The sequence below is a fragment of the Dermacentor silvarum genome, chromosome 5, assembly GCF_013339745.2.
Source record: "Dermacentor silvarum isolate Dsil-2018 chromosome 5, BIME_Dsil_1.4, whole genome shotgun sequence".
NCBI classification, from domain to species: domain Eukaryota; kingdom Metazoa; phylum Arthropoda; class Arachnida; order Ixodida; family Ixodidae; genus Dermacentor; species Dermacentor silvarum.
In genome coordinates, this window is record NC_051158.1 from 143,014,379 (window position 1) to 143,086,467 (window position 72,089).

The 72,089-nt window shown below is 46.0% G+C and overlaps 1 long non-coding RNA gene across 1 annotated transcript; it reads left to right on the forward strand.

Annotated features, from left to right (window-relative positions):
• Nucleotides 1-25,165: 25,165 nt before the first annotated feature.
• On the forward strand, nucleotides 25,166-35,148 carry LOC119453790 (uncharacterized). The gene is made up of 4 exons (XR_005192435.2): nucleotides 25,166-25,411; nucleotides 27,848-28,030; nucleotides 29,509-29,672; nucleotides 34,125-35,148. It is a non-coding gene; the product is annotated as an uncharacterized LOC119453790 (long non-coding RNA).
• Nucleotides 35,149-72,089: the final 36,941 nt, after the last annotated feature.

Below are 72,089 nucleotides of genomic sequence, written 5' to 3' on the forward strand. Positions count from 1 at the left end.
AGGTAGTATATGAAGGACAGATGACCAAGAGTGTATGGGAACAATGGCGTGACGACCACAGTATGGCAATGACTGTATGACGATGATTGCGTGACGATGACAATTTGACGAGAATTGAACAAATAATCTGGTGTGAAAAATGGAATGACCACGAGGCACCATGATGGTGGTATGACAATGACGGCACAACATTAAGTATGACGACGACGCAATCACAACGATAGTAGTTGTATGACAACGTCGGCATAATCCCGATGGAATGGTGACAGCATGATTAGGATGAAATGAAAAAAAAAAAAGATGTCGCACTTTGGCCCGAAAACAAAGCATCAATTCCGATAGCAAAATTGTAGAGAGCTATACGGAGTAAGAGTGGTAGTTTTATCAGCTGTATAAACTTGGGCACATTCGCTTACTAACTAAATTAACAAGCATGGTTTCAGCCCGCACAAGAAAACACGAATAGATTACACTCGATGACCGCAGACAACCACTGTCAAAACACTGGCCTGAGCAAGCGCGGCGGCAGCAGCAAGCGAAGGTTTGTGTGGTCTATCGCTTCAACGGGAACTGAGCGGCGAAAGCACAGCGCATACTAATGTAGGAGCCCTGTGCAGATAGCATTCTAGATACGGTGTGCGCGACCGCGCGCAACCGCGCAATGTACAAGTGCGCAGTTGCTGGCAGAGTAGAAGCCGCACCACCTTCTGCGCCTACTGCCTTCCCGCTTTCCTCTTTTCGTGTGCGAGATTGAGTCGCCAGTTCCCCTTGCTTCTGGTCGCAAGACAAGCAGTTGGTGCCGCAGCACAACGTCGCCTCCTCTTCCTTCCCTCCCATTCCCCCACGGCATTTCGCGCGACGAGAGACATCGCGTTTGCTCTTAGCTGTGTGTACGCTCTCCGTGATAGCGCGCCTTACTCACACATACAGCATACGACGCATACAGCATCGCCCTTGGACTTTATAGGGAACCTCAGGGCGACGCCGATCACGAGGCCGATGGCAGAAATCCGCTTGGAGCGTCTATAAAATTGCTATTGCAATAAAAGAAGGAAGGACATCGATGGAATGGCGAAGACGGTACGAAGACGACATGACAAAAATGATATGACGCCCAGTACATGACGATGATGGCCTGACGATGCCTATTTGGCGACGACTGTATAATGACGTCTGTATTACGACGATGGCGTGAAGAAGACTGATTGACGACGACTGTAGGGAGAGAATCAGATGACAACGAAAGTATGAGATGGCGTAACGACGATGACACACATTAGCATGACGACATACCCAGCACTACCTACCGAACAGCACATACCCATGGACACTGTTGAAGCCACACACTCCGGGATCGGCCCACCACTGCAAACTGAGCAGCGATTTCGGAAAAGCAACGCTTCCTAAACTGAACGTCATTTCATTTTCCTGTATTGCTTTGAAGTCCATTTTTGGACATTGTTTTTCCACGACAGATGATATGTATAAATACGTATAAACGGGATCCTCAGAAGGGTTTGGGTGCGAGCCCAGTTGGTACGGCTCATTCATTTTAAAACTGCGCCAAAAAACTCGGACAAGGGAGAACACGGGACGAGCGCTTGTCCCGTGTTCTCCCGTGTCCGGGTTGTTGGCGCTGTCTTAAAATAAATGGAAGTGGTATATGTATAAATAGAAGGCGTTGCGCGTAAAGTGACAATAGGAACAGGCGACTGGCCAAGAGCCACTCATATGCTATCTCAGGGCATCAAGTCTGACAAATTCGAGGTGTTCGCTATTAAATTCGCAGTAAGAAGTTAATCGAAAGGGCTTGATCACTTTCTATGCCCAACAACCTAATAACATGTAAAATGAGCCACAGAAAGCAGTCTTAATTTATTATGTCTATTTGAAGTAGAGGCCGCCTGAGTGCTTGGAATTTCCTAGTTTTGATGACATGTGGTAGGATACGGGGTTTTATTATTTAAATGCCTGCCGCTAAGCTCACATGTCACGTGACACCTACTGCTCAAATCATTTTGAAGATTTGCTGCCACGCCTGTGAACGGTGATTGCTAGTCAGGGCTAACCATGGGGATGTTCTAGAATGCCGAAGAAATTCGCTGGTGGTAGGCGCTACGGAATCTTACTCGGTAAGGCACCGTAGAAGTCATGCAGCAGATGTGGGTTTGGCTTCCACCTGGTGGCGAGATATATTTTCGTCCTGTTTCATTTACCTTTACCTTATAATTTCTACATTTGAAATGTACATAAATATTTTCCCGTGCCCTTTCTTTGGCTTCATTGTCTGCATTTCCTTATGATTGTAACTATCAAAATATTGAGACAATCCGATATCTTTCTTCCTATTGCTCATTTTAACCTGTACTTGCCGAATGGCTCGGGCACAAGTGCTGCTCCAAACAACAGAGTTTTCTTAATTGACGTTTAGGTCCAGTGGATGTTTTTCACAGAGCTCACTGTCACAGCGTGTACGTTTTACGTAGACATAATACTATTCCACAAGTACATTTTGTAAACTGGTACAGTTAAACCAGCAAACTAAAAGAAATGAAAAATTACCTTGATGTTTCCTTGGTCACTAGGACTGAACTTCAGTGAATGACGACGGTCAGTCACCACATGTGTCACGTCACAGGTTTTAATGTGCTTTTGAACCTCTCCTTGGGCGGGAAAAGGAAACGAATGAATGTTTTTTCCACATTCGCAAAATGAGGTTTCGAATCAAAGTGGTGTTTCACCAATGTCTCTCAAATATATTTAAATAGCGTAGTTCTAAGGCCGATGTCTCTCACGGCTTCGGCACATCACAATTATGGTTCCCAAAAGGAACTTTCTGCATCTGAGTCTTTTGAAGTGAGATTTTTAAGCGCATGTTGATACGCAAGTCATTCTAAATTGTGGTAATCTGTGATATATGTGAAAATGTACACAGATGTGCACATTTTACATATTTATTACCTACTATAGAAGCAATATGCTCATCTATTGGAGAAAACATCGTTACCTTACAAAAAATTGGGAAGTTCATTGTTCAGAATGAAGAAGTTTTCTTAGAAGCTTGCACATTTTCATTTAGTCCATTTCAAACTTTGCACATTTACGATGCTCCTACTCCTAAGCGTATCCACAAAATTTTACGGCGTGCTTTCAGGCGTAAATTTAATAAATCGACCCTGGAGAAAGCTTGCCTGAATAACGCGGTTAATTGACTCAATAGCTTCGTTGAGGGCATAGGTCTACATAAGGCCAATGTACGCTTTGAACTGCGACACCTTCTGAGAGCTTTGGGGGAAATAATCGAAACATTATGTGCGTCAAAGGCGCTTTTTTTCTTCTTTAAACGACTGCTCGGGCGTTGCTATCTAAAGGAATGGGGACGAAGAAATCCTTTTTTCTCGGAAAACACTGCACCGAAGTTGAGTAGGTTTATTACATTCAAAAGGAGAAGTTAAAATCAAATGACTGCAGCATGCTTCTGCTTTAATTAGGCCGGCAATGTGTTTCATTCGCGACTCTGTGAACTGCATGTGATTGTACATATAAAGCTGAAAAACTGATGTACTATGCACCGGTGTCAAATGCACTACTTATGGTATATGAGTGCGACTTCTGCAAATCCCTTGAAAACATTGCCGCTAATTCAGTTAAGGTATAAATTACTATATCATAATTTTTCGCTTGAGATGCTCTGACGGAAGCAGTTGAAATACACTAGGATATGTGTTATTTCTGCCTTGTTACTGATTTGTAAATGTCGTGCTTGTGTTTTCATGAAAAATTTGAGCAATTTTTTTAAAGAATACAGGATCTACGTCAATATTGTGCTGTCAGCAATCAGTAGAATTAAACTTTTTTCTCCAGTGCAACAAATGTCATTCAAATAACTTCATTAGTTGTCTTGTAATGCAAAAAGATTTTTGCATTTTACATGTATTTGAATAGGTGGCATCGTAGTTGGCCCCGAGCTAAAGCGTCATCCTAATGTGACCGAGCTTGACGAAATACTGTAGGGCTTGCTCACTCCTGGCGTCCCTTTTCTTAGATTGTGTTTGTATATACCCTTGTTTTTCATCTTGCTTTATGAATTATACATTTTTCCCACTACGTTCTTCAAAATTCCGCTGTTAATTTATAATGTTTATTTTATTTTCCACTTTAATCATCTGGCGCAGCATGCAGGTATTTTTATAAGGTCATGATTCTAATGATCGGCTTTTCTGTCTCCCCTTAGCTATATATACGATACCAGTAAAGTAGCCTAAACGCGCACAGACACATCGATCGTTGAAGCTTAAAAAATTTGCATTAATAATTTGCCAGAAATATTGCGCACTGCACAGGAAATTAAACTATATAAATTCAGTGGTTATCATTTAGGTCAGAGCGCTTGGTTCTCCTTGACATTTATGGATGAACTATCAATGAGGTGTACTCGTCTTATTCGGCGTAGCATCCTCGCACATGCGTGGTTCCAACGCACAATGGAATTTCCCATTTCCAATTTTATTGCGATACGAATTGTATGGACTGCCCAGGGGCGCTATAACGTAAAATGATTCCAAACTGTTTTGATTCCAATTTCTGCAATCAGCCTCCAAAATTGGTCAAAACATTTTCGGGCCACTCCCAACTTCGCCTGTCTGTCACGCGACGTCACGAAAACCGCGATAGCTCCCCATCTGATATAACGTGTACACACTGATTATGCATGATTAAACCGCACAAAAGAAAAATAATCATTCCTGATTCGGGGCCTTTTCACCATTAGCCCTCTGCCATTGCTTCAATGTTTTCTGGCTGCGCCCACTTCGCCTGTTTGTCATGCGACCTCACAAAACCGCGAAAACTCACCACGTCAAAGTGACGTGTACGCGAAAAAAATGCATTAATATGCCGAACAAAACTGAAAAGTTTTCTGAATAGCCGCAGACTGCCCCGTTCCGAAAGGAATAGAAGATGTCTGTCCGCCAATCGCTCAGGCCCTCGCTACTCGCACATGCCGGTGAGCATGTATTTATTTGCGCATGATAAAGCTTTTTCCGTGGCAGTAAAACGTTATCGAGCCCTTTCGGCAAGCATACGACATAGCTCTGCCAACTCTTCCTTGCTGAGGATCCGTTTTAGCGGCATTCTTATCCTTCCGTTGAACGTCGCCGCGATTTTCGACCAGCCACCGCAAGCTAAGTAAGGCGAAGCGGACCAATCGGAGAAGTCGGCACTACCCTCTTCATGCGGTTATCTATTTTCAATGTGCTAGCTCAGCCCCATGGAAGCTCTCTCCACGAGAGCGTGCTCCTCGCCTCTTGTCAGCCCATTAGATAAGAAAAACCGTTTAGTGTAGACAACGTTATTGGTTCTGAAAGCGAACAAAGGTGACCTCCTCTAAAGGAGGAGAGTGTTTGATTGGGTTGTTTAGACAACGCTGCGGGTCACCACCCGATGCTAACGTTGGTGGTTACGTAAATTTGACATCAGGAGTTTTGAATCAAAACAGTTTGGAATCATTTTACGTTAAATGCGCCCCAGGTGAATTTCCGCCGTCGTCATGGCCGTCATATTCTGCATAAAGTCCAAGGGTGATAACATCGTGGGCGCGCGTCGTATGCTTCGGTGCGAGCGAAAAATTGCGAGGGGAAGCCGAGAAAGATGGTGGCTTCATGCGAAAGTATCTTCTCAAGCTGGAAAAGGAGGAAGGCGGGGCAGGTGTCTACCGTATTCTTGGTGCCAGCGAAAAATTGCGAGGGGATACGAGAATGATGGTGGGTTCATGCAGCGGTAGTTTCTCGCGCTTGTAACGGAGGAAGCAGAGCAGGTGTGCGCTGTCTTCTCACCGGCGCAAGACGGGGAGCGGGCAGATGTGCGCGCGATAGGAAAGAGGGGGGGGGGGGGGTGAAGAGAGTATGTTCGTGCGCATCTCCTCTTCTACTCCCGCTGCGGCGGCCGCGCGTCCTATTTTGCAGACAAACTGCGTTGGTTTGGAAGGCTAGCCGGCCGGATATAGCTTATGGCTTCATGTGCGCTGTGTTTTCGCCTGCCTAGTTCGCGTTATAACAAGACGCAGCACCAAGATGAATTCACTTGCCCCTGCTGGCACTCTTTCCTCATCGCGCCAGCGTTCTGGCGGCGAGTGCCCGCGGTCATAGAGTGAGATGTGTTCGTCTGTGTGTGTGCGTGCGTTTCAACGTGCTTGTTAATTTAGTTAGTAAGCGAATGTTTACAGATGTTTATGCTGCTGATAAAACTAATTACCTTACATGGCACTCTCTAATACTTTGCTATCGCAATAAGCGCTTCGCAGGTCGGGCGAAAGTGAGTTTTTTGTGAATAGGCAACTCCGAAGATTGCAACTGGTACGGTTAACACTTACATCTAGACACTTTTATTGTTTCTTTTTATAGGAGTAAATGCTTCTGTAGACATGTGGTTTTTTTGTACTTTTGCTGATCATACATTACCTTCTTTGTATTCTGGGTCACTCAGGACAACGGTAGCCCCGGCAATGACGATGCTGTAGAGCGCCACAAAAGCTTCGATGCTGTTTCCGAAATGACAATACACTTTGTCACCAGGGCCAACGTTGTGAGCTTGAAACATGGCAGCGCAGCAGCGAAATTTCTTCAGAAGTTCTTTATAGGTAACGCTCCTCTCTGAATCGGTCTAAGGTAGAGATACATGACACAATCAGATGAATGCTGGAAATTTTATAATAGTGAACGCTGTGATGAACTGCAACAAAATAATGTCAAAGTTCAGACATTGGTGCATCTGCAGTTGTCCAAAGCACTGGTCATGCCATAGCTGATACTCCAATAAAATTACATGGTCACGTGGGGGCTGTAGCAGGGAATAGTCTGAAAACAGGTTGAAAATGTCGGTTTCCAGAGCATTTTGGACAAAAAAGCAGCCAAATATGATTTAAACCTCTGTGTATGGTGCCCAGATGTTGGTCAGTAGTCAATGCGGTAAGTAGTCAATGCAAATAAGCAAAATATTGAACAATGTGAGTTGAGCTCTATAGAGAAGGCGCTAGAGAGGGCTGATAATTGTCGATATTTGTTGGGATCATTAATTCAATGAATAAACATGTAAACTGAATTTAGTTACGGTTACTGCTACCTAACATTCTGAAAACTAAACGTATATGAACTCTAAGTACGGCAGTGTACACTCCAAGACACTCAACACATTAAAAAGGATGTGTAATAAAATCCGCCCGCCACAGTTCCTTGCGAGTACTGTATTGTGCTGCAGCGCAGGAGATTGCAAGTTCGGTGACCGGCTACGGCAGCTGTACACCGATGGAAGCGAAATGCGAAAGAGCTTGTACACTGATATTTGGGTGCACGTTTAAAGAACGCAGGTTATCACAGTGGTTTCAACTGCTCCTAACAATGTCTGCTATGCCCGTTTCGTCTTTTCAAATAGCTTCGGCAACAGCACGGCGAATGCTTGTTGCAGGTATATCTTGTACACCAAAAGGTACACCTTTACCAGCCAAGGCAATGTTCGTGTCGTTGGCGTAAGCAAAAAAAAAACGCCAGGATAAAAATTGAATACAAACAGCATATGGTCTTTGCAATCAGGCATACAACATACAGCTCAGCACTCGTTTTCAAAAGGAAAACCACAAAACAAGCATCAAAACCACACGATGGATGATAAGGCGCGTGTGAACAATGGGAACACCCTCCGACGTGCCCTCCGACGCGGTAAAGATTAGGTTTGCAGCTGCTTCGAAAGGGGTTGACGTCATTCAAAACCCTTGTGTGAAGTGCAAACCGTATAATGTATGCTAATGACGTCTACCAATAACACGAAGCACGTTCCGTATCCAGCACGTGTTTCCCGGTAAAGATTACGGTTGCGTAAGCTACTCCGAGTGTAAAGGACCCAACAGCATAGAAATCACGTAGTGACGTCACCATGCTCTAGCAACTCATTCAGTTCATTCCAGGCTACCATGGGTAGACCAGGGAAAGTAAAGACGCCAGAAGAGCAGCGTGAATACAAAGTCGTTGGGAAGTAATTAATGCTGTAGTTAAACATATTTCCCTTTTCTCTAGTTTCAAACTTTGTAGCGCCACGTGTGTGCATTCAAGTGACGTCATAATGGGTAATCTCTGTGGGTGTCGTTTGCAGCTTCGCTGTCCAACCACATTCACAGCGTTGATTGGAGCAATAGTTTTTTTTGTGTGTCGCAGATCGCCGCTTTCCTGAATGCTTCGCCCATGTGCATTTCGTACTCTGATTTTGTGTGGGCTTTGTGTGCTACACTAGGAGTGCACGCCAGCTTTACTTCAAGTCCCTGGTTGAAAAGCACAATTAGCCGGAAGGTAAACTAGTCCTGAACGTCATCAGTCAGCCATAGTCTGCAGTCTTGCGTCCTCGTCCCTGACACGCTGGCATTTGTGCGCATGTTTAGGTTCTACCGAAATATCGATAATGTTGCCACCGCTTAATAGACTATGGAAAAAGACCCTGCTCTTCAGTTGGTTCGGCAGTGGCTCGGCGGATGATTGCTACAGTTACGTCTTTATATTTTTGCTGGTAGGAAATGTTTAGGTATAAATATGCTTCAGGATCGCTGATCAATTCATGCTGTACCGACCCATGTATGTTTTCTCTCTTTCTCATTCTGCCTGCTGCACTCCCCAAGGAAACAATTGCTTATTTCGACCCAAACCACTGCCCCGAGAACCAAAAAGTGTTCGTGCAATGGCAGGTTGGTCATTCTCGAACTTGTCAAGGTATATCGGCCCCAAAATTTAACTCATCATGCTTACATGATTCCTTAATTAAACTGGAGTGTCTCGCTTCAAGAAATAGCGACGCCATCCTGCACCTGAATGAACTTGAACAAACCGTATTGAAACTTAAAAGTGGCATATTAAACCTCGAGCAATAAATATGCATTGAAAACTCGTCAACAAAAAACAACCTGGCAATCCACACCTTGATCCAATCCAAACCCCTGAAAAGGTTGCGGCCTCTGCCACCGACCTTATTTCCACCAGTGCATGTGACCATTGCGAAGGTATAAAGCGCTCTCATTGACTCCGTGCTCCAAGGCAGCGCAAAAGGTCCTACTTGCGCTGTTTTATTACAGAACTCAAGCTTGAATACTGAAATCTCAAAGAATTTAAGAATAATATTCTATTTAGTAATGAGGATATATCGGCCTGCCTACGCCAGGTGCGCTGAGCTGCGATGCAGACTTGGTCTCGAAGTAAGTTTAGCTGAGTTTCAATGCCATTACAATTGAGAACGTCCGCTATAAACGCGATGATGCCAGTGATCTCGTCATCAAAGCACCCACCTCTCGAATTTTGCCTGCCTCCTGACAGGCAGCTAACAGTTCTTTAACGTAACTACGCGAATCTTGGTCAACAGTGGCGTAGATTTCAACTGTCTCCTCGAATTCTTAATCAGACAATAATATGTTTAATGAGGGCGAGTCTCCGGAATGAAAAACAGGACAGCGAACGTATTGTATTTTAGATTGTTAGTCCAGGGGGTGGCATAGCGATTTTTATTAACAATGTCATCAAATTCTTACTCCTGTCTTATCATTCTGGTACTGAGTAACTATGATGTAAGGTAACGAAAGGCACGCTTGTTGTGGCATTTTGTGTGATGTGAGTATCGTCCTACTGGCGCCGGGGTTATATTTGGCTGTTGACAAGTACATTACACAGCATAGGTTACACAGCTGCATATTTGTACTTGCAGACGATTTCAGTCTTCCGCATATCGACAGGCTGCCGTTTAAGTCAATTGTGGCCATAAACAGCTTCTTAATTTGATGTTCGCTATGTCCTTGTCCTTTCATTTGTCTTAAACAGTAATGTGCCCCACCTGCGAAAACTCTATTATGGACCTTCTCATTGTTAGCTACGTACACGTGTAGAGTGAACTTCAGTGTTACACGCTTGAAGCCTTGTCGAATCACAACGTGGTCATTGTTAGTCTAAATGTCAGCTTCAGCAAAATACATCACGTGCAAATATGCGCTAAATGTGAACAGACCAAGAGATGAGTCTATTCTGAACACGCTGTAGTTAACGCTAGATATTTCTTACGTTTTAGAGCTCAGAGTGATGTTTTTTTTTTTCAGCGATCGTGTTCCACAGAACTTTACGAAGTGCTGTCGGACTAAGTAAACGGCTGTTCAGTTGAACGGAAGCTTCAGTATCAACTGTTGTTTAATTCAGCGGCAGTTGGAAGTGCCTTTGTAACAGGGGGATTAGACACTCTGCAATGATATCTAAAAGCTGCGGAGCTTGCGAGTGGAATCTTTTCTCGAGTCGTTTGTATGCACCTATAAATACTACATACCTACTAATATATCGCCAGTTGGAAGCCCCGTACTTCATCCCCGTACTTCCGTCTCGCGCTGTGCACGATTATAGTGGATTACCCACTAGCCCAGTAAGCCGCCTTGCTAAGTCACTCAGATGTACTGGCTCTGGGCTATGGGCGAAAAATAATTTCAAAAAGTGAATTGGGCTTTTATGTTTTCTTGTTGTATTCAACCCACTACAGCAAAGTAAACAAAATAGAGTTCTCAAAGAACAATTTATCAGTAATAACTGAGAAAGTGTTTATCGTCAGTTTTCCTTGAAAGAATACCCGCGCTTTTCAATGCACTTTCCATGTGATACCTCTGATTTTGTACTGTAACACAGCCTTACACACCGACAGCCTCGTTTTCGGTAAAAATTGAAGGACCTGTGTTTTAGAAATGTGGAACGCCTTACCAGTGCAATTCTGTTTCCGTGTGGTCGAAGGTTTTCAGTGAGGAATTCAACAAATGACGACCGCACTGTCTTGGACTGCTTGTACGGAGAGTGCACAATGCCCTCTTGTACTGGTGCTTGCATTGTAGCCTTAAAAAGAAGGAGTGAGCCCATATGCATTTTATGAGCCGCGAAATTCTCAAAATACATACTCGAACATTTCCATCATTGTTTTATTGGGAGTACGTGTTTTTATCCGAATATCATGTATATGCCTCGCGCTATTTTTTAATCTAAGAAAAACCTAATTTTCGAGTACGGAGATAGAGCGTTGAAGCAGGCTAACTGGGTACATATCGCAGTCAAAACAGCGCTAAAGGATGGGACAAGCAACAACACAAACGATGTGGCGCTAACCCAGGTAATGTTTACTGCATGCTGCATGAAATACCGGTCGCTGCATTAAGGACCACCTGCGGGAGCACTTGAATTCTAAAACAGAAAAAAAAAAGAAACTAGAACAGAGAGATGGCGTGCACTGATAAGAATAAAGATGCTCTCCAGAATAAATCATAAAACCATTCTAAGCAAGTAGTAAAACCAGAGAAGACGCGATGTCTATGCGGAATACGATATATCAAAAACAAACAAAGCAAAAAAAGTGGTAGAAACTCAGCCTGCATCACCATGCCTACAATAAGGATTTTTGATATAGAGCTATAATGTTTAGATGGGTGGCCGCAGTCGCAGCTGGGCTGGGACACTTGAGATGAGATCACAATCGATGACGTTGTCGAGAATAATTCCCTTCTCTTGTGTTCTCTCCTTCACGTGTATTTATATTCCATGCACATTACGTAAGTAAACTTACTTGAAGGTTAGCGCTTTGTCGCGTGTGTTCTTGCTTGACCCGCCCTTTAGCGCTGTTTAGACTCCGAGAGTCGAGAATTGCAGCTGCTGGCGGGGCAGGCCTAACTCTGGGCAGTGTTACGGCCACTCAGCTTGATATTTCTATGAGCTAATCGATAAAAAGTGAATTGAGAGTGGTAGAGACGGTGCTCTATAGGTGATGTTGATGTTTTGCTGCTAAAGGGGTGCTGTCGTTGTGGCCGCCAGTTTATGTCGACCGGCGATGCAGTCACTCTGAACTGCTCCGCAAGAGTCTGGCAACATAGTGCAGCGGACACCCCAGATGAACTCAGAGAGGGACAGAACGGCACTTCCGGATCAAGACGTCGGCCCCACGCAGCCGAAAGCAAGAACAATGCTAAGCTCACTTCACGTTGCTAAAGAAATGAAAAATGCAGTCGCCAGACCAACCGAACGCGCATGCGTGAATGGACAGGGGGGCTGTGGCCACCCTGATTGAACTAGCACTCGTTATGTCCGGTTTCTGTGAGCGCCCGTGGTGATTTATTTTACTTTTTGTTCAAAAGGGCATTCGGCTGTCTAGCATAATTATACTTCTGATCTTTCCGACATGGTCATTGAGCTTGGCTGGAATCGGCGCATCGAACAATTATTGAGAATGTCATCATAATCATCATCAGCCTATATTTATGTCGGCTGCAAGACGAAGGCCTCTCCCTGTGATTTCCAATTATCCCTGTCTTGCGCTTGCGGATTCCAAGTTGCGCCTGCAAATTTCCTAACTTCGTCACTCCACCTAGTTTTCTGCCGTCCTCGACTGCGCTTCCCTTGTCTTGGTACTCTTGTTATCCATTCTGAAACTCTATTGGTCCACCGGTAATCCATACTACGCATTGCATGGACGGCCCAGCTTTACTTTTTCTGCTTGGTGTCAACTAGACTGTCGGTTATCCCCGTTTGCTCTGGGATCCACACCGCTTTCGTTCTGTCTGTTAACGTTACGACTAACATTTTTCGTTCCTTCACTCTTTGTGCGGTCCTTAACTTGTTCTCTAGCTTCTTCGTTAACCTCCAACCGGGCTACCCCAATGTGTTATGGGGCAGAAACTCAGAATGTAAGTTCCCTTTACCAATTCGCATTCATGTCGGCAACCGGGAAAGTGTAATGCGATACTTCTGTGGATCTGGTTCGGCATTTGTAGGCAGGCGCAAATATATTATTACGATATCATCGATAGATTCTCAAAAAACGAGCCGCCGAGAAAAAGATGATGAATTGTGTCTGGGGTCTTGGAGCGAGCAAGTATCGGCCTGGCAGTCAGGTACCAGTGTAAATATAGTGTAAATAGCCTCTTTCGTGTCTGTCTGTCCACACGTAACGTTCTGGTGGAGGATTGCGATCTCCGTCCTCGATACGGAACTCCGAAGTGGTTGGTACATCGAGCTTGTCACAATGCCTCCCGGTGACGAGACCGCCTCAGCAACGGCTTCGGCTCGTCCGCCTGCTCCAATCGTCACGGTTGCCCAACATCGTGACCCTGGCCTGGAGGGACAGGACGTTGACGAATGGCTCAAGCTCTATGAACGTGCCAGGGCTAATAACAGGTGGGACCCAACGATTATGCTCGCCAATGTCATCTTTTATCTCGGCGGCACCCCACTCGTGTGGCTCCAACCGCATGACGGCGAGATAACCAGCTGGGACAGTTTCAAAGAATAGCTACGGGAACTGTTCGGGGACCCTTCGGGCGCAAGGTTGCCGCGAGAAAGGCTCGTGCATCTCGGGTTCAGACATCTACATAGCCGTACGTTTCATACATTCTAGACGTCTTGGCTCTTTGCCGCAAAGTTGACGACACTATGTCTGAAGCAGATATAGTGGCACATGTGCGAAAGGTCATCGCCGACGACGCTTTCAATTTGCTTGTTTTCGGCAACGGCTCGACTGTCGACGACATCATAAAGGAATGCCGTCACCTTGAACAAGCTAAGAGCCGCCGTTTCACACACCACATCACGCGGCTGCTCAACACTGCTGCTACGTCAACACGTGAGGGTCGACCGCGTCAGACCTCCACCTGTGACGACTTAACTCGTATTGTTCGCCACGAGCTCGAGGCCGCCTGTTCGCCAGCCTTCTCCGCGACGCCTCCCGATCCGCCTGGAACCACTATTGCAATGATTCAGACCGTCGTCAGACTGGAATTTGAGAACATGGGTCTGCACTCCGTGTGTTCAGCGCCTCATCCAAGCGTTCCCCAGTTCTCTAGCGGCCATCCTCGTCCCCGGCAGTGCTTTTCTGCTACTTACTGCAACCCGTTCGAATAGCATGACCCTGATGACAAGCCGATCTGCTTCCACTGTTATCGCATCGGCCACGTCGCTCGTCACTGCCGCAACCGATGGCCACCACCTGCTCGGATGTACGCCGACGTTTATTCCCGCACCTGTCCGCCTACAGTTCCCTATGTCACCCGCCACGAACCCGCTGCCGCTGGTGCCCCAGCTCCGAACCTTCGCTACAGCCGCTCACCATTAGTCTCGTTCGCCCCAACCCCGTCGCTTCTCTTCGCCACCTATCGCCTCCCGGATCCCGCCGGAAAACTATAGGCATTGCAGCTTCTCGAGGTGGAGCTAGGTTTTCTACCCTGCCCTCAAATTCGCTGCTCACGTTGCGTATACGAAACAAAACCCTCTTGACGTTAACGGCTATCCTGTCACTGCACTGATCAATACATGAGCCCATATTTCTATTATGAGTACTGCATTCCGACGACGACTCAGAAAGCTCCTCACCCCAGCGTCGGCACGCGTCGTCCGGGTTGCGGATGGCGGTACTGTACCTATCGTCGGCATGTGTACGGCACGTGTCAGCATCGCCGGCCGCCACACTCCTGTCCTCTTCACCGTGCTTGCTCATTGCCCCCACGACCTGATTCTTTCTCTCTCTGGGCATTCTGCTCTTATTGACTGCTCTGCCAGTACCCTTCGCCTTGAGCTGCCGATTCTCGCAGAACCTCCTGACGCACTCTTGCGCCGCTTACGCCCCACCGGCTGTATTCGCCTGCCACCAAAGTCAATAGCCTATATTGTTGTCTTCCCCACCTATTCCTGATGGCGAGTACATATTCACTGCTCTGCCCGACATTCCACTACAGTATGACGTCACCGTGCCTACAGTATTCTTACTATTACTGATAACTGCACTAGCATGCCTATCTTTATCCTTGGATTGGCAAAGAAAATTCTCCCGCAAGGTATTTGCCTTGCCAGCGTTGATTGTCTCGGCGACCATTAAGTGGCAGCTTTATCAACCGTTGGTTCTTTCGAGCTTAGCGAGGCCCTCACGCCAGCCTCGGGCATCCATCCCATCATAAAGAAAACGGTTGCGGCGGACCTGTCCTCTCCACAGGCTTAACATCTTTGCCTAGTATTATCGTCGTATCGTGATATTTTAGATTTCGACGATCGCCTTTGAGGCCAGATGCTCGCCGTCAAACATCGAATTCCTATTGGCGATGGATTCCTGTTCACCGACGACCATAACGAGTTTCTGAGTCGGTACGCCGAATAATTCAACGTGAAGTAAACAAAATGGGGGCTAGCTAGATAAAAACATCATTGAGCCTTCTTCGAGTCCCTGGGCGTCATCTGCTATGTTATGTTAAGAAGGAGGGCACGTGGCGCTTTTGAGTAGACTACCGTCATTTGAACAAAATTACTAAGGACGTCTACCCCATCCCACGTATCGACGACGCCCTTGACTGCCTCCGCAGTTCCAGCTACATCTGTTCTATTGATCTTTGCTCTGGTTACTGGCAGATTGCTGTTGACCATATGGTCAGAGAAAAACCGCGTTGATAACACCTGATGGCCTGTACCAATTTAAAGTAATGCCGTTTGGATTGTGCAATGCCCCTGCCAAATTTTTAATGTATGATGGACTCCTTGCTCCAATGTTTCAAATGGTCCACATATCTCTAGTACTCGACGACGTCATCGTCTTCTCGCCGACGTTCGACACTCACCTTGAGTGTCTAACAACTATACTTGATGTATTTCGAAAGGCGAAGCTGCAACTCAACTCGTGAAAATGTCGTTTTGGCCGCCGCCAAATTACGGTTCTGGGCCATCTCGTCGACGCTTCCGGAGTGCAGCCTGATCCCGACAAAACTCGCTTTGTCCGAGACTTTCCGCTTCCGAAGACAGCCGCAGACGTCCGCAGTTTTGTTGGGCTATGCTCGTACTGTCGTCGTTTTGTTCAAGCTTTTGCGGCGATAGCTAGACCCCTCACTAATGTTTTGAAGAAAGGCGTACAATTTTCGCGGGGTACTTCAGAAGCCGCCGCCTTCTCTCATATCGTCACTCTTCTAACCTCACCACCCATTCTTGCCCACTTCAACCCGGATGCCCCTACAAAATTGCGTACAGATGCCAGCGGTCATGGCGTAGATGCCGTCTTAGCCCAGCGTCAGCGTGACCTGGATCACGTTATTGCTTATGCAAGGCGCCTCCTATGACCTTCAGAGCACAATTATTCCATTACGGAAAGGGAATGCCTTGCTGTTGTCTGGGCAGTTGCGAAGTTCCGTCCTTACTTCTACGGCCGTCCTTTCTCCGTAGTCACTGACCATCATGCCCTATGCTGGCTTTTATCGCTAAAAGATCCTACAGGCCGACTTGGTCGATAGGCTTTGATGCTACAAGAATTTTCATATTCCGTGATGTACAAGTCTGGCCACCTGCTGCAAGATGCTGAAAGCTTGTCGCTTTACCCTGTGGACGACTCTGACCCCTCCAATATTGACAGTGCTGCTTGCGTTTTCTCGGTATCACAGCTCCTTCATTTCGCCGACAAGCAACGTCGTGATGCCTACATCAGAGCACTCATCGACCATTTTGAACACCCTCCGGCCGATGCTACTCTACACCTCTTCGTCCTCCGCGACGGTACTCTGTACCGTTGTAACCTTCATCTTGAAGGCTCTGAGTTCCTACTTGTAGCACCTAAACACCTCCGCCCAACCGTTCTAGGGGAGGTTCACGACGCACCAACGGCAGGACACCTCGGCGTATCTCGAACCTATGATCGAGTACGTCGCCGTTTTTTGGCCGGGCATTGCCCGTTCCGTACGGCGTTACGTCACCACTTGTGAACTTTGCCAACGACGCAAGAAGCCTTCCCAGCTCCCCGCTAGTTACCTGCAGCCGCTCGACATCCCTGCCGAGCCCTTCCATCGTGCCAGCTTAGACTTTCTCGGCCCATTTCCGGAATCTACATCAGGAAACAAGTGGATTGCCATCACTGCGGACTACGCGGCCCGCTACGCCGTAACACGTGCTCTTCCAACCAGTTGCCCTACTGATGTTGCGTACTTCCTCCCACACTATATAATATTGATGCATCGTGCTCCGCGTCAAATGCTCACAGACCGTGTCCGTACGTTTCTGTCCAAAGTCATTGACGACATCATGCGTGCCTGCTCAATACAGCATAAAATACCACCTCCTACCACACACAAACAAACGGTCTCAATAAGAGTTTGAACCGCACCCTTAGAGACACGCTAGCGAAATACGTTTCAGCCGACCACCGTGACTAGGACCTGTCTCTACCTTACATTACTTTTGCGTACAAATCTTCTCGTCTTGAAACGGCTAGCTTTTCCCCGTTTTACTTCTTGTATGGCCGAGAACCGACGCTACGACTAGACACTGTGCTTCAGTCCACCGCCGCTTCAACTAGCGATTATGCTCGTGATGGAATCGCCCGTGTTGACCATACTCGTCAACTTGCGCGTGCTCGCCTGCAAGTGTATCAAGACAAACAGAAGCAACGCTACGACCTCCGTCACCGTGATGTCCGTTTTGTGCCCGGCACTCTCGTGTTGCTTTGGTCACCATCGCGTAAAGTTGGACTTTGTGAAAAACTGCTCTCCTGTTACATAGGCCCATATCTCGTGCTCCAGCAAGTGACCGATGTGACCTATGAAATTGTTATAGCCACGCCCACTACGTCCTCCGCTGTGACAACCAGTGATACTGTCTACGTAACCCGACTCAAGCCCTAGAACTCTCCGCGCGCCTTAGATATTTAACAGCATTGCGTCGGCGCTTTTGCAACCGTCGGGAGGGTGGTAGTATTACAATATCATCGAGAGATGCTCAAGAGACGAGCCACCGCGAGAAAGACGATGAAGTGTGTGTTTGGGCTCTTGGCGCGAGCAAGTGTCGGCCTGGCTGGCAGGTTCCAGTGTAAATATAGTGTAAATAGCCTCTTTCCTGTGTGTCTTTCCCCGGGTAACAATATGTCCTGTTATTTTATGACTAAGAAGAGTCTTGAAAAGAAGCGTACACATGTGTGAGTGCGCGACAATCTCCACCTTATGAAATTTCTCATAAAAAACTAATAAAGACCAGGAAAGGCCGCTGGCAACGTATCTTTACAATATGCAGTTTCTAATATAGTTCCTGGTGCATGGTTGCAGCGAGGCCAATAAAATATCTGTTATTTAAATAGACGTCGAACATATTGCATAGCCATTGCAATACATATGTTTGATGGGCCGGTGTCAAAAAAGCCGCAGTTTCGCCCGAAAGGCGAAGCATCAATTGCGATAGCAAATTAGTAGAGAGCTATACGGAGTGAGGATAGTAGGTTTATTGACTCTATAAACTTGGACACATTCGCGTACTAACAGAATGAACACGCATGGTGTGAGCGCGCAAAAGCAAACATGAATAGATCCTACTCGATGACCACAGACAAGCGCTGTCTAAACGCAAGCGTGAGCAAGCGCAGCGGCAGTAGCGAGCGGTCTATCGCTTCAACGGAAACTGAGCGGCGAACACACAGCGCATAAAAAGCTACGAGCCGTCTGCCGATCGCTTTCAAGATACGGTGCGCGCGACCGCCTGCAGCCGGTCAAAATACAAGTTTGCAGTTGCGGGCATAGTAGAACCCCCTCCCCCTCCCTCTCGCGCAGCCTTCCCTCTTTCCTCCTTTCGCGCGCGAGACTGAGTCGCCAGTTCGCCTTGCGCAGTTGGTGCCGCAGCACAACGACGCCCTCCGCTCCCTCCGTCCCATTCCCCCACGACCTTTCGCGCAATGGTCACGTTTGCTCTGCGCCGTGCGTTCGCTTTCCGTGAAAGCGCGCGTCCCTACCGCGCTTTCCCTCGCACATACAGCATACCGCGCGCGGCGGCGATTTTATCGCCGTCGGGCTTTATACGGAACCTCAAGGTGACGACGACAGTGATGGCAACGGCAGAAACCCGCTTGAAGTGTTCATATAATTGATATCGCAATAATAAGTAATTAAATTTATATTCTATAATTGCTTATAATTTCTCCCGCATATGACTGAATCCCTGTTGTGACTGATCGTGGAGAGCAGGTGAAACCTAAAATCAGCGTGCGGTGTGGCGGGGGATGGGCAAGGTAGTTTGACACGGTACACTGATTACCGTTAGACACACATTAATACTTCGCAGGCAGAATATTGGGTCAGTTGGCGCAAGACAGGGGTTTTTGAGGATAACTGGGAGAGGCGTTCATCCTTCAGTGAACATAAATAGGCCGTTGATGATGATGAAGACGTCAACATTTGAACATAAGATAGAAAACATTCTCGAAAATATTCATTACATTGTTGTACATGTCGACGCAAGAGCGGGTATCTTTATTAAGTCCCGTTCTGGCCCGTTATTGCCATAGGAGGTGCATATAATACTTATTTGGACTGTATTCATTCTGAACCTAGTGGATTTGGACCACAATCAAGGTCACAGGAGAGCCAGAATTTTCAGACTTCGCTGAAATCATCCTAATCTTCAGTTGCTTGTGCATTTGAATTACGGCTAGGGAAGCCCGCCGGCAAGTGGTGTTCGCGCTCGCCTACCGTCTGACTTTCGTAGAAGACTTCGGCTCCGCTGTTGCACGTCCATTCCTCGCTGTTTCTTGGACACTTTTCTGGATGAAGCTCCAGCATTTGTAGGTGCGATCGAATGAGATTCTCCATTGGTCAAGCGATTGACGAAAGTAAAGTGGCCAATACCCTATGCACAACTCTAAAAAAGAGTGACAAAACAAACAAGGCAAATGTCTTTTTTCTTATTGACCAGCAAAACCATTACGTTTTAAGTAAGTTTTGGATAAATAATTGTCTGGTTGCTGCCAACTTAGAAATATTCAATGTTTCATGTTGTACGAAGGTTGCCGGTAATACTGGTATCACTTGGCAGTGTTCAAAATAATATTAAATTATTATTGGTATCACTTCACAGTGTTTACACTATTAATGTGCAATCATATGCCAGCAAATTTTCTTCTTTTAAAGGACATAGTCTTTCTTGGGCTACCTAAACGCGAGGAACTTTGTCTGTCTGTCACTCGATTCAACCGCCCAGCCAAAACCAATTCAGCCGCCCGGCCAAAACCAACCAAGCTACTAGCACTGGTGGCACGGGGTCATACACGCCAACATTATAGAGCGCAAAGGAAGCCTAAGGCCTATTTGAGGCAAATTATATGTACATAACTGTGATCCGCAGCATTCATTTAATTAAGCATACACATTGGGCTGCTTTTTACGTTAATAAATGAAAAATCAACGTGTTAGAAATGGTGCCGAATAGACGCGACGCGTTAAAAACAAGCCGACTGAAGGCGCAGCTCTGTAGCCGGCTTTAAGCCACCAATAATAAAAGCTCTCAACAGATAGCGCGTGAGCAGGGCCAACGCGTAATACCCGTATTGCATCCATCATGGGAGGAGTGAGAGGTAAGGGGCAGAGCGTATGGGGTGGGCCGGGGGAGAAGAGAGGGTGTTACGTATCAGGGGCGGCAGAAGACTATCGTCTTTCGACGTCATTTACAGCGAAGCTAGCAGATATGCGGCCTTCTTTTTCTAGAATCAATTCCGAGAATGCACGGTTGTGTAGCACGAACAGTGAGCCTTTGTTATTGTTTGAGGTGATGTGTTTCGTTTGCACGTTTCATAGCATAGCATTTCCATGTTTCATCGCCCTCCTGGTAGTGTTACACTCATCTCTGCTCAGCCAGGTCATGCCGCCGCAGCCATTGAGGCGCGTGCAACACCTGCTATTCTATAAATAATCGATTCCGTGCTGTCCTCTTTATTAACGGTTCGGTTGCCCAAGCATCTGTGCATGCGCTCCACTTTCACATAAAAACTAACCTGCCGTAGGGCGTCGTGACGTAGGCGTCACGTATTACAACGTGACGCCTTTTTGCTTTTTTGGCTCATGACGAGATTACGAATTATAATGCGAATGAATTAAAATGCGACACTCTTTTGCAGAGCCGGTATTGCGTGTCATAATCGTAAAGAAAAAAATATAAAGTAAAGAGAACAAGAATATACGAAAATCCAGCTTATATTTAAAAACTGTCCGCTACCGTACACAAAAATGTAGAACAAAAAGAATTACGTTGAATTTCTTGATGAAAAACTGTTAGTATGAAAATTACATCATCTTTCTTTGTTTATTGTAGCAACCTTTCATTACACTGCATGAGTGCTCGCCGGTCCTTAATTTTGCCAACGCTTCCATAGAAGTGGCGATAGAACATCTGAACGAATGCAGAAAAGGGTGCAGCACCATCTGCCTTTTAGCTTGAAAGAAACGCATCCAACAAACACTTCTGTGCAATCAGTCGCAAAGTAATATTGACGACAAAAATCCGATGAGTTGCTGCGCCATGAACGTCAACAGCTAGGAGAAAAGACAGGGCAGAGAAACAGGCAGGTCCAGGACTATAGGGTTAACTAAAAGATCACTACTATACCTAACCACTTTTCAGACTTGAAGTTGTTCCTACCGTTGTTCCTTAATATGGCAGTCAGAATTTGCTAAATCCACAGAAGCTCGGAGAAGGCATCTATATTATCATATGTAGCTTGCCAGCGACGTTGGTTGTTCCGGGCGTTTAAAATATAGCTTGGATATTTTTGTACTCCTTAATTAAAAAAATCCTACCACATGCACTCTAATTGCACCGATACAGAAAAATTATCTGGCGAGGCAGACATCAATTGCAAGAAAACCCAAGCAATTTTTCAGTAGGAAAATAAATACAATAATTAACTTCTCTGGTACCAATTTGAAGCACCCGTTTACACTGGAAAGTGGTTGGAAATCTTCATAACGTCTTCTTATTGTTCCTACATTTCAAAATGCTCAGGTAGAAACAAACAACAGGCGAAATTATTCGTTCGATTTACCTGATACTGCACTCGGCCCCGAAAAGCGCTGTTCTCCGTCCGATTCCCCTGTGACAAAAAAAAATGGTGAAGTAAAATGAAGCTGCTGTACTACTTGCATCTTCCAACAAGATGATACCAATCGCCGCTTACTGCAACTCTCCATTGGCTGCAATGTCAGTTCAGCAGTAGGGGCAACACGGACTGGTCTGTCGCATGGCATGGTAAACCTTCGTTTTACCACGTCCCATTACGTCACAGAGGAGCTGCACCGCGAGCCGCGCTTAAGTTTGCGTGTGTAACGAGGCCCACTTCAAAATGACTTGAATGTAATTATTTTGATTTACAAGCCAATAATACTTTCGCATTCCCACACATAAGTAGTCCTAAGCGCCTATGCCGAATGTTTTATTGTTCGCATTTCGCCTGTTTGTGAATAGCTTACGTGGTCGCGTCTTTTCCAGTCGCATATTTGCAAACGAACAGCCAGACGCGATAATATCGCCTCTCCCGGGGCGAAGCGGGCTATACACACTAAACAATTTCTCACCCTTAAGGGTGTAAAATAGGGTGCTCCCTAAATTTACACCCCACTGCACACCCTTCGAGCACCCTATTTGGGCCGGAGCACCCTACGAGCAAGACGCAAAGGGTGCATTTACCGGAAGGGTGTAAACGCGGGTGCAAGAAGGGTGCTATAACAAATGGGTGCTTAAGTGTTCATAAGGGTGTACAGTATGGGACAAAATTTTGTGGACCACGTGATCAGAAAACGAAGCGGATAGCTTTTAGCGGTCGCCTGGCTAGCCACCGCGGCCTCACTAGGAGCCTTGCTAAAGTAGTGATCGGCTGAGCACCGGCAGCATCCCGCCGAGGGGAAGGTCCAGTTTTTTCCTGGCGCTCGTGCAGCCTCAACCTCTGCGGCTTGCGACCGGCGCTGACCAAGCATGACGCGCAAGCTCATTACCGTCGGCTGTGTACGGCACTTGGGGAGCTGAAATAACAGCATTTTGACTTTCACCGCAAGTGCGGCCTCCAGCCAGCGGTTAATAAATCTATCGGCTTCGTTTGCAGAACACGTGGCCTACAAACTTTTGTCTACGACTGTACATGTAGTGTAGTATATTTGTACACAGGTTACAAAGAAAGATTAAACCAACAGGACAACGGGAACACAATATGGCTTTTGTGCAGGATAAATATTTATTTCTCTTGCAAAATACGAGCTTGTTATGTCATCCTTCGAAAATGCATTGTAATTCCATATGCATATTGCTCGTGCAAATATATAGCAGCGGCAAATACAAGTGATAAATTTTCTTGCAGTGAATGGTGCAACTTCTGTTTCCACATAGATTTCGGAGATTCACAAAATATAAAAAGCCGACATCTCAGTCATACCCAGTGAACCACGAACCTCTCTTCAAGGTCTATAATTGATCCCAACGTCAACGTCTTGAGGTGACGTACATATTACGTCTCGAGTAGGTACCTTTTTATAAGGAAATGCATGGATGTCTAAAGATGTATTATCTACATGAATGTTAGACTACCAGATAACGTACTATGGATGTACATAGGATATCATTCAGGCACCATAAAATTAATTGGTACACTTAGCACTTGAACCATACCTCCTACGTTTCGTAGGCGTGCAGAATGTATGTATGAATGTATGTATGTATGCACTTACGCGGTGTGTACTGTTATTGTTATTATTGGGTTTTTATTGTTATTATTATTATTGTTATTATTAATATTTAACACGCCCGAAGTTAGGGATATGAAATTCCGAATAGATTTACCCCGACGTTAGGAAGTGCTATAGTATAATATATTTTAATGCCTGAGATGTTTAAGTAATTAAGAATTATATTGAAATCTCGGGCAGCAAACAAAAAATGGAGGGAAGCTTAAGCTTCGCCGTTAAGAGTGGAACGCGATAGAGTTATCGGGCCCCATTCGCATCGCATTTTTCTTTATGACTAGACTTCACTGCAACACAGAATGTGGGAAATCCAGCTTAAAAGACCAAACTTACACAAATCCCCTTAAAGTGGGCTTCACTTTTAAACAGAAATGGGTTGCTGGGAAGACGTTTTTACAGGGGCAATATAAGTGGTCTTATATTAAAATGTGAAGGCCCTGGGGCCTTTTTAATTATTTTATTAATTGTTTGCTATTGCCCCGACGCGCCCGCGCGTGTTCAGAACATTAGGCAGGCTAAGTTCCAATTTGACCTTGTCGAGGATGCGAGCGACATCTGGATAGGATTTTTGCAAGTAAACTACCCGAGCGCGCCACTGTTGGTATAGTAAAAATGCTGGAAAAGGGTTTTTGTTTGGGTTTCCTCGTACCAGAATTGTTTTCTCGTACATTCAAATTATAATCCGATGCCACCATGGCTGTAGCTTGTGGTTAAGTCGTACTTTACCATTTTTTCTGACGGATTTTACTGTGAGAAATTCAATTTTTGTTCACTAACACCTTGCGCCACACGAAGGGCCTGCGCGGTCGGGGTGGTCCGGGATGATTTTCTCTACCACGGACGCCGGCGCTTACGCCGACACCAACGCCGCATTTTCTGCGACACGGGGTCCTTAACGCTGTCGTGTTAATTTATATGATTGACCTTCAAGGCTTATCTGCAATCCACTCCATAATATAAGCATATTCCCCGCGCAGCCTCGTAATATTGCACACGACATTGTGTCTAAATCTCTATTATATAATTGCTGTGCTATTTTATTTTATTATTTTAATATCTGATGCCCTATTTTAATATAATTGTGTTGTTTATTTTGTTGCTTTTGTATAGTTTAGATCACAACCTACTGGTTTAAATAATCTCAAGTAGTGACAGTTCCCCGAAATAGAAACAATATTACATAATTGCTATCTTTTTGTTTCGACGCGCTATAAATCATTGCGTCCAAAGTTCGCCTTTATCTCTTGCCTACCCCAATTCGATAATTTTTGGTTGGTGCACGTGTAGGTATAGCAATCGCTATTAGTATTGTGTTAATTGTTTGTTTCTTCGAAATAACTTTTTCTAGCAAATGAACGTAATATTTCAAATATCACGCCAAACTCCTGTAAATTGTCCTTAACAAAATGGCGCCTACAATAATCAACAGCTTTTCGTTTATACTTTAAAGATAAAATCTTCTGAACGTTGTGTTTTTTTGTATAATTATTATTACATAATATTACATTTAATATTATAAAATAATACCGTAATTATAGTAGCAATTATAAAGAAGAATTGGCAAGAAGCAGCTGTGGCGCAACGTCTCGCCTTTTCCTTCTGCCTGCTTTGGCGGCGTATTTGCGTTGCGATGGCATCATTCTTCTCGGAGCCGGAGTGAAATTGAAGTCGCGTGTTTGCATTAGTTTTTTGAATTGCTGTTGGGGCTGGGGCTGCGTGATCGTCACTGGCGTCCTCCAGAGTGCCCACCGATCGGAAAGTCGTACGAACCGCAAGCTTTGAACGTCTGTTTATCGCAACATCGAAAGCGGCGGCACAGAAGACGCGATGTGAGCTCCGGTGGGAACAGCAGCCCTTTGTCTCGTAACGGTAAGTAAACGTTTGTTAGCGCAGCTAGCACGCGTATGTGTATTGATTATGAACACTATGTTGAGATATGTCAAGAGCAGAGCACGCCGCGAGGTTGCCGAATTGTTTGAAGCGCTTGGCCAGCCTGTCGAGGCCGGCGACAGCCTTGCGTACCGGCAGCTCAGTAAGCGTTCGCGACGGGCTAGCAGCAGCGTGCCCAAAAGTGAACCGCAAGCGAGCTACTCCGAAAGCGAGTATCCTAGCTTCAGTGCAGTAAGCGCAACGCCTGTTAGCAGTAGCGCGGCTACAGTCTATTGTTCAAGGCTGGTATTTTGTAGCGATGCCTTTCCGGATGCTAATGCCCCTTCGCGCTTTTCGCGCTTGGTCAGTGGTCAGAGCGACGGTCCGTTCACGTTATCAACTGGATCAGCTGGCCGTGAGTGGTGGATGTTAAGACTAGTAAATAAAGCATAAGGCATCGCTACAAAATACCGGCCCAGGTTGCACAGAAAGCAGCTCAGATTGTTCAGATCGTAATGCGGAGGTTTCCGTCGACTGGTGACTATCCGAAGCCGGTGAGGATTCAGAAGAACGGTTTTCCGATGTATTTAACGCTGACGTGCTGGAAACCGCAGAACGGGCAGGAAGCCAAAGCACTAGCAGCTAAAATTTCGCAGCTTCGCTTGCAAAGTGGGCTCTACAATACGGGTTTTTCCGGAATCTTCCAAAACATGCTAGAACTTTTCTGAAGACCCCCGTGGGGCTGTCGAGGTATGTGCATGTGTAGCCTTAAACTAGCTTAAATTTCGTTGAGAAATTTGAAGACAGTTAGAGCACGCTTCCACTTCAAATGCACTTGCTACGTGTTTTGCATCTGCTGTTTGATAATGACAAGAGCATATGTAGGTGGAACATGGTTGGAGTGGCAGCATGCATATTTTGCACATTGTATACATCAGAGCATTTGGAGCACCGCCAAATTTTTTTGTTATCTTTTTTATTGGCCGAGTTGTTGAGATAAAATAGTTTTGCTGGTGAGAAAGTTCGAGATGTAGTAATTTGCTTACTGTTTGCTTACAGCCCACAACTGAGGGACGTAGTAGAAAGTAGAGCTGTAAGTAAATTGTTATTTTACTTGGGGCAGCCAGCTGTGGGGATTCTAGACAATGTGATTCTGGGCACATCCATTATCGTAAAAATCCTTGAGCGTACAAATTCATTGAGGCTGGAACAGAGAGCAATATTCCCATACACTCCAAACGTAATAACTGCGGACAGAAGCTTCACCAGACGTGCGTTTTAATATCAAGGAAAAACACCTAGGGAAACCTATGAAGCTTTCTTCATCTACATGAGGGAGTGACTTGCGTCAGCCCGCCTTCGACCACACTCGTAAAGAAACTGCTCTACCTGAAATCTTAAGTTCTTTTCTCTCAGAAATTGTGTCTGACTTTTGTTTTTTGGGGTGTCATTAATCTTTCTGTTCTTTCTTGAGAGAACTTATTGCACATGATCATAAAACCACTTTCAATTGGTAGTATCAGCATGTGTTCTGTCATTTGTGTTGTTTGCACTGTTTTGCCTTTTCCTTGTTTCTATGATGCTTACTAAACATTTCATTTGGCCCTTTACAATAAGTGACCTCTGAATTGGAGCACAATATTATTCTATTGTTCGTGCAACTCGCGGGACTCCTGGAAGGTAGCCTTGCGCTACAGATTCGAGAATCAGCGAAGAGTTCTCCCTAGGGATGGTTGTGTGGGTGAGAACCACACGAAGTTTGGGTCACGCAGGAAGGGCAGTGAAGAAACAGCCACGGTGGAGCTCCAGTGGCACAAAGTGCAAAAGATCGTGGGGGGCATTCCGCAGTGAAATACAATATGTTGATTTGTTTATCTAGGATGACGTGTAGCAAGCTAATGGTGACCATAGTATTTTCATTTGATAATGCTTTCAACTGTTTCTAATTTTCACTGAGTAGAAGCGCTCAGAATTTAATTCTGTCTTTTTAGTGCTCTCTGTTTTGAGGTGGTATCAAAGTATTTTGGATTCGTGATTCAATTTAGGCTGGCCAAATATTTAACAAATCAATTTAGCTAGGCAAAACTAAATACCATAAATCAGAAAGACCAATTGCAAGAAAATGCAAGGATACAGTTGAAACGAGGCCTTTGGGATACTAATAAAGTTATTTGGTGCTCGACCACAGTCCTTTGTGGGTTTGCTGCCTGTCTAGCAGGTGGGAACGAGGCCATATGTTAATCCACCTAATTAGCTATTTTCATGGTTGACGAAATCCTACGTAGTTGTGTGTTGGTGTAAATGTATCACATAAAAAGGATCGTAAATGAGGCCGTTAACTTTTGACAATACCTCTTGAACATTACTGAAATATTTCCTTGCATAGTGCAGGTGTATTTATGCTGAAATCAGCTATATTGGTGTTGCTTCCCTCAGGATGTTGCTATCTCCACAATAGCCGGAGAAGACAAAACAAGTTTTGCAATGCACACGGACTGGATCAGTTGTGAATGTCACAAATGCTCCCCTAACGAGGATCAAATCAATGAAAGGATGGCCTTGATAAATAATATTCATGAGGCGAAGAGGAAGTACCCATACATGATGAGCTTTGAGAGGGTAAGTACTTTTGCTACTATGTATGAAACAGCATTTACATTAACTTAGCCTGCATGGTTGTGGAGGCGGCTGCATTTAAAAAGAACTAGAGCTTTTGTAAATGGTTTAAAAACTAATTTTAATGCACACACATGTTCTAGTGTACTAAAAAAAAGACTACTGCTCTCTACATATTTATCTTATGAAAAAGTTAGTGCTCTAATGTATTCGGGCAGAAGACTCATTAGCTATGTCACCAAGGCTGTCCTTGCGCCACAGACGCTTGGCCATCAAAAGGTACACCACAAAGCAATGAAAGTCGTTCAACGCTTGTATGAAGACACTGGCATTTGTGATGAATACTGACTGAACTACATTGTGTGTGTGTGTGCATAGTGCTTATGTGTGAAAAATACTAGAGAACTGTGTTCAAGAGATAACTTTTGAACTTACCGAGAGCAAGACTTTCTTTTTTATTATGCGATAGCAATTACATGGACACTCCAAAGCGGATTTCTGCCGTCGCCGTGAGGTTCCGTATGACGTCAACGGTGATGAAATCGCCGTATGCTGTATGTGCGACTGAAAGGGCGCGAGGGACGCGCACCTTCATGGCGAGCGAACACATGGCGGAAGACAAACGCGCTTCTGCGCTGTGCTCCATGAAGGGCTGCAGAATTCAGCATCTCTTTTCTCCTTTACAATCACCATATATATATATATATATATATAGAGAGAGAGAGAGAGAGAGAGCAAATACGACTTCTTCCATGGCGTGAAAGGCCGGGGGCGGGGGAAAGGAGGGAGGGGAGGCGACGTTTAGCTGCCGCACCAAATCCCTATTTATGTAAAAACGTTGGGAGACAGAAGGTGGGTAAAGACTTCCGGCGCTGCTCGACGAGTGTCCTGTTCAGATCTCATCGAAAACCTCCGAGCCACCCGCAGAGGCACCGGCAACAGTCACCAACGCCGGGCACGTTCGGTGCGAACGTGGGCACGACGACGGCGTCGACAACAGTACTGCGCGTTGCTGATGCTGCTGCATGTCCAAATTTATACAGCTGATAAAACTACTATGCTTACTCCGTATAGCTCTCTACTAATTTGCTATCGCAATTGATGCTTCGCCTTTCGGGTGAAACTGCGACAATTTTTTAAAACTTTTCTGTGTTAAGCGAAAAAGGGTAGTGGTGGCTAAGACATGGGGACAACTCGATTCATTTTTATTTCAATAAAAAAAGAGTAAACAATGAGCACCATAACTTGGTTTTGTTTTCTGTGTGACTAGAAATTTTCAGTTTCTCATACACCTTCAAAGAAAAATGCCATTTCTATTTCGTGAGGTCAGAGTGCTCACTTGGATTGTTTACATCTGTCGTTTGCCAAATCTTCAATGTAAATTGTGTGCTTGTAGATAACATGATGGTAAAAATAACTGCTATGTATTTGCTTGGTTCTTGTAGTGCACTTCAGACACATCTTTTTTTGCAATTTTGCAGTGACTTTGCAAGACTGACTAAGATTGACCCATCACCTTGTATTGCAAAAGGGATCAACAAAATTGTGAAAATGGCAGAAATGAAACACATCCCTTGCGAAGCAAGTGTAATGGCATCACTTCAAAAGGCTCGTGAGATGTCACCGGAGAGGCTGCGAACACGACGTGAGTACTGTTACAAAGGCTTCATCGGCAGCTTTTAGACCTACACTCCGTGACATTATTTTTGCAGGGTTTCGTCTCATAGGCATAACATTAGAGTACATCTGTGTTCAATTATTTGGTTCTTTTAAGACAGTTCTTCAAGTTTTCAACTCGTATCTTCTCTAAAACTTAAATTCTTTAATGGTAGGTTGTTTGATCTGTGGAATGGAAATAAACTGGCGTAGTGCTGCACAGTTACATGCGTAGATCAAGGATATTCTATGCCATGGCAGGCACAGAATATTCTTGACGGGAAAGGTCTTCAAGGTGCAGTCGACATAAATAAGGGGATGTTATCCTAGCACCAGTGTTCATTTGCTTTTAGTGACAGAAAATCACAGCGTTAATAGTTTTCAAAACCAACCTTTGTCACAGATTTAGGGAACTTTAGGAAGATACCAAACAAGTGCATTAAAGTGTTCGCTATAAACCTTTCGCTTTGGAGGCATCCTAACAGTTGCAGCACTTCGGATTATGTCTTTCAATGTCAAAGAAATTAATGGTCTGTCATCTTTGTGCAAGAGCAGATAAGTTTCTTGCGAGTTTGTTCTGCTACAATGAATGTTTAGTACCCATGAGCTTAGCTCAAAATTCATCATAAACGCACTGTGCTTTACTGTGATAGTTCTGCGTCAAGCACGGCAAGCTTAATTTATATCGGAACAGATATCTGGGCCCATTAAAAAAGGAATAAACGACTTTTAAATGGCCGACCTGAATTCCTGTGAAGATAAGTTCTCAGTCTGCGTAGTCAGGTCCACGTGATCTCTGAAAAAACTAGATTTTTCGAGGACATAACTGCAGCACAAGACCTCGCAAACAATTTCTTGCAACATGGCAGGCTAAATATAAACGCTGCATCGTGCATGCATGCACACAATGCAAAACGAAAGACGTGTCCCAATGGTGAACTTAGGGCCGACATACACTCTAAGGTGCATCTTATCTTGAGGCAGAAAAAGGTCTTATTTTGATCTGTACAAGAAAACTGAAGCTTTGCTCACGGAGGTATTGCATCTTTTCCTCGTATGATGCGCTTCCAGGAGTTTACGTGTGATCTTTGCTTTCATCTAGAATGTTAGCACTGTCAAAGTGCAGCGCACCATTTTTGCAACACCTGCAGTGCACACGCGAGTGCATATCTTAGTTATAAAGGTAAACATCTACAGAAGTCTGTCAGGCTTATTAAAAAAATTGTCAGTAAAGGACGACTCTCCAGCCAAGATTTGATTTAATTTAAAACTGATGCTCGGAAAGACCACACATATCGTTCTTGAGCAGTCTTGTGTTGTGCTTTCCACCTTTCCTGGTCTAGGTCTCTTTGTTGTCGTGCTTGCCGGTGGCTTTGAAGGTCGTGCAGTTATACGCTTGGAAGTGCTCCCGTGGATTTGTTCAGGTTTCCTTGCATGGCTTGCATATACCACGATTCTAGGTAGAGCCTCCTCATGTGGTTAGCTTTAGTGCCAATGACACTGGTGCCGTCAAAGTTGATGCGATGGTCATGCTTCTCACAATGTTCTGCGAGGGCGTTGCGCTCTGCATTGAAACTGCCTACATCATTTTTGTGCAGCTGAATTCTTTCTGGGAAGTTCGTCTCACCGATGTAGGAGGTGTAGCACTCAGGCACAAGGCACCTGGTAAACTAATCATGGGAACTTCTTTTGGAGGCCGATCTTATAGTCGTGGTATGAGCCGCTGAAGCGTTGATGTGGGTTTTTGCACAACATGGATACCCTCCTTTCCCAGCACTCATGCTAGCTGTTTGCTTATACCATAAATGTACGTGACGGAGATCCGAAGGGATGGCTGATGGAAGGCAGTATTACTGACGGTTCGTGTAGGAAAGTGTTTGAGGGGTGTGTGGGCGCCCAGGTCAAGTTGTTGCAACACGTGGTGAATGAAGCTTCTTTTGTAGCCATTGTTCAAGAGTTCCATGATAATAGCTTTCTCCTATATTTTTCTCTCCTCTCTTGAACTGCAGATGGTCTTTTCAGTTGCGTTGCGACTACCAATGTATTGTGGGATATGGAGTGGTTTGAGCCAAACTGCAGGTATCTGCCGGTGTGTGTGTAGGCTTTCGATATACACAAAAACTCGAACAGTTTCCACGAGTTTCACTAGCACATCAAGGGGAAACGGTGTTTTTTTTTACGTCATGTCATTTGCTGAACCCACCGTGACCAGCCTAACATGTCAGCCTATAGTCCTTAGAGAAGTAAAACTTCCACTTGCGGTTTTGTCTGTTGGCTACCTTACTTAATTCGTGTTATTTTTTTTAATGATAGCAATTCCTTCCACAAGCATAGCTCGAAGCATTACCATTACACGATAATTACTGGTTAAACTTTTCACGCGAACAAGAACGCTGAGATTTGGATTCTTAGTGACTTTTGAAAAAATCAATATTTCATTCGTCAATAATTCACCGCAAAAAAAAATAAACATGCTTGACAACAACCACAGGAAAAGTTTGTAGAATAAAAAAATGACCACAGGTCCTACTCCCTAAATATATGGTTGTTATTCGAGGACTGCTGCTGTCTGGTAAGGGACGTCATAAAACCTTGCCATATGGTGCGCCTGTGATAGTTCCAAAAACTGCACTGAGATTTCATTCTACAGCTAGTGCTTGAGGGGAACACTTGCCAACTGGTGGTGCGCTTGGTTAAATCAAATAAATCACACTGGACCTGAAGCAGCCATGACTTCTCTGGGCAAGAGAATCCACTGTATAATTTGCATTTGTTTGCGTTTTTACTGATGTTTTTAAGCAGTGTTTCTTTTCAGGAAATTTTTACTTTTCTTAAGCAATTGTTGGTTATTATCTTGTGTATTTGCTACCTAGCAACATATGGCACATAAACATGGTAGATAAATACCAAATACGGACAATGGCTGCACTATTGTATAGGTGGCTCCCCCAATTTTGGGAGCCAATAATATGAAAACAATCTTAAGAATCATATTTCAAACAAAGTAGTGAAGAAATACGTAAAGCAAGTACTCTAAAAGCATAAAGGTGTTCCCCGGGGAGCTGCCAGCTACTATTATGAATGCACAGCATGTTGCGTCTTCAGACTTTATACGCTTAACCTTACTGGCATTTCCAATGTCAATGGACTGAAGAGATTATTTTATTTACAAGGAGGATGACGACCAGGGCCTGAGCAAGCATAACATTACTGGAATTTTGAATGCCAATGGACTGGAGAGAGACTTCATTTACAAGTGTGGTGATGAGCAGGGCCCGAGCAACCACGAAGTAATAGCGACAAAGAACCTGAAATATGTCTTGGAACTAGGTGCCAGAAATAACATGAAATTGCATAGGACAATAGTTCACCAAGAATTTATAGTTTAAGGACCAAATTTTTGCATGCATATTTTCTTCTTCTAAATGATGCATTGGACATTAATATTCATGATCACCCAGTATTATTGGCCTACGAACGCTGAATAATTTATAATTGAATTTATTCCATGATGTTTGTTTTGATTTCATCCTAACGATGCCTGTGATGTGTAGTTGGTGTTTAGGTCACACAAGACAGCAAGAAAGCTGCAATATAACTGCTGATACATCATTTGTGGTCTATAGCTCTTGAAACGTGTTTAAGCGTTGTAGTGAATTGAAACTATATCAGTGATTATATTCTCGTTTTTTCATGTCTTGCGTGACCTCAACTGCACGTCACAGCCCTCGTTGGATTGATGAAACTGAAATTGGAACATGAGAAAATAAATTCAAATAATAATTATTTGGCAATGCGAATACCATATGGCCAACCATTTATTATGTCTACCGCATCATTTAAAAGAAGAAAACATGCGACTAAAATAAGGTGTCTACTCCTTTAAAAATGGAACTGAAAATGCCACTTTCAAGTAAGGGCCAATCACCTTCCTAAATTGCAAAAAGTATTTATTTATTCAATATATATATATGCCAGATAGTTCCCAGTGTTGTCCTCAGTGTTATCACATGAAGGATTATGGATGCAATTATTGCTTCTGCCTTGTAATGCACTCACTTTTTTGTGAAAGTGGAATTTAAAATGGCATGCACAAAACAGCTTGGAAGAGAAGTGCGCTGTTTTAGTTCTCAGCAATGTTTAAATTAAGCAAATTCTGTGCAAATTTTGGCCTCAGCAAATCCTGTGGAACATATTTATTATAAAACAAAGCCTCCATCTCAAGAAGTCTGGACACTGCCGAGTGTGGTCCCAAAATTTGCGTCGGGCATAAACCAAAATTGGGTCCATAAATGTCAACTAGCATTGTTAACATTGTTTTTTTACATTGAAATCGTGTATAACCTGCATATAGCTTTATAAAGGGTGAATAAGGAAGAGGTGACAATATACTATTCATGGTCTGTTGGTGATGATGCAATATTTTTTCTTGCCACTACAGGACCCGAGCGTTCCTGCAACCTCTTGCATCGTATTTTCTGGAGAAGACGTTGAAGAGGCTGACCTCCACATCAAGGTGGACCGCGAGATGTTTGCAGTGAAAAATGGGGAGGAGGGGCTGGCGGCTGTTTTATCTGCTTACTGGCTCTTCAATATCCAGTACGACCGCAAGCTGTTCAACACTCTTCTCGTGTTGGAGCGCCTTTTCCTTGGGCTCACATTGAGTACCCCTAGAGTAGTGGCTACAAAGTTCTTGAACAATGTTGCCAAATGTGTGCCATGTTTAATGTGCTGAAGCTGTGCACTGTTACCTCATCATGAGTTTAGCTGTAATTTTCAGATGCAAGTTTTGTTTTGTCTAACCATTTCTGCAATACATATGAAGGAAGCCAACAGTCACCGATAACAAGGCAAGCTTATGGCAACGCTATTCGTTTTTTTTATTTGCAGTGTTAGTAGTTGGAAATTATTAGTGTAATTATTTTCAGATGTGGTTAGTTAGGATCCCACTGGCAGCATGTGGTTTTCTGCTTTGTGATCATTTACCTGTCAGCCATAAAATGATTACATTAACAATTTTCTATTGTCAGCACCACAAATTGTTAAAACTTAGAAGCATTCTCCATGTGGGGCGTTCCTTGGTCTCGGTCACTGTTGGCATTTTTCATATGCATTACAGAAAGGGTTAAACTATTCAACACTTTCTTATCTAAATGTTACAGGTAAACTGTCTTTTGTATTACATCATTAGCTCTTTTTAACTTTCAATAACAGCAAGATTCTAGTCGTAAAAAAATAAAAGCTCTAGAAGGTTGATACGTACTTCTCGCTTATTACGTAGTTACGAAAGCTCATCTCATAAACTGTTGTGGTAGGTCAGTGGAGTATACACGATGCTGCGGATCATTTCCCATATGCAAAGTTAGCAACTGTTCTTTTTGAAGTTGAATGCTGTATTAAAATAGGTCAGGTGATATGTATTTGTGTTGCGTTATTTTACTGACGTTCTTAATAAATTTACTTTGATGCCAAAACTATTCCGCAATCTTATGTGTACAAAAACCCACCTGTGCCACGCATTTCTCAAATGAGCAAGAGATGACCAGGTGCTGTATAGTGTATATTCTCTGCCTTTGTTGCAAGGGAAATATGACTGTTACAGTTCAACAATCGTATATTTCCTTGGAAACGAATGGTCCCTATGCATTGTTTTCCTGAATCAATTTTTTGTTTGCATGGCATGCATGTCTGGATGGAGACAAGCGTCCAACTCCTGGGCATGCATGTGTGCAGGTACGCAGGAGCCTTGGATTGATGCTGTGCATTTTGGTCCACAAATAGGTATAGCTATACAACATTTATGAAATGCGTGACAAGTGTCATTCATGGATGGGAAAGATGCATATTGTCCCACTACATATATATATATATATATATATATATATATATATATATATATATATATATATATATACATTGTTTTGTCCAAATATCAGTTGCTAGCAAGCGGCCTGTCACGCGGCATTGTCTGCGGAGTAGAGCATTCTACCTTTGTGGACACATTTGTGGTCGTACATCAATCCTCGGCTTTTGCTTCTCGGGTGAATCAATGTAGAGCACCCTTCCAGCACCCATTTTATAGGGTGTTATGGTGAAATAGCACCCTTTAGTAAGGGTGCGACCACTACACCCTTTAAAATTTTATGCTGTGCACCCTTCCTTAAGGGTGCTGGCCTCTGCACCCTTTTCTAGCACCCTTTTTTAAGCACCCAATAGGTGGCAAAGGGTGTTCGTCTGGGGACAAGCTGATTTACACCCTTATGGGTGAGAAATTGTTTAGTGTGTACGAAGCTCGGTCGGTGGCATAGTGTGGCGCCGTATGAAAAAAAAAAATGGATGATTTCATAGTGTATGCAGCCTATGTATGAATACTATAGAGCTTTGCTGGTAATCCGTCCCCATATGAATGTTGCGGCCCCACGTTACTTTTGTTTCAAGGAGCGGGGAGGGTAGGGGCGGGAATCTACACACCTAATCCCTTACTCTAAATCACATCCAATCTATCGCTCACACATCAGAATAGCTGAATAGGCGCACTCTTGAAGCAGTGCACCGTGAATATCGACAGAATTAGTGACTGACAAGCCAGAATACAGCCGAGCTATGCGGACGTGCCTCCGCGTCGCTAAGGCGTTTTGCATCTCTGCGATCTTTTATGTGCCAAATTTCGCCCGGATTTTTGTCTCATCATCTGCGACTCATTCCCCGATCCTGAGGAAGTGCGGATGTACGTCTCCGAGTGAGTTTTGGGCATCTTTCGGCCCTTTTCCCATTTAAGCCACCGGAGCCTAGTTGGACCTAGCTACGAGTACGCCCGCCGCTCCGAGCGGCGTCGGCACGGCTAGGCTTGACATGGCCGGGAGCGCTTCGGCGCCACTTCTATCGACTCCGAGCGTGTCCAACTCCGCCGAAAGGGGCAAAGAAGACGAAATTGAAACAATGGAGGGAACCGACTGGCAATTGGTTCAATCAAAATCGGCTAAGAAGAAGCAAGTGGCGGAACGCGGCAAGTCTCAACCCAACGCTTCTAGAAGTTTCCAAGAAAGCGGCAGGGTTGGCGCCAAAAGCAGTCGCCGGGCGGCTGCCTTAAAGAAGAGAGTGATCGTGGCTTCGCGTGTGTCTACGCATTGCAAGATCATCGTCAGACACCGAGGCGGTCTGGATTTACGCAAAACCAGTTGCTACGGCATCTCCACCGCCATCTTCACCGCGGCCATGAATCACTGCCACCCAAGCCTCTACTGACTTGGTTTGCACCAATGTCGTGCAAAACATCGTTGTGGTGTGCACCGAAAAAGAAGACAATGCTCGCAACATCTTGGCTCTCAAGAACATTCGCGTCAACGGCAAGGAGCACGAAGTGGCGGTGTACTCCGCCGCCGAAGGCAACTACGTTAAGGGAGTGGTCCGCAACGTCGAGCGCGACATCGGCGACGCCGAGCTCGCAAGGCTGATCGTACACCGGGGAAACCCCTCGGTTCGCGGAGTGAAGCGCATCAAAGAAACCGGCTCCGTCGTCGTTCTCTTCGACGGAGAAGAAGTGCCCAGGTACATCAGAGTCGGCCAGGCAATTGTTCGGTGCTACCTCTTCAAGAAACAGATTGAGGTGTACAGCAAGTGCACTCGAGTTGGTCATCGCGCGGACGTCTGCCCCACTCCAATGGTCAACGTGTGCCGCACCTGTGGCACTAAGGACCCGAAGCAGGAGCACTCGTGCCATGTTAGATGCAAACTCTGCGGCAAGGGTCACCCTACCGGAGACAAAGCCTGCCAACAGAAGTACCAGACCCCCTTTGTCGTTCGACAGAGGCGAAAGGAACGAGAGATGGAACGTGCTTTCAAAGTGGACCTGCAGGATTTCCCAACGCTCGAGGCCGGGCAGCCTGGGCCGTCTTCTGGCGGCTGGCGGCAGCCTTTCATCAGGGGAGGCGGACCCGCGCTTCCCGCCACTGCGAAATGGACCTCCAAAGAAAAGAATCCAGAACCTTCTAGAACATCAGCTGGACCCTCTACCCAGGTAAGCGGGGGCACCGTCACCGCTAAGGAGTCAGCGGAGCTTCAGAAATCAGGAACGAGAACGCAAATTTCAGCTGAGAGTTAGCGGAGGTCAGAAAGGAAATGGCGGCGCTCAAAACCACGTTCCTAGCCTCGACACAGGATGGCGACCAAAATGGCGCCAACGGTCGCAAGCGCCGAGCTGTAGGTGACGTTCCCGAGGTTGACGTAACAGACAGCCTTAACCAAATAAAAGAATCCTTGAAGCAGATTTCTTCGACGCTTCAAGAAATCAACAAAGATATAGTAATACTCATGGCACAGAATCGCTTTATTTATTTTCGCCTAAGGGACATTGAATGTAGGATGGATTTACCGAAGCCTCCGCCGCTCCCGACAGAATTATCGCAGTTAATAACAGACCCCGCCGTTGTGGCGGAGCTCACGCTAAAGCAGACACCGCGCCCTCAAAGCGTTCCGAAGTCTCAGCCTTGTGCTGAAACTAAATCATAATCATGGTTGTGGCATCTAACACCGACTTTCGTGCCTGGCAGTGGAACGGCTGCAGATTCAAAAAGAAAAAAAACTGTATAGCTCAATATCTTAGACCGTGCGAATCAAAATCTCAGGTAATTCTACTTCAAGAAACGATCACGCCCGGCAGCGCGTTGAGTGGTTACGAGTCTTTTGAACGCGTCAAGAACGTTGGCAGAGGAGTCGTTACTCTGGTCAAAAGGGGCATCACAGTCATTGAACACGAAGACATAGATAAGCGCTCTAACGCCGAATATGTATGTACAGAACTGTTACCGGGTAAGAACATGCGCAGGGGATTGCTTATCCTCAACGTATACAGTTCGCCAAGGTGATACGACGACCGCTTTTACGGCCTCATCGGAAAAGCAGTAAAGATGGCTACCGACGCCGGCATACCGCTCGTAGTAGCCGGCGACTTTAACGCACCTCACTCCACGTGGGGTTACGTTAGAGACTCGCCCAAGGGGGTTTCGATATGCAAAGCCATACAGGAATTTCATCTCACGCTACTCACGGTCTCTGGTTTCCCCACGCGCATAGACACCGTCGACACCGTCGACCCCAGACCTCTCTCCGGTCGCCTATGACGGCAAGTCATCGTGGCGAAACATGGGGAAGATCTGGGCTCCGATCATATTATCATTGAAATGACACTGCATGGTCAATGCAAACCCACCAGAATTCAGCGCATAGTTGATTATGATCTCTTTAGATCCAGAAGGAGAGACAAAGCCCCTCCCAACGACTACGGCGAGTGGATAGAAACACTCTTCTCCGATGTCTCTGCCTCCACTAAGGAGACAGAGACGGAAAAAGATTTCCCAACCATGGGCAGTCACTTAGCGCACATGTTTGAGGCTAAAAATGGCTCTCAAAGAACGGTGGGCAAAGAACAAACTCAACAGGTAACTAAGGAAACGCATCGCCAAGATCAATGCAGAAATTGCCTTGTAATCCAAAGTGTTAGAACCGAAACACTGGGTCGAAACGTGTGACAAAGTCGACGGGCAGATGAGGGTGGGCGGTAAGTGGAACTTGCTCAAACACCTTCTGAAACCCACCGACACCCCCGCCGCCCAGAGATCGGCCATCGAGAGACTTGCTCACTGAGCTCTCACTCTTCGTAGCAAAGATTGGGTCATGAATGATCTCGCCGCAGTTCATCTGCCGCCTGACACCATCTCATCCACGCTGCCGCGCGGCTACGCCAGAAATGATTCCGGTGAGCTGGACGGCGACATATCGGAATGGGAAGTCAGGTCTGCACTTCACAAACTCAATAGCACCTCGGCGCCGGGTGCTGACCGCGTCACGAACCGCATGCTCAGAAACCTTGACGACAAGTCGGTCACCTTCCTGACCGATCTATTTAACAAACATTGGAAGAACGGCTCGTATCCACAAGAATGGAAACACGCCACCGTCATACTGATACCCAAACTTGGTAAGAAGTGCACGACAGAGAATCTTAGACCAATCTCACTCACACCATGTGTCGGCAAACATGGTACGCTTTCGCCCACACTTATCAACACAAGACGTCATGCTTCTAATCAAATCGCAGGTAATCGATGCCTCTACCAGAGATCCAAGAGTCATTTTGGCTCTGGATCTAAAAAAGGCGTTCGATACCATACTTCACGATCACATCCTGGAAACCATCTCCAAGCTTGGTCTCGGTTGGCGTTTCTTTGACTTCGTCAGGCAGTTCCTGTCAGGCAGAACGGCTACCATCAGGTTACGGGAGGTGGAGTCAGACAAGTTCTAACTAGGCAACACTGCTACCCCGCAAGCGGCAGTGATTTCGCTTCTTCTATTTAACATCGGCATGACGGCTCTCGCTAGAGAGCTCGATAACAACAGCGACATCGGCTCCGCCATCTATGCCGACTACATCACCGTTTGGTCCCGGGGCGGCTCGGTGGGCTACACTGGGAGTACGCTACAAGAAGCCGTACGTATGGTCGAGAAACACCTTTCTCGTATGCAACTCGCACTATCAGGCAACAAGTCCGAGCTCCTGGTCTACCAACCCATCCGCATGGGGCGACGCCCTAAAGGGTGGAGACCACCGGCGGAGATCGACATACACTTGATCACTAAGAATGGTGCGGAAATCCCCCGCAAAGACACCATACGCGTGCTAGGCATGCTTATCTCGGAGAACGGCAGGAATGCAGCTAGGATACAGAAGCTGCAACAGCACACCGCTGCCACCGTTCGGCTCGTTCAAAGGATCTCGGGCAGAAGAGGAGGCATCAAGGAGGACAACCTCCTCCGACTATTCCATGTCTTCCTTCTAAGCCATGTCAATTACGTCGCCTCCATGCACGTCTGGAGCGCTGCCGAAAAGGCCAAACTCGAAGTCCTTATTAGGCAGACTGTCAAAAAGGTCTTAGGGCTCCCTTCTAGAACGAGTACCACGAAGCTCGAGGCGTTGGGCGTGCGGAATAAGATCGACGAATTAATAGAAGCGCAGCGCACTGCCCAGATTTCCAGGCTTTCGAGCACTGGAGCGGGCAAGGCGATCCTAGCCAGAGCAAGCATCACCTCTACCCTGACTAAGGAGAGAGCAGTTCCATTGGCAGACACCGTAAGGCCGACGATCACGGTTTATCCACTTCCACGAAACATGAATCCGGCACATAATCAGGGTAGAAGGAGAGCGCGGGATAAAGCCTACCTCTCTCTGCTAAACAGCAGAAGAGAAAACGCGCTTTTCGTAGACGCATCTCGTTCGGGACCAAATAGCTTCGTGGCCGCCGTGGTAGACATGAGCGGCCGCACCGTTAGTGCCGCCTCTGTAAGGACCAAGTCCGTCGGGGTAACCGAACAAGTCGCCATCTCTCTGGCGTTAACGGCTAGAGATCCATTCCTCATCTTTTCTGATTCCATGACGGCCGTCAGGTCGTTCGACGCCAATCAAATCTCTTTGGCTGCTCACAGCATTCTCACTCAAAACAAAGTATTTCCTCACGAGTTGACGTGGTTTCCCGCCCTCATGGGCGCCTCCGTCGACGGCATCGCCAATCCCAATGAACTCGCTCACGCTCGAGCGCGAGGACTCATTCACCGCCCCGGGCAAACGAGCCCCCGCCCACTGCGGGGGAGGGAAGTGGCGGTGGCGCTGACGGGGACCCGTTGACCACCTTTCACGAGATAACTTCGCATTACAGACTAGACAGGAAATCCTTCACAGATCCGCATAGGGAATTAACCAGGAGGTAGGAGATAGCTCTCCGACTCCTCCAGACTGAATCCTTCCCGTCGCCGGCCACCTTGGCCATGTACACGGCTATTTCACCTAACTGCTTGGCATGTAATCAACTCGCAACCTTTCCTCATTTGATGTGGCGGTGCCCCCGCTTACGCGTCTCCACAAGGAAGCATCACGTCACCGAGATGGACTTCTTCCACTGCATCGCAAGCTCAGAACTTGCGCACCAACTCCGGGTGGTCAAGGGAGCCTGTGAAGCGATCGGGAACCTTTGGTGCCTGACCCCTAAGTGGGCGATGTACTCGGCGGGTTCCTAGGGACCCTCTTCCCAGGACGCAAATAAAGTTCCCCTAAGTGGGCGATGCCCTCGGCGGGTTCCTAGGGACCCTCTTCCCAGGACGCAAATAAAGTTCATCTGTGTGTCTGTAAGCCAGAATACATCTTTGCTACAAGTTGTTAGTAAGTATAAAACAAACACGTCGCAAGCCTAGTGCGAGGAAAGAAAAAATACATATATATCGCAACTAGGCACACACGTGAGCGATTAGCTAGAAAATATAGACAAATAAAGAAAGCAAAGCAAGAGACCGTGATCATGGTTTAGTTCAGAAGCGGAAAGTATGGACGGCTAGAAATAGATTTATAGCCCGGCTTCTAGTACAAGCACGGTACGACGTGTATTTGCTGCTCGCGGCGTTTGTACGAAAACGAGCTCTGAATGTGCTTCCATGCCCTCTGAAGCTATGGACAAAGTGGCGCGTCAACCGCCAACCAGTGACTGTCAACGATACCCGCCGAAACACAGGTTTGATGAGATGCACCGGGGGCGTAATGCGTTTTCATTGCCCACACGGAGGCAGCGAGGCAGTTGAGGCAAGCAATCCATGGGCACGTCTCCAAGTGATCAAACATGGCGGGAACCACGGAATCACAGTTAAAAGGGTCCATAACCGTCGTAGGCATTAAATTAAAATGAAATACAACTATTTTCCAGCAAATCTCTGTATGTTAACGTAATTTTGAAATGTGTGGCATGGTGGACGTAATTTAATAGTACTACGAGTTCTAATCGTGTGGTTCGCTCAAGTATAACATTTTGTGATTGTTCACTACCGTTATATATTTAGTTGCCGCGTGGATGTTGCAAAACGCAGTTCATGATGAACGAACGTATATGTGCAATATTTAATGCACAAGCGCTCTAAATAACAAAATAATAATGGTTTCATGACTTCATGCCATTATATTAAGTGGTCGTGTGGCTCGCAGGTACGCGCAGATAATAGAGGCAGCGCTTCTCCAACGCTTACTCGGCGCACTTGAAACATTTGAAATAAAAAAATACTTACTTTATTGGTAAAGGAAGGACGCTGAACTTACTCAATGCAGTGTCATTTGAACGTGGAGGTAGGCAGGCTTATAACTGGCCGGATATGTTTCGAGCGTGTTTCCTTTGTTTCGAGTGTGCATGCATCCACAGTTACAAAAAAATTATATTATAAACTGCAGCCCAAAGCGGATGGAGGCCGTCCTAGTTCTCGCTTTCGATGAGCAGTCTAATAAGTATGTAGGCTACCGTCGCTCGAAGCAGTATTTAAAAAAAAGTAGCGGCACCACATGTGGCGAGGACCACTGCCCTAAGTGGAGTGCAGGTGTACACCAGAAACGTCACACATGTTCGTTTCAGCCCGATGGCAAAACAACAGAAACTGAACGGCGAATGCACATACTTCTGTGAGCATGAAAAAGCTTATGTGTATGAATCATGTAGTGCCGTCAGTGAAGCCTCGGTCTCCAGCACAGAACGATATATTATTTATTATGGTAACATTCTTGTTTTTCTAAAAAGAACTGTGATAGAAAACTGTGTGCCACATGCAGACAGCGTGAAACACCGTTATTGGCTGACAGAAAGGTACATTCAGGAATGCGTTCATTATAAAGAATTGTTCGCTTGTGTTATTCTCACGAGAAGAATTTTGAAAAATGTGTATTTGATTGAGACTAAATATATGCATTCATATTGTCACGGTTCCTTTATGGAAATCTACTACAATACTACTTCCATCCGCCAACCGCAAAGTAGCCGATGTACAAGTGAGAGCTTCATCTGGCCCGAATGAGTGGCGAACAACCAAAGTATTACTTCAGGTGTCCCTTAAGACGCCACCCCTTTTTCCATTGACTGCCCCTGGCAAAACCGGCATGCCACGTGTACTAGATAGCGATTGCGTCTTCACCGCACCTATTATGTCCTCGTCTTGTTTCAAGGCGTCGCAATCATCTGTGGGTTGCTGCGGACTGGTCTCGTCCTTGGGCAACAACAGACAAGAGGCAGCAGGCCTTGATGCGCCGTTCTTTATTGTAAAACTCTTGGGTTCGTGTCCAGTTTTACGACAGTATGGGCAACATAGTTGCTTTAACTTATTGCGGCAGTGAGAAGCTTTGTGTCCCATACGCCCATAAACGAAGCATCTGATCACCACCTTTGAACCCGTGTCAACTCCTTCCGCCTTTTTACTTGTGTTTTCACCCTTATCCCGAACTAGTAGTAAGTTCCGTAGACTTTTTGCCTCCGTGAAAATATCAACCGCTTCTGCCATGGTTTGAAGAGTCCTGCAGTTCTTCTGTCGTAAGAAGAGCGCCAGCTGACTGCTGCAGATCACCATGAATTGCTCGGCCACAATTAAGTCACGGGCAGAATCAAAGTCCCTCCCTATCTGAGACATTTATATCCAGCAGTCGAAAAAGCGTTGAAGCTTGGGGCATACGGCCTTCCAGTTTCGTTGTCTTGAGGCTTGCTCGTCCTGAATATCTCCCTGTAGCCTTCAGTCGTGAAACGCAAACGCTGGAGCATCATCATCATCATAAGCCTATATTTGTGTCCACTTCAGGGCGAAGGCCTCTTCCTGCGATCTCCAATTACCCCTGTATTCCCGGACGGCTTACTCCCGCTCCTCTCAGACGCTGACTTCTTCGGTGCTCACTTGCGCCCGAACACCACCACGCCGTTTTGCATTCTCTCCCTCATATATTCTTCGCCCTTCCTTTTCTCCTACGTCAACCATCGTGTCGGCCCTTAATGGTCGCTTTCTACTTAGTATGTTGTTCCGACGGCGCGTCAGATTTAACGCGCGTAGCTTCTTCATCGTCAGTTTCTTGAGCTCACCCATTCGCTCTCGATGCTAAGTTGTCTTGGCCGCACCGTTCCCTTTATCTACAACACAGGCTTCGCGCACTGTCACTCCTTAAGACACAACAGATGTTCTTACAAGCTGCATGCAGGGCGTTTCACGAAATGTATTCGAGAAATGCTTAAGCATTTCGTTCGAGCAGCTGTGAAGTCAGAGACCCGTCACAGACACTTGAACCGCTATAGCAAAAAAAAAGGATAAATGGTGTCGCCACTTCCTGCCCTTTAGGTGGTCATATTCTGTATGGTCATATGTTGAAGATGTGGTCATACTCTGATTTTGTGGACGTTCAATTGAACTTACCAAAATTATTTCAAATTTTTAAAGTGATTAGCATCCTTCGCCCATTTTAGGTACTTTGAATCTATCGATATATTGTCGTCATCCCATTGTTATCATACCGTCGTCGTCAATTCGCCTTCCATGCACTCCATTCCTTCTTCGCCATTCCATCGTCGTCAGTGCATCGTTATCATGCCGTCATGGTCATGGGGCAACCAAATTTGAAATAATTTTGGTAAGTTCAATTGAACGTCCACAAAATCAGAATATGATCACATATTCCACATATGACCACATATGACCATACAGAATAAGACCACCTAAAGGGCACGAAGTCGCGACGCCATTTATCCTTACCTAAATATAAATTACTGCGCCTCATGCGCTCAAACTGTGATTCCGAAATATACGTATGTTGCACAAAATCCACCTACTCGATTCACGTGAGCCAGCAAACAGGGCATCACAGGCGCTGAGGATCATACAGGCGGAAAGGACACAGTGTTACACACAAAAGACTGTGTTCATAAGTGGGAAAGTTCTCCCGTGCCACTGTTGCACTTTTGCCGCGGGAGTGTCACTTCGAATTGTATTTGGTCCATTCTGTAAGTTGGCAGTATCAAAACACACACCGAAGTCGCTGGTGATTCGCGCCGTCCACTTCTCATCTAGAAAGGTGTTTGGTTTGGAGTCCCATACACCTAGCCATGCACCCGCGGACTTTTCACAATTCACTTTAGCGCTTGACACTTTGCAGAAGACCATGACAAGTTGCACTCCTTGGCTAATTCCTTTGGAGGCACACATAGCGTAAGGTTGTCGGCGTTGGCGAAAAATTTCAGATAGGCATCTCGGGAAACTGAAGCGTGTTATGTTACCGTCGTTCAGAATTGTTTGGCAGACTGGTTTCAAGTACAGCGCAAAAATAAGTGGTGACATGGGACATCCTTGCCTAACGGACCTGTTGAGCTCGATTGTCGCTGTTGTTTTCCCGTTGATAACCAGTTGCGTCGCCGCTCCTCTGTAGCAGACACCTATATAATTAAGAAACCGTTCACCAATGTGGCAGGCATTAAAGCAAGGTGAAGAAAAAGTCATGTACTAGCCTGTCGATACCCTTGTTCAGATCCACCGTGCCAAACCGCTACCCTGGATCCATTAAAAAAAACTGGCTTCCCACAGTATCCGCTTAGCATGAACATTATACTTGATGCGACATCCTTTGATGCAATATGATTGATGGTTTCAGATGACTGTTCCGAGGGCAAAATCAAGCAGCCTAACTATTATTTTAGCAAGTTTGTAATAGGTCGTTTAAGGACTAATGTGGCGGAAATCACTCAATGTCGGCACTTCCCTTGATTGCTTCTTTGGCAGAAATACAGCAAGACCTCGCCACATCGATGGCTGCATAAATCCTTGTTTCGAAATGCCATCGTACACGCCGCGTAACATTGGCACTAATTTCGGTGAAGATATCTTTTAAAAGACATTGTTCACCCCATAAACTCGTGGCGATTTCCTTGGTTTTAGCTTATGTTTGGTCCATTCTATTTTGTTCTCTGATATGCACTCATCCGTTTCCTGTTTCATGTTGTCATTTATGCAATTCAACATCGAAGCATATTTTTGCAAGAGTTCACTGTCGCATGTGTTACTTTCATATTTAAAAATGTCCTTGTATACTTTGAGTAAAAGCCACCTCGATGTCGTTTTGTTAGGTCAAAATGCTGTCGCCTAATTGTAGTGCTTCTATTCTGTTTTTCCTGCCCCGCTTCCTTTCATTTGTCTTGAAAATATTTTGCGGTTCTTAATATATCTGCTGTTATCCCGTCCTAGAACGGATCATAGCGCCTTTGGCTAGATTCCTTGTTGGCGTCACCTATTCTCCCCGCACGGGCGCAATGCGTCGGACAGACTTTCTGGTGCCTGCGGCGTTCGTGCTGTATCAGTCATGCCGGATTATACCTTTCTCGCACCTTACGGCGGTCTAGCTTCAATATACCATCACTGATTTTCCCGAGGGAGCAGTAGGGACCCTAGTAGAGGCCGGACCTGCTCTCCAGGAGCAGTATCTTCGATCGTGCCGGGCTTTTGCTATGCTGCTCTCCGTGACTTTGAGAAAAGTTTTAACTTTAAGGGGACCATTAAAAATGCCTTTGAAACGTCACGGAGAGCACCAAACGAAACGACTGGCACGAGTGAAGGTACTGCTCCAGGAGAGCAGGCCCGGCCTCTACGGCCCCTACGGCTCCGGAGTCCTCCGGGAAAACCAGTGATCTGATTTTGAAGGTAGAGCGCCGTAAGACGTGAGAAAGGTATATATTCCGACATGACTGATACAGCACGAGCGCTGCAGGAGTGAGAAAGTCTGTCCGATGTACCGCGCCCGTTAGAGGAGAATAGGTGACGCCATTGAGGAATTTACCGAGCCTTTGTACTCCTTCCCCATGATTGACATCAGCTGCCCTTTGCGCTCTTTGATATCTTGTGTAAGGGTATCCGGTGGACAAATTTCAGCTTTGATTAGATTTTTCGCAGTTCTAATCAAGCTCAGCTTTGTGCTCTTCTTTAGTGCTGCTTTTTTCTGATATTTTGTAACATCTTACATTCTTCATTTAACTTGCATCTACGTTGCATACGTTTGCATCTACGTTTAGTCCATTCGTTCTATCCCTGATTAGATTCCTAGTGCTGTAGCATATCTCTGTGTCACCCAGCAGATTCTCAGATGCACGTAAAACCCAAATAATGTCTCCGGCGAATATTGTACGGCCAGGTGAATCAAGATACTGCCTCAGGCCTGAAAGGATTCCTTTCGCAGTCATGCATCATTCGGAGCATCCATTAAAATATAAGCTTTTATAGTTCATTCCGGTAAAATAAATGCACAATGCATACACGGCTCATTCTGTCCTTGTACCATTCGGAGTATGCTAGTACCACTGAGTGTTCCTTTACCAAAACTGCCACCCCATCATTGTATCCACAAGCACAAGCAAGTGAAAAATGAAACTGTAATGGTTGCGAACGAAGTTGACCATCTCTTCCAGCTGCAGACACGATGAAAGTTAAGCTCCTGAATAACTGCAATGTCACCGTTTTCTTGCAAGAGTATATTTAGAAATTACTGCTTTCACGCATTTAAAGGTTGATAGATTAAAGTAAGCCATATTGACAGAACTCGCCATCCCGGTTCCTGCGAAAACTGAGTCCAGTGAAACTGTTTAAAACCACCACTACAACTGCTGAGGTGGGTATGCAATGCTTTATGGCTTTAGAGTAACAGTAGTAGTGCTGTATTAGACTAATGGTAGGAACCGGAGTAATGGTAATTTTGACAGTGGCTGCCGCCCACAAGGGTGCTGAAATCAGTTGCTAGGTTATCAGTTGCTGAAATCAGTTGCTAGGTTAGTTATTTTATATACGAAAGGCTAGAGACGTCACACATGACGTCGCAAGCTGGCGTCGCCGCGGCAGCTTGCGCAACAGTAATCTGTACCGGGAAACGTACGCGGGGAGTGCTACGTGTGTCGCATTGTTATCACGAACACCTTACCATCAATTACGTGGAGAGGATGCTTCTTTTGATCTTGTCCTTCGTTGAAATGTGTGCCATTCTGTATGTTTATGCGTGGTTCCTAAGAATGTATACACAGTTCACTTCACTTTTCTGAGTGCTTGTAGCCTCTGCCTTTCGGAGATGTGAGTTATTGCCTTTTTTGCTTGCTTACGGGGATATGAGACCTTGCTTACGGTGGTATGAGCCATTGATGAAGACAGTTTTCGACATGCTGTTCTGTATGTTGTATGCACCGTTCCAAAGAATATATGCACTGTTCGCTTCACTTTGCTCAGTACTTGTCGCGTCTGCCTTACGGAGCTATGGGCCATCGTAGTTTTGCTTGCTTGTGAATGCTTAAGGGGGTAAGAGCCATTGATGATGATATTTGTCTCTCGAAGGACGCGAAAAATATCACCGGGATCGTAGACATATAGAGCTTAGCTGTAATAAGTATCGTTGCTCTGCCAATCATGCGTACATTTGAGGTGTGATCTTAACAGGTTACAAGCAACGCTTCACAAGGACAAGCTTTATCTACGGACGGTATCGGAGGGCCCATGTTAACACGGTTCATCATCATGTCTCCGTTTTTGATTTGGCATCGTGTTTTTCATCTCTGCGATCCTCCCTGACATGCCTTCATACTATACCGAAGAAAGTCCATGCATCCTCGTAGCCCTATTTGCTTGCGTACTCTGGCTCTGGCTCCAAGGAATGGTACGCCTCCGGCATCCCCGCTTTCATTGGAAGGTCGGCGGCTTCAGACGCTACTCGCGTCTTCGGGCGTTCTGCTCCCTGGTCCACAACCTTCAGTTCCATCGAAGGGAATGCGTCTACAGACACCACTAGCACGGCCGCTGGATAAAAAAAAAAAAAAAGTCGCAGTTTCAGCTGAAAGGCGAAGCATCCATTGCGATAGAAAATTTATAGAGAGCTATACGGAGTAATGATAGTAGCTTTATCAGCTGTATAAACTTGGACATGCAGCAGCACCGGCAACACGCAGAACTGTTGTCGACGCCTTCGGCGTTTTGCCCGCGTTCGCGCAAAATGCGTGCGGCGTTGGTGACTGTTGCCGGAGCCTCTGATATAAATAGGCACTTGGTGCCGCAGCTAAACGTCGCCTCCCTTCCTCCCACCCCACCACGGTCTTTCGCGCGTCGAAAGATGGCGCATTTGCTCTACATATAGGTGATTGTAAAGGAGGAAAGGGACACCTACTTCTGCAGCCCTTAAGGGAGCACGGCGCAGAACGCGCGTTTGTTCTCCTCCGTGGATTCACTCCCCGTGTAGGTGCGCGTCCCTCGCGCCCTTTCACTCGCACATACAGTGTTCGGCGGCGCGCGGCGACGATTTCATCTCCATTCACGTCATACGGAACCTCACGGCGACGGTGACGGCAATGGCGACGGCAACGGCAGAAAAAGTTGTCGCAGTTTCACCTGAAAGGCGAAGCATCAATTGCGATAGCAAATTTGTAGAGAGCTATACGGAGTAATGATATTAGCTTTATCAGCTGTATAAACTTGGACATGCAGCAGCACCGGTAACACGCAGAACTATTGTCGACGCCGTCGGCGTTTTGCCCGCGTTCGCTCAAAATGCGTGCGGCGTTGGTGACTGTTGCCGGAGCCTCTGATATAAATAGGCACTTGGTGCCGCAGCTAAACGTCGCCTCCCTCCCCCTCCCCCTCCCCCCCTTCCCCTCCCCCACGGCCTCTCGCGCGTCGGAAGAAGGTGCGTTTGCTCTACAGATATGGTGATTGTAAAGGAGGAAAGAGACGCTTACTTCTGCAGCCCTTAAGCGAGCACGGCGCAGAACGCGCGTTTGTTCTGCGCCGTGCGTTCAATTCCCGTGAAAGCGCGCGCCCCTCGCGCCCTTTCACTCGCACATGCAGCGTTCGGCGCGCGGCGACGTTTTCATCTCCATTGACGTCATACGGAACCTCACGGCGACGGCGACGGCGACGCCGACGGCAGAAATCTGCTTTTGAGTGTCCATATAATTGCTATCGCAATAATATGCTTTGGAGTGTCCATAAAATTGCTATCGCAATAAAGAGGTGCGGCCTGCCGCGTCGGGCGCGTTGCAATGGGAGCGAATGTAGCAGCCGTAGTTGCATTGTCGGCCGCTTGGCTGTGCCTAACGGCGCTAGTCATTAAAGTCCTAGTCATCGGCGATGGAACGCGCCGTCGGCTGGCACGCTCGACGGCGTTCCAAGCGCGTTCCTAACGCATTTGCTATGCCGATGCCAGACAACAGCCCCCGACGTGTGGCGCCGCGGCGTATCACACCGTTTTCGATGCACGCGGCAGGCCGCACCTTTTAGGGGCGAAGCTCCTTATAGCGGCACCCGTTCGTCCCCGTCGTCGTAGTAGTAGTGTGTAACCAGTCTGAGAAAAATGAGAAAAAAAGTTCCGAAGTTGTGTCCGTAGCGCGGAATCGAACCAGGGACCCCTCGCTTCCGAGCGCGCCACGAAGCGGACATGGACACACGCACCACGATGGCAATAAATACCCAACATTAACGAAAGGCCGCGTTTCTAGCGCGTTTCTAACGCGTTAGTGCTAGCGCGTTACGGCCCGTGTAAGAAGCTGGTGTAAGACGCTGTGGCCTCTCCGCCTTACCTTCAACGCGTTTCGAACGCGCTGCCCAAAGCGGTGGCAAGTCATGATAAGTGGTTCTTGAGGGAAAGGTTGGCGCTATCTTCTGCAGCCCTTGAGGGAGCACGGCTCAGCGCCAAGTTCAAGTCGAGGAGCGTTTATGAATACGGGGGGTATGCTCTCTCAGCGGTCATGTGATGGCGTCGGCAAACGCGGTGCACGTTCCGGCATGTGTAAATGGCTGCGTAAGACGCTGTGGCCGCTCCCCCTTACTAGAGAGTACTGCACGTTTCTAAGGCGTTTGTGCTAGCGTCCCCTTAAGCGGGAGATCCGATGATTCCCTCCGGAGCTTCGCCCACTCATCATCATTCACCCCGTGGGTATGCTGTGATTTTTTTTAAAGACGATAGTCTTTCTTGGGGAACTTAAACGCTGAAAATTTGGTACACAAGGAGAAGTTTATTGTCATCTCTACATTTTTTACAATTCACAGGTGTAACACCATTCATTTTTCTTGATATACTGGTATCTGTTTACATACTATTATTACACACAATTATACACTAGGCATTTGTAACATAAAATTTGATTAGTTGCGAACAGTTATACAATGTTTAGGCTATTATATTGTACTTTCGTTCAAACTTGCACAGTTATACAATGTTTAGTTTGACTCACAATACATTGGAAAATGCACTTGCAAATGGATCAGCCTTGTATTTTTATACAATGTTTAGGCTGCCCTTTATTTCTCACAAAATTGGTATTCTTGAAATGTTGTTGGGGTCACATAATTCCATTTTTTTCCCTAAAGTTCAAAGATTTAAAGGCGTGTTAGTATGGAATAAGTGGGATTTCAACTGTGTTTTCTTTAACTATCCAAAATTTTGTATGCCATTTTTTAAGAAAATTGTCTATTCCATTTTTTTCTAGCTCTTCATTTAATACTTTGCACATCATGATTCTGGTGTTTTTTAATACCGGATACACCGCTTTTTGGGGCTTTTTCTTAATTCCAGCAAGCCCTCTTCTTTTCCACAAATTATACATTATTACTATGGTCAGTAATTTTTCAAAGAGGCTTTTCTTCTTCTCTTCTTTGGCTAGATTTGTTCTGAACTTGGTGTTGGCTATCTTCCAAACAACTTTTGCTGAAGGGCATTCTTTGAATGCATGCCTTTGCGATTCAGGTTGTTTGCAGTTAGGACATTCCTCTGATGGTGTGATCCCGAACCGTGCAAGTCTTATTTTTGTCGGGAGAACCCCCCACCGTCTTTTCCATTCAAAGTCTTTCACTTCCTTCGGTAATTCCGTGTGTTTCCAAAATTTCCACTTATGTGGTAGACTTTTTGGTACATCTTCCATCTTCAACTCCTTCAGAGCCATTGTAGCGCTTATTTCAGCGGTCTTTATGTCTGCTAGTGGGGTTTCTGGACAGAGTTCCTCGATCGCTTTTTTTGTGTTCACTGCTTCTTTGTAAAATTGTAGCGGGATTTCGGCTCTCGGGCCTTTCCAGATCTCTGTTGTGACAAAGCGATCAAGAGTACTAATCCAATATCTCAGTAAAGGTTTTCCAGGGAAGTTATTCTCGTGAATTAATGAGCTTGCTGTTTTTGCTGCCAGAGTTCGTGCTGTTAGAGAAACGTTTGGTATCCCTAAACCCCCTCGTGATGGGGGTATTCTAGTAACTGTTTTTGTAACTGGTGCTGGTTTCTTTCCCCAAAGGAAGCTCCCTATGAGGGTAGTCAGTCTGTTTGCAACCAGTCGAGGCATTTTTGCGATTCTTGCTACATAGAAGGCAGGAGAACATAGTTTTGTTTTCACTACTTCCGCCTTCTCTATTAGGCTTAAATCTTGATGGCGTGGGTTTTCGGCCACTTGGGCAGCTTTTTTTAGGGGTTCGTCCCAACTTTTTGGCGAAATGTCTCCTGGTTGAAACCACAATCCGAGAACTTTTGCAGCTTGCACAAATTGTACTTCACCAAGTGATTCTTCTCTGAAATCCCCAAATCGCAGTGCTTTGCTTTTTTTATTAATTCTTGCTCCAGATATTATAGCATACTCTTCGAAGATTTGCAGAAATGTCTGGTAGCTGCATTCATCTTTAATAAATAAAGATATATCATCCGCAATGGCTGAAATTTTTATTTCCCCCAATCCTGGCAATGGGAAACCTCTCATTCTTTTTTCTTGGTCGACTCTTCTCAGTAGCGGATCCAAAGTCAATACAAAGAGTCCTGGTGAGAGTGAACAACCTTGTCGCACCCCTCTCGTAACCGAGAAACAATCTGTGAGCGTGTTGTTAATTGGTATTTCACTTGTAATATCTTTATATAGTAATTTGTTGATGTCTATGAAGTCCTGAGGAAAACCGAATTGTTTCATAGTCTCATATATATAATGATGGTTCACTTTATCGTATGCTTTCTCTTGATCTATCGCAATGAAGGCACCTTTAATTTGTTTTTGTTTGACATAAGTGAATATATCGCGTGTTAAAGTCAAACACGCGAAAATCGATCTCCCTGGAACTGCTGCTGCTTGTAATTCTGATATCATCATTGGCAATACATCATTTAGTCTATTTGTTAAGATCTTTGCTGCTATTTTATAGTCTGTGTTTAGTAATGTGACGGGTCTCCACCCATTCACATCTAGTAGGTCATTGTTAGGTTTAGCTAGTAGAATAATTCTTCCATTTGCGAAAGAAGGAGGTTTCTTCTTTTGAATGATGAAATTGTTTATCATTTTTACTAGTCTTTGTCCGATTATGTCGAAAAAGGTAAGGTAGAATCCTATCAAAATACCGTCTGGTCCTGGTGCTGTTTCTCGCGTCATTTTCTTGATTGTTTGAAATACTTCTTCTTTGGTGGCAGGGGCACACAGTTGATCGTGGTCTTCCCGTTGTACTTGTGGAAGGTTTTCAAATAATCTGGTTGCATTGCTATCTTGTATGGGGTTGATTCCTTGTAATACTTTTTGAAAGTGATCAAGGAATACTTCCTTAATAGATTCTTCATTTGTGGTGATTTCACCTTTGTCTGTCCGTATTGCTTCTATTCTTCTCTTTCCTTCGGTGTCTTTGTTTAGTTCATGAACTGGTTGACTTAAGTTCATTTGATCACATTCCTGTGATTCTGTGTGACGTTTTCCGTTTTGTCTTATCTCTCTCAAGTGATGTTTATATTTGGTACGTAAACACTCGAGGTATTCTTGTATGCAGCAAGTCTGTTCTCCTCCTCGTTCTATTATACGGATTCTACGTAATATTTCATTCAGGATCTTAGTGTTTCTTCTTTTCATGTTTTTCCCAGCTTCCATTAGGATTTTTTTCCATTCTTCTTTTAGATCATCCCAGTTTTCATTTGTGTCATTATTGTCTAAACTTTTCTTTATTTTCAGTTTTATGTCTTCGCATGCTGTTTGGTCATGTAATATTGATGCATCCATACGCCACATTCTTGGGGTGTGGGTTGGTCCTTCTCTTCCTTTTAGTGTAAAAATAACCGCTTTATGGTCACTAAAAGTTTTCGTTCCTTCTGGGCCGCTCATAGTCTGTATTTCCTCCAGCTCTGTTAGAAGACAAGGAGACATATAAGCTCTGTCAAGTCTGCTTTCTGTTTTTCCGCATGAACGCGTGTATTCAATTGTGTTACTATGCAACCATAACCATGCATCTGACATATTGTAGTATGTTAACAATTTTTTCAATTCTCTCGCGTGGTAGTGTGATTTCCCCTGTCCTGGTCCGCGAATGTCTCGATTGCTATCCAGGACGCAGTTGAAATCTCCAACCACCACGCAAGGTGGTTTTTTAGGCATGTAATTCCATAAATTTTTAAAATACTCGTTAGTTGAACTCCTTGTTACAGGGGCATACACATTAATAAATCGCACTTTCCGGCCACCTAAGAATGTATCCACACATGTTATCCTGCCATCAGAGTCGTAGGTACAAAATGCCCCTTTTCGGTATCGGTTTGAGACGAAAATAACGCCTGTACCGCATGATCTATTGCTCGTTAGTGAAAAGAAGCCTTCTACCCCATTGGTTTCTTTAAAAATGGCCACATCTTGTGGCGTGCGGAAGTTTGTTTCTTGTAAGAAAATAATATCAATTTCCTTTTCTCGGGCTAAACTAATCAATTGTTTCTGTTTCTCTGGATTTCGGAAACCTCTAACATTAAAAGACATGCAATGGAGTCTTTCAACTATCATTTGAAGTGAGAATTACATTTAATACAGTCATAATTATTGTACTCAAGAGTTGTAATTTTAACCTTAGAGATCTTAATTTTAGGGTAAAAGGCTTCTCTCACTGGTTCTGAACACTATATTTTTATCCTTTGAATGATATGTTTAGAGTAAAGGGCTTCCACCCTTTGCTCCTGCTCGCGCATCTGTGACTTCCATGTCACTAGCCGACGAGTCAGGCGACGGTGAATGTTTTCTTTGTTTTTTTTATTGCTTTTGATTGGTATCATCATCACTGCTGGTCGTTTCATCTTTTGGTTGCCGAAGCGTGTTTGGGCTACTGCGTTCTTTTGATGATTTTGCTCCTCTTCTTTCTCCTTTCCTTCTGGATCTTGAGCGGTGCCTTTGCTTTCCAGATGATTGAACCCCTTGGGGTGTGTCATTATTGGATGGTCCATCTTCACTCACCGCTGTGTTTCGTTTAGGATCAGTTTGATCAACGTTTCTCGGGTTATCTTTTTTTTGGGGGGGGGGGGGGGGCATCATCTGCCTTGCTTCACCGTTAGAAGTTTCACTGCTGGAAATCAATGCCGATTTTGTTGGTTTTTTTTGTTGCTTGTCTGGGCAAAGTGACTCAGGCGTGACCTCTTCGTTTGTTTTTTTTCCAACTGCGTCTTCTGATACGCTGTTGTCTGTGTCACGGGAGGAGGTCTCAGGCATGTTTACTAAGGGACATTCCTTAGACATTGCTGTATCAGATGCGTCCGCATCCTCTGTGTAGGATGCAGACGACAGTTCGCTTGTACTGGATTCTTTTGTAGCCTTGTTTGATGCTTCTTCACTGCTATCTTCGTTCTGTACTGAGACCTCACCATCCCAGTAATTATGAGTTTTGATTGGTGATTTTGAAACACGGGGCTGAAGCACTTGCATTTTTGGTAGTGACGGCGATGGGGGAAAGTCTTTGTCTAATTGCGTGTTTCCCACTGGTGACTGTTCTGCAAGTGGTTGTTGCCATGCAGCACCAGCATACGATTTCGCGTATGTTTTTCCGCGAAAGCACGCCTTGGTACCATGGCGTCCACCACACTTTCTACATTCCTCGTCACACCCGGTTTCCTCATGTCCAAACACACCACAACGCTTGCAGTAGGGGGCGGTACACGAAGTCGCCATATGGCTATCGTTACCGCACCTCGCACAAACACGACGCATGCCGCGGTATTCGCACATTACCCTATTTCCTTGAATCGTAAGGAAATTGGGTATGGGCTTAGCCATTTCAATGCGGACAACTCTTACTCCATTCAACTTATTGTTTCTATTTGCTACCTTCGCGAAAGCAACACTTTTAACTTTGCCATAAGGTTGCAACGCATATGACAGGGTGTCGGCAGGCAAGTATACCGGAAATCGGTATACATTAACAAAAGTGACAGGCGGGCCGACAGCTTCTACTGGCACTTTCACATGATTCACCCGGAAACCTTCTGCGACCATTAGTCTCGTTGCCTGACTTGAGTTTCTTGTACATACTAGAAACTTGGAACCTCCCATGTGTTGCAGTGCCAGTACGCTGTCGTCCCCAGCTGTGGCTTCAACTGCATCAATCAAATCATCAATCGAGATGTCACCATCAGGTGCATTAAAAAGGAAACAGTTTTCCCTTGAGGGTGTCTCACTCATATTATCCATGGTGATGAGGACGTTGCCGCGCGGACGCTGGCTGCGTTGCCTCGGAGTTACAGGAACTGGTAGCACTAGTTGTGTGCAGCTGGCGCTGAGCGCTGCTGCACTCTGGTGGAGCCAGGAATCAGTGAAGGGAACTGACTCTTCGGCAGGCTTGTAGGATTTTAGCAGTCGCTGGAAGCGCCAATGAAGACCCGGACAGTGCCAGGTTCATCAGCCGCTTCGCTGAAGCCCCCAGGGAAGACCCCTGGAGTGCAGTGCAACCGAGCAGGTGGTACTCGGTAGGACCCGTGATCACAGCAAGGCAGACCACCAGCAGCCCGGCCAGGAAGGTCCACGTCAGCACCACTGTAGGATCCGTGATCTCAACCAGATAGTCCGCCAGAAACCCAGCGAGACTCTCCAGTAAGGTCCACGTCAGCACCACAGACCAGGTAGTCCGCCAGTAACTCAGCGAGACACCCGGGGTGGGCCGATCCCTAGGGTTGTGCAAAGGAGGTCCGAGCACGGCCGGGTCCAGGGTCCAAGATGAGACTTGACAGAAGACTCGTTGACTTGCAATAGCTTGTACAGCCGGAAGGTTCTTGGTCTGTCTGTCTGTTTGTCTGTCTGTCACCCGATTCAGCCACCCGGCCGAAGTTGGACCACTTGCTCACCGGCCACACTACTTAAACTGGTACGGCTGCTCATACTTGTGAACGCTATCGATCACAAAGCAAATATTGCGCATATCTGAGGCGCAACATCACTAGCTAAGTATTAGGAGGTGTGTTCCTTTAATAGAAAATACATAGATACGTAACTCTAAAGACCCTAGTTTCTTAAGCTGCGCTGAAAATGCCATGCTATGCGCGCCGACGAACGACGTTCCCCGACTGTGCGCCGATGAGCGCCCTCTGCCATGGAGGAAGGAAACCCTCTGCACAAGCTCATGTTTCCCGATGTATTGCCAGATGGCGTCCATGTCTCACGCAGCGCCTCCTCAATTTTATCAATGCCAGCCAGATGCGGCCGATTCAACATAAAGGAAGCGCTGTCTGAGGCAGGGCAAAACATAAATGGCCGCTTGATGAAATAATGCGGTAAAATGAAATCTGTTCAAACAAACCTTCATGCCAGGACGGAAATGGTACGAGAACTGCATCACGGGTGGCCGCGGATCAGACCAGCACTGATGTAGTACGGCCGGCAGAAGAGTATAGTCTTTCGACGACATTTGCAGCGAAGCACGCAGATACGCGGCAAATTTTTTATCCAGCGGCCGTGCCACTAGCGTCACCGAGCTAGTGGCCGAGCTAGTTTCTGGTTCTGGGTAGATCAGACGACGCCGGCGACTCCACCGACACTGAAGGGCACGGTGCTTCTAACACTGCTCTGCACTCTTCTTCCGGCTTTCCCGAAGTTTTATCCGTTATTATATACACAGCTGGCGAAACTGCACGTGAATAGCGTTTCAGAAGGTATTCTGGTGCTTAACATGCAAAGTGTTTATGTCCAAGAAGATACTACGTACAATCCTACCTAACATTTCTGGTGAACACAAGCTGTCCGCCGCTGAATGAAGAAATACATCCGACCTCATAGAGCCGTCGCAGGCTGGTATGTTGCTAAAGGTCCTCCACTTTCGTAGGTGAACATTTCACACCATTTAGTTCCCAATATTCAACAAACTGCAGCTCCATTTGAGCATACACACGTAGCTTTCACAAAGGCAAATTCCGTCGCGACTCTTCGTCTTCTGGTCCAGAGTGCCTACTCTCTTGCCGTTACCATGGATACCCATTCGAGAAGCTGTCAAGATATAAAACTTTTCATCATTTAGGCGGCATTTGCTTCAAACAGTTCCAATTTCAAAAGATAACTGTATTTGTGTACGTATTGGTTTGAAGCGCTACAAATAAAGTTTACAATATAAAAGGTGCGCTGGCGGTTCGATTACCACCGCCGGCGGTGCGCTGTCGGTTCGATTACCACCGCCGGCGGTGCGCTGTCGTCGTTTCGATGGTGCCGACACCCCACGTCTTGGACTCCAAACGCATCACATGCCAGAGACTTGCCCCCGTCTTCAATTTGCCGGTTGGTATTGTGAGGTGCTACGATGTTTTTGTTTGATTGTGTCTTTTTAGGTTTGCTGTAATGAAATATGACGTAGTTCGCGTGCACGAAAGTGCCATAAGGTAGCCTGAGTTTCCCTGCAAACTCGCCGTATGAGTGGCACGCCAGGCAAATGCGGACCAACGATTTCAATGCCGTGGTGTGTGTTCCCTTTGTCTATGGTGGTCATGGAAAGTTTAGTGGGCGTCGAAAAGAAATGTTACGTATTATTACCGTGTCTCAGCTCGGCCACTACACAATGGCATGTATCGCCGGCGCAGCACTGGCAACTCGGAGAGCCCTTTTCGATATTGTCGTACTATTGGAAAGGTAAGTAAGCATGCTTGCTAACTACACGCGTGCTGTGCGTGCTTCTCGTGTGTGCATAAAGTGCCTTGCGAACATAAAAAATAGAACATCCACGACAACAGTGAAATCTGTGCTGATGCTTGCTGCGTGCTTGTTGTCAGAATTTAGTTGCTCAAGTTTATGACTACAATGCGGAATTGATAATCTTGATGAGCGTTTTCTGTCACGAAAGATTACGTTCGGAAATAATCGTGTTCGTCTTGTGCACCTGTGCATGAGCTCCCGCTTTTTTGCTGAAGTTGTATAGAAACGACCCACTTACCTCTACACCAATTCTTTCTTCAATGTTGTTTCCTCGCATATTAATGCTTCGACGTTGTGGGTAATCTCTGCTTACGTGGTTTTAGGTTCACGAGCAGTTCTAGCGCGAGAAAATGTAAGCCAATCACAGCTTGCTACTTCTAGTACAGCTTTATTTTCAGGACAAGATGGGTTGACATAAATTTGACGCAACTAAATATAACAGAGGAAGGTTGCCAAATCTAAGTAATTAATAATAGGAAAAAACTCTCTCAAGAAAAATACATTGTAATCTGCTGCTGCGGCGTGTCCAAAATTTTACTTTTATAAAGAAGTCCACATTATCATGACATTCAATTATTCAGACCTCTTGGTTGTCATCCTGCGCTAGTGCACACATTGTTTTCGTGACTATATTTAGGTGCTTCTTGCTTGTGTTCACCATATGACAGCATTGTTGTTCCACTGCTATAAGCTAACACAGACCTCATTTTGTAGCGGTGAGGCCATGACCCACAACAGTATCCCTTAACGAGTGTCTAGAAATGCACACGCCGTGGCTATGGCTGTAGCAGCACGGCGTGCGATCTGGATGTTAATGTCAGGTATGTGTGAAGTGTACGTGTTCAAAAAAGTAGGTTCTTTGTATCATTCATGGTTAAGCTATCGACAGATTCTTAATGTAGTTTACTAAAAAGGCTAAATATTTGTGCAACTTTATTCAACTTAGTTACATGTGTGCGTCCACATTATGCACACGTTATCCTGTTTTGTATAAAATTGGAGTTAACATTTCTTGATGTTGAGTATTTTTTCATGCATAAATCGCTTGGCTGTAAGATAAATTGTAGTTTTGCTTAGTAGAAAGTATACTTATCACTTATTTTCGTTTCATTGTTTTAAAACTGCTTCCTATGCTGTAGCTTTTATTTTGATATTTTTTTTCATGTTTGTGCTACAAGCTCGTACAGTTTCCTGGACATGTAAGAATTCGAAATGTAGTGTGTCAAATTTGTCGCAGGTGTAAGCACGCAACGTGCGCAGCGTTGTTTAACATTCATATCTTCAGAGTTATTTCTGTCCTGTTCCCAGAACAACAGCGACAGGGAAATACCCGTTTCATGAGTTTAAATTTCTTGAAAAGAAATATCAAGGTCAGTATTCACTGTGCTCAGTTACTTCAGTAGTAAATAGGCAGACTGACTTCGATCGCTTGTGATCTACAAAGGAGCTCTTTTTTTCATGCAATATTACTGAGGGCTCGCTCACACATGTCTTCCTATTCATGTGGCATGCCTCACTGATTTCTCCAGTAAATATTTCACTGCGGTTGGAAAGAGATGAAGAATCTCAATCTAACATGAAGCCCTGTCGTGGCAACGCATGGCCAAGTTGGACGAGCATACTGGTCTTTTGAGTGAAATATGGTGAGCTCTCAGGCACATGTTGAGACACCAGCAAGTTTTTCCTACGTAAGTTTGACCATATGTGAAAGGAATACAGTACAATGCCTGTGATACACTTTCACCGAGCAAGGCTGCCTCAGTATCTTTCACCGAGCAAGGCTGCCTTGCCTACTTGCCTTCCTCAATTCACTTGCGTAGTGCCATGCTTATCCTGCTTACTTTATTTTCCGCTAGAAATACATGCACCTAGCAGTCTACTACTGAACTGAGAAAGGCATATTTGCCAGTGAGGCTTGCTTTATTAAAGATACCACCAAATTTGTCTTGTGTCTGTGAGGGGTAGTGTAACCTATTCCTGTGATCATGTGTATATTTGTCCAATTGTACATGAGGCAGACTCGCCGGGGCCTCAACATGTGCTCAGGAGAGCACAATAATTTACTCAAGAAACCAGTATGTCCCACTTGACCATGCATTGACGGGACTGGGGCTGTGCACCGGATGTAGGTGGTTCATATTTTTTGTTCATCTACGGCAACCAGTTGACCAACAAAATCACGGAGGAATACTTATAGGTCGGCAGTGTGGGAGAATACTCACTCACACTCACTCACCATAATTTTTTCCAGGCCCCGCACTCACTCACGTTCACACTCACCTCCGCTCACACTCACAGCACTCACTCGCACTCGCACTCACCTGCACTCACACTCACTGTTACTCACTCGCACTCGCACTCACCTCCACTCACACTCACTGGCACTGGCACTGACCCGCACTCGCACTCACCTCCACTCACACTCACTGGCACTCACTCGCACTCACCTGCACTCACAATCACTGGCACTCACTCACACTCACACCCACCTGCACTCACATTCACTGGCACTCACTCGCACTCGCACTCACCTGCAATCACACTCACTGGCACTCACTCGCACTCCCCCTCACCTGCACTCACACTCACTGGCACTCACTCGCACTGACTTTCACCTGCACTCACACTCACTGGCACTCACTCACACTCGCACTCACCTGCACTCACATTCACTGGCACTCACTCGCACTCACCTGCACTCACAATCACTGGCACTCACTCACACTCGCACTCACCTGCATTAACATTCATTGGCACTCACTCGCACTCACTGGCACTCACTCGCACTCGCACATATCTGCTCTCACACTCACTGGGACTCACACGCACTCACTTCCACTCACATTCACTGGCACTCACTCGCACTCGCACTCACCTCCACTCACACTCACTGGCACTCACCCGCACTCGCACTCACCTCCACTCACACACACAGCACTCACTCGCACTCACCTGCACTCACACACACAGCACTCACTCGCACTCACCTGCACTCACACTCACTGGTACTCACTCGCACTCGCACTCACCTGCTCTCACACTCACTTCCACTCACATTCACTGGCACTCACTCGCACTCACCTCCACTCACACTCACACTCACTGGCACTCACTCGCACTTACTCCTTTGAAATGAGTGCGAGTGTGAGTGAGTGTACTCATGAGTCACTGTGCAGATCTATACCGCTCACAATTAGTGTATATTCATAACGAAGCTTCCAATTTAGCGCCTGTTGCATCGGGAGGGCGCCAAAGCAATGGTTTGTACATAGTTTCATTTTTATTATACATAAAAGATTTGCCTTCCCGATTACATGGTAACATCCGTCTATTCGCTGACTATTGTATTTTGTACCTCACAATTCATCACAGTGATGATCACCATATACAAAATCCTGCCTTTTCTTGGTGTCAGGAGTGACAAGTGAATCTAAATGACCAAAAATCTGTAACGCTAACAGTAAGAAAGAAACAGATAATTCAGTTTACTTACATTATTAATGACACACCTCTCACTTGTGCATTTCCGCGTAAATACTTAGGTGTCACTTTAACATACACTCTCCGATGGGAAAGCCATATTAACAAAATAACCTCAACTGGAAATCAATGTACATGCTGAGCTAGAGCACTGCACGGGCTCGGGCTTACCAGAAAGCCCAGGCCAGGCCCGGCCCCTGGGCCAGGTCGGGCCGGGTAGGGCAGTTTTTTTAAGAGCTCGGGCCGGGCACAGCATGGGCTTTTTGACCCGGGCCCGGGCCGGGCTCGGGTATTGCGACGCGGGCCCGGGCCGGGCTCGGACTTTCTGGTGGTGCATGTAACGTGCAGCGAGTTATCCTCACGCGTCTCGACTCTGAAAAACATGTTGCCCCGGCGCAGCTGCAAGCTAGCAGTGCTACTCCTGCGTACTTCCCTTTTCTTCTTCCGTCATATTTTGCGCTGTTTCAACAAAAAGTAAAAGTCTAGAAAGACTGAAGTCGCTTCAAACCAAATGTATGCCATTGTATTCTTTACCTAAATTAATGTAATAATTGCTTTCAGAGCGTTGTAAGCGCGTTCCCGACTTGCTGATTCTTCAAAGGCGAATTAGTAAAACTATGACTGGTAAGATAAGATAATTCGTCAAGCGGCTGAAATATGGCACTGCGTCCATCCATGATTGCACGCATGTTCTCAACCAGCCGCCTAGCCGAAGCTCATTACGCTGCACCATGGAGGAACGAGAAGCTTTCTTTCTCCATTTACTCCATCCATGCGCTGCGCTCACGACCTCTCGTGGCTGCGCTTCGGCTAGAGTGTACTACAATAAGGTTGAGTGGGACGAGCGGCTGGGGGCGGCGCACGCTTTCCCGTGAGGCGCCCGACGTGGAAAAATACTGTGGCGGCGTGGCGATAGAAGTCGATTGGGCTGTATCAAAGTCGGGCTGTTGGAAACTGCTGGCGATACTGCTCGGCAGGGTCATTCGTACTACTTCGCGCGCTGGTATTAGCGTTCAGACCGCTCAAATTGTGTTCATAATTGCATATTACATGTATTTATGCCTTAAGAATAAATTCCTTTAATACTCTTATTTATTTAATTTTTTTATTTCCACTCGGTGGTCTTTTTCGGTCTCGGGCCGGGTTTGGACTGGTTTCGAGCCGGGCTCGGGCCGGGCTCGGGCCTAAGGTAAAGGGGTGGCGGGCCGGGCCGGGCGGGTAACGTAGATCATTTCCGGGCCTGCTCCGGGCCTGGGTCTCGCCATAAAAGTTTTTATTGGGCTCGGGCGGGCCGCCCGTTGTAAAATCGGTCCCGTGCAGCGTTGTATACTGAGCACTAAAGCGACTCTTCTTTCTGAGAAGACTCCTTCCTCTTGCGCCCGCAGATAAAATTTGCTGGCCTACAAAATGGTTGTTCGAACAGTGCTGGAGCACACCAATATTGTTTGGTTTCCGTACACAAAAGAACTCATTGCAAGAATGGAAGGGGTGCAGAGGAAGGCAATAAGGTTCTGTTTTAATAAATACAAGTTAACGAATTCTATGACTGAGTTATTAAATAGAGCTGGTTTATTAACACTGCAAAGTAGAGCAAAACTAGCATGACTAAAGTTTTCGTTTCAATTTATTCATGGTGATATAAACATTGACGTCAGCCCCAACCTCTCTCTGTCCATCTCTCTGTCGTTGACATTAGACGTGTGCATGCTTGCCGCCCATGCGCGCTAAGCTCCCCTTCGGTCGGATGGAGCCAAGAGAGCGGGAAATAGAGGGAGAGATTGACTGTCCGTATAATTAGTCAACCACTTAACGCCGAAACAAACACAAAAGGGAGAAAAAAGCGGTATCTATCATTGCATCTTCGCTTTTCCTCCATATATGCCAGCGTGCGTGTCTGTAACTCGGTGCTCACTTGGCTAGTCCCTCTTCCGCTCTGCCTGTTTGTATAAGGAGCCTGTACGTTTACGTTTAAGAGGGAAGCAGGAAGAAAATGAGGATTCATTCCACCCTCTGAAGGCGGATGACCAGCGAAGGTGTAGCAAATCACACGGTATTAAGCGTCTTCTCTCAGTGGATGTCATGGCAAAAATTGCCGGTCATGATTTGGATATGTCTGCCATCAGCGCTCCAGCCCATACATATTCCCTGGCGTATTAAAGAAAATGTCGCAGTTTCGCCCGAAAGGCGAAGCTTCGATTGTGATATCAAATTATCAAATTAGTAAAGAGCTATACGAAGCAAGGATAGTAGTTTAAAGGGCTGTATAAACTTGTAAACATTCCCATACTAACTAAATAGACAAGCATGGTGCCACGCGCGCACAGGTAAACATGAACGCATCTCGCTCGATGACCGCGGAAACTAGCTGTCAGAACGCTTAAGGAGGCGCAGCTATAGCCGCGAGCGAATTGACCTTCGTGCCGCCTTTCGCTTCAAAGCGAACTAAACGTCTAAAACACAGCGCATACGAAGTTACCAGCTGTAGTTGAACATTGCGCACCTCGCAAATCGCATCGAAGAGGAGGAGCGCGTGGGCGCGCACTTTTTCCACGTCGCAGATCGCTGTCGAGATACGACACCCACACGGCCGCCGCCGGCGCAAGAAGACCCCCCCCCCCCCAATGCGTGACGCGCGGATAAAAGCAGCGCGCTTACGTCCTGCCTTTTACCTCGCGCGCGCGAGATTGAGCAGCAAGTGTCGGCTGACCCTCGCAAGCTTTCACTTGCACACGCAGCGTACCGCCGGCACGCGGCGACGATTTTTCCGTGTTTTGACTTTATACGGAACCTTAAAACGACGTCCACGGCCACGGCAGCATTTCGCTTGGAGTGTCCATATAATTGCTATCGCAATATACTATATATCCGCTCATTTCATGATACATTGTCTCACTCATGCCTGAACCTTGGATTATTACGACCTTAGTGAGTGGTTTCTATCTTGGTGTGCACAATATGCTAGCGCGATAAGTCATCACCGCGAGTGAGCTTGTACACACAACGTGCCTTCATTTTTCCGCAAGCAAGGTGAACCGATATCACCACTGCTTATCCATCAAGCACTCACCACGTTCACATTCACTTTCACTCACAAGCACTCACTCATTTTCACACTCACCTGCACACACGCTGACGTTCACACTCACCTCTATACACCCAGAAGCAGTCACCACGTTGACACTCACAGCACTGAGTCACGTTCACACTCAGCTGCACTCACACAGCACTCAGTCACGTTCACACTCGTCTCCACTCATACCCATTGGCTCTCACCTCCACTCACACTCACTGGCACTCACCTCCACTCACGCTCACTGGCGCTCACTCAAACTCACCTCCACTCACTGTCAATCACTCACACTCACTGGCACTCACACTCACCGGCACTTACTCCCACTCACAATCACTGGCACTCACTTCCACTCACACTCACTTCCACTCACACTCACTTCCACTCACACTCACTCGCACTCACCTGCACTCACACTCATTGGCACTCACTCGCACTCACGCCTTAGAAATGAGTGCGAGTGAGTGTGAGTGAGTGCACTCAAGAGTGAGTGCGCCGACCTATGGTTCACACTCATCTCCACTCACACTCAAAGGCACTCACCACGTTCACACTCACTTCCACTCACACTCATTGGCTCTCACCTCCACTCACACTCACTGGCACTCATCTCCACTCACTGGTTCTCACCTCCACTCAGACTTACTGGCACTCACCTCCACTCACTCACATTCACCACAACTCACACACACTTGCCGTCACTCACACTCACCCCACTCACTGGCACTCACACTCACTGGCACTCACTTCCACTCACACTCACTGGTGCTCACGCGCACTCGCACTCACTTCCACTCGAACTCACTGGCACTCACTCGCACTCACCTCCACTCACACTCACCGGCACTCACTGGCACTCACACTCACTGACACTCACTCTCAATCCCAAGGCGCCGGTATGGGCACTGGCGGTACAAGTGGTCAGTTTCACCGCAGTAGTCGCACAGAGGCCGATGATCGGGTGTACGCCAAACATCCGACATCTGATGGGGCAGGCGTCTGTCGTCGACGTAGTGTACCGCTTGCTCCGAACGAAGGGCAAATGGAGCAGCATGAACAACGGGCGGTGGCGTGTACCCAGCGTCGTAGTACGATATCGGCTGCGCCGACTGAACTGACAGCGTAGGAGGAGCACGAACCAACAGCGACGGAGGGGCAGCAGGGCGCTTCAGGGCTTCCGCGTAGGTCGCACGGTGGCATTCAGGAGGTACTGCCGCCGCGTTATCAGGAGGCAAGGTGTCACATAGCGCCTGGTGCAGTACGTCCTTGATAAAGCTTGCTATGGAGCTTACCGTAGGGTGCGGTGTTTCGGCGGCCTTCTCCAACTCTTCACGAAATACAGAGCGGATGAGTTCTCGCAGACAGTAACCGTTGCTTCCTATGGCCGTGAAAATGTCAGCAGCAGACATGCTGTTCGCTTGCCGCTCATACAGGTTCGAGCGATGCAGGAGCATCTTTTAAATGGTCACGGCCTCGGACAAGAACTTCACGACCGTCTTCGGAGGGCTCCGTGCGAGGCCAGCGAAGAGCTGCTCCTTGACCCCACGCATCAGATGACGTAACTTCTTCTCTTCCGTCATTCTTGGATCCGCTCGTCTGAAGAGGCGCGTCATGTCTACGACGTACGTGGTCACAGTCTCGTTTGGCAACTGGACGCAGGCCTGAATCGCTCGTTCCGCTCGTTCGTGGCGATCAGCACTGGTGTAGGTCTCCAAAAGCTGACGACCAAACTCGCGCTACGACGTCAGTTGCTCCTCGCGGTTCTGAAACCAAGTACGCGCACCTTCCTCCAGGTAGAAGTAGACGTGTCTGAGTTTTTCCGTGTCGCTGCATTCGTTCACGGAGACTACGCGCTAGAAGTCGACCATCCAGTCTTCGACGTCTTCGAGCACTGTGCCATGAAACGTCTTCGGGATACGTGGGCTCTCAACTGTGGACCGGCTCGACATCGTGCTTCCCGTACCGGTTAGGGCGGCTTGAAGGGAAGCGCTGGTCATACCGGTTGATGTGGTGGGAACCGTAGCGTCTACCACTTCTGGGGACAGTCCCCTGATCTTGCGGCTGGCCCGATGCACGGGGGTGTCCACAGGCACTGGATTCGAATCGCGGATTCTTGGAGGGGACTGCAACATCCGTGGGGACGCGTACCCATCACCTCCACCAGTTTGTCACGAGCCTCCAGAAGTAGTATTGAATGTTTACTAAACCGTAGAGCAGTTGGCTCTTGGAAAACGCGACCGTCGGGGCCGGCTCGAGCAGGAAAAGGGGCGTGCGGTCTTTCTTCTTCTCTTGGGCTCGACCCACTCTTGCCCTCGACCCACTACATACAGGTGGCAATATATACCTCACTAAAACCTGACAGGTCTCTACGAAGGAATTGGGTAACATGGGAAAGTATTATTACATCAAAGTGAACACGTAATTCAAAAAGCAAGAAAATGAATCATTCGCATAGCACAGAAGCATGATGAAACATTTTATTTAGGCAACTAGTCGACTTTTTATACAAAGTTACGAAAATTGCAAAATTTGAAGAAACGAAGCTATAAAGTTAACTCTTCCTCATAAATAAAAAAAGATATGTTTTTCGTGTAGCCTAATTCAGTTGGAAAAATTGACATATACACGGCTATAAAATACAATCGCTAACTTGTGCGTATGACGTGCAAAACGCTTTTAAACATTGGAACAATTTCATGCAAGCTGTAAATTCATATAACAAATTTCTTGACTTCAGACATAGGTGACCCAGTCTGCCGAACAGCGATGTGTATTTTTCGGTGCCGAGCTGTGGATTATTAAACTTCGTGCTCTAACATTTTTTTAAACCTGCCCTGTTTCAATTATTCTTACTTCTAGGCTCTGAACCGAAATTATTGCTACAACCGCTAGAACTTTTTCAAATGCTACAAATTTAATTTAAAACATCCCTGTGGTTGTCTCTAAACCATTTCTGCATTTAACATGTATTTGAGGACGGAAATCGGAGTATGCCTTTAACTAAAGCTCGAGGCCAAGCCCGATTTGAAAATTAACAGAATTGTGGTAGATTTCTTTGGCGAGTTAGTTTTAAACTGATTAAGTTCCTTTGTGAATTCTGCAATTTTTAACAATCCTTAATAAAAATTGATGGCCTAAATAAAAAAACAATTTACTTTTTTTAATGTACCAAACGTTATCAAATTCAGTCCCGTGGTTGCCGAGAAAAACTATTTCACGATTCACATGTATAGGAGCTCTTGAGCTACGTCGTTTCCTTAGGTATCGTGTGCGTCAGTTTGGTTTGTATTTCCCACAATAATTTTGGAATATTGTATCTTATTTCAACATATTGTCCCTTAGAACAAAATTCAAGCTTTTTAAGCATTGTACAATATATGCTGTACTTATCTACGGGTGCCACTATATGCCGCATTTTTGCAAGGACTGCCAGTGTTCTTTTTACACTTAAACATTGGGCAAAATGCTGTGTTTTTAAAGTTTAGTGTGGTTTTGTGGGGCAGGCGCATAACATTGCAGTACACATTCAGATGAACCTACTATTGAGCTTTAGTTAGTTAGTTAGTTAGTTAGTTAGTGGTAGATTTTTATGGCGCAAGGGCAACTGAGGCCAAAGAGCGCCAAACACAAGGTTGATGGTCGACTCAGGTTAGTAAGCAGTAAAAGATAAGGATAAAAAACAGTGGTGTATAGGGCCTAAAATAATTGAGTAATGATTACATTTGATGATTATGGGCAAAGCGCATGACATTTACAAGGTCAGGCAGCCTCAGCAAAAGTCCTTGTCAGGGCAAGGAGTGCGGAGCGCCTGACATGTAAGATAATAAATCTCAGCCATTTCCTCGGGAATGAGACAAGGCTGAGTTCAATGGTAATATGAAATGGCGCGTAGGAAGCCTACACTCGCTAAAAACTTAAAAACTCTTTTTAGTGAAAACATTTGGTAGTCGCCGAGAAAGAAGGACGGGTGCGGAGGTATCTGATTTCTGTATAGTTCTGGGAAGTAACGTCTCCTGTCTGGTTCTAGCCTCTTGCACATGATTAGAACATGAATGACGGACAGTCGATCACCACATTTTGGACAGTGCGGAGCTGGAGAATTGTTTAACAGATGTGAATGTGTTGCATATGTGTGGCCTATTCTAAGCCTGCATAGTGCAACCTCTTTATATCTGTCGCATTTCTCGGTAGCATATCTTCCTATTATGGGCTTTATTGTATGTAGTTTGTTTTCGATTGCTGCATCCCATTCTTCTTGCCATTGCCTACGAATTCTGTTTCTAATGTGTGGCCTAAGGTCCTCGTAGGGTACATTGTCTATGTCAATAGAAATACGGAGGGCAGCTGACTGCGCAAGTCTGTCAGCTACCTCATTGCCAGCTATGTTGCAATGCCCCGGTACCCAGCATAGTGTGATTTTAAGTTTGGATTTATGAGCCGACATGAGACATTTTAGAAGGAAATTAGTCACTGGATTTTTATGCTTTTTACCGGATGACAACGCAGTCAACGCACTGAGGGAGTCAGTGTATATGATGGAGGCTGGTTGTTTCTTCTGTAGGATGTGCCTTACGGCAAGGAGGATGCCACAGCATTCTGCAGTAAATATGCTTGTATTTTCGTTCATTGTTTTTGATTCGGAGAATTGAGGGCCATGTGCGGCACATGCGACAGCTGAGGACTTGGATGCATCAGTGTAATACTCGGCACACCTGTATTTTGCCTGCAAGTACATAAAGTGCTCATTTATTGCGAGCGGGTGCCCATGTTTGCCCACCTCAAGAAATGAGATGTCACAGTTAACAGCGTGTATTTCCCACGGCGCAATGGTGTCTTTATGGGACACCACCTGAAGGTTGGAGACCGGTATGTGCAGGCTTTCAATGTGTGACGCGACCCTAATGGGATATGGTGGCGTTGCTGATGATCGCCTCAAGAACAGCTGGGTGTTATTTGTGTCCCGCAGGAGTTCACCAGATGGATGTTCTGCGTGAGAGAGCACCTTAGTGGCATACACTAAGCTTGTGCACTGCCTTCGCCGTTCCAGTGACCATCTGTTAGCCTCAACATACAGGCTGACTATTGGGCTAGTTCTGAAAGCACCAGTGGCCAGACGGAGCCCAAGGAGGTACACTGGGTCAAGCATCTTTAGCACAGACTTTGACGCCGATTCGTACACTACCGAGCCATAGTCAATACGTGACAGTACAACGCTATTCAGAAGGTTCAGTAAACAGTCACGGTCTGTACCCCATGACTGATGGGAAAGGATCTTTAGTAAGTTCATTGCTTTCAAGCATTTCAATCGCAACTGCTTGATATGTGCAACAAAGGTGAGCTTTTTATCGACCACAACACCTAGGAATTTGTGATCTTGTTTAACGGCTATCGTCTGCCCGTTCAGTGTGATGTTGGGGTCCGGCCTAATGCCACGCTGTTGAGAAAAAGGTAAACAGACGGTTTTCCCACAGTTGAATCTAAACCCATTTTTATCTGCCCAGCTTGAGAGTTTATTTACCCCCAACTGAATTTGCCGTTCACAGATGGCCAAGTTGCAGGATTTGAAGCTGATCTGGACATCGTCTACGTAAACAGAGTAAGAGATTGTTTTGGGGAACACACTGCTTAGGGAGTTCATTTTAACTATGAAAAGCGTGCAGCTGAGTACGCCACCTTGAGGAACGCCATTCTCCTGTATGAACCGCTTCGATAGAGCATTTCCAAGACGAACCACGAAGGTGCGTTCGGAGAGGTAGCTTTCTATAGTATTAAGCATGCTTCCCGAGACTCCAAGAGAATGCAGATCACGGAGAATGCCATAACGCCAGGTCGTGTCATAAGCTTTTTCCAGGTCAAAGAATACAGAAAGACAGTGTTGTTTGTGGATAAAGGCATCCCTGACATAAGATTCAAATGCTACAAGCTGGTCAGTTGTCGACCGGCCAGACCTGAATCCAGCTTGACGTTGGTCAAGAAGGCCGTTGTATTCAAGGAAATACACAAGGCGGCGATTTATCATTTTCTCAAACACCTTGCACAAGCAACTAGTCAAGGCAATGGGCCTGTAGCTAGCTGCAAGTGTGGCTTCCTT